The sequence below is a fragment of the Triticum urartu genome, chromosome 6 (genome assembly GCF_003073215.2).
Source record: "Triticum urartu cultivar G1812 chromosome 6, Tu2.1, whole genome shotgun sequence".
Taxonomy (NCBI): Eukaryota; Viridiplantae; Streptophyta; class Magnoliopsida; order Poales; family Poaceae; genus Triticum; species Triticum urartu.
This window is the reverse complement of record NC_053027.1, coordinates 101,139,062-101,211,150: the sequence shown is the minus strand read 5'-3', so window position 1 is coordinate 101,211,150 and position 72,089 is coordinate 101,139,062.

The window sequence follows — 72,089 nt, the reverse complement described above, 5'->3', positions numbered from 1 at the left end:
TCATCAAAAGGTGAGACGGACTCATTGTACCAACTTCAAGATGGCTTGCTCGAGGGATGTTCCGATGGCAGTAGTATTCCGGACCCCCTTGAGCCGCCAAATTGGGTCGGAGTCTTCATGGCAGGGACGCTTCTCGGGCAGAACTCCACCGCAGCAACAGCAGCCGCCACCTGGTCGGCAGCTGCCGGGTCAGGAGACCTCGTGCGCCCCCCGCTCAGGTTCTCATGGACCTCATGGATAAACTGATGACTCTGTTAACCACTGCGGTAGAACCGGCGGATAAAGCCCAGCATGACGCGGAAGTGGCACACGTGCGGGAGGAGATGGTGCAAGCTAAGGAAAATTTGGCCGCGGAGGAAACCCGGATGGCAGCAGAACGAGCAGCTTTGGATGCTCGTGCTCAGCAGCTTCAAGCAGAAACCTTCTGGCTCTCTGTGGATCTTAATGCGTCAAACGAAGTCATGAGGAGGAGGTGTCAAAAAAATTAGTCGCGTCTGCCTCTAACACTGGATACGAGGAATCTGTTCCATACACCCAGAGCTGGAGGGAGCAACCCGCCGGAGGCAAACCGGGCCGAGACGCCTGGTGCACCAGTTCAGCCACGCCCCATGGAGCCGCCGCGCGTGAATACAGCTCCTCCTCGTTATATATCAACACCCCCGGGTCACTTCTCCAACCCCATGGAGAACCTCATTGTGGCGTCGGCTTGATTGGCAGCTCTCCCGATGGAAGGCGACTAAGTTCATGATAAATTTAAGTTCAATTAATCATATTAATTAAGAACTCCCACTTAGATAGACATCCCTCTAATCCTCTAAGTGATCACGTGATCCATATCAACTAAACCATGTCCGATCATCACGTGAGATGGAGTAGTTACAATGGTGAACATCACTATGTTGATCATATCTACTATATGATTCACGCCAGACCTTTCGGTCTCAGTGTTCCGAGGCCATATCTGTTATATGCTAGGCTCGTCAAGTTTAACCTGAGTATTCCACGTGTGCAACTGTTTTGCACCTGTTGTATTTGAATGTAGAGCCTATCACACCCGATCATCACGTGGTGTCTCAGTACGAAGAACTTTCACAACGGTGCATACTCAGGGAGAACACTTGTACCTTGATAATTAGTGAGAGATCATCTTATAAAGCTACCGTCGAACTAAGCAAAATAAGATGTATAAAAGATAAACATCACATGCAATCAAAATATGTGACATGATATGGCCATCATCATCTTGTGCCTTTGATCTCCATCTCCAAAGCATCGTCATGATTTCCATTGTCACCGGCATGACACCATGATCTCCATCATCTTGATCTATATCAATGTGTCGTCACATGGTCGTCTCGCCAACTATTGCTCTTGCAACTATTGCTATTTCATAGTGATAAAGTAAAGCAATTATTTGGCGCTTGCATCTTATGCAATAAAGAGACAACCATAAGGCTTCTGTCAGTTGCCGATAACTTTAACAAAACATGATCATCTTATACAACAACTTATATCTCATCACGTCTTCACCATATCACATCACAACATGCCCTGCAAAAACAAGTTAGACGTCCTCTACTTTGTTGTTGCAAGTTTTACGTGGCTGCTACGGGCTGAGCAAGAACCGTTCTTACCTACGCATCAAAACCACAACGATAGTATGTCAAGCTAGTGCTGTTTTAGCCTTCTCAGGGACCAGGCATAGCCACACTCAGTTCAACTAAAGTTGGAGAAACTGACACCCGCTAGTCACCTGTGTGCATAGCACGGCGATAAAACCAGTCTTGTGTAAGCGTACGCGTAATGTCGGTCCGGGCCGCTTCATCCAACAATACCGCCGAACCAAAGTGTGACATGATGGTAAGCAGTATGACTTATATCACCCACAACTCACTTGTGTTCTACTCGTGCATATTACATCAACGCATAAAACCTGGCTCGGATGCCACTGTTGGGGAACGTAATAATTTCAAAAAATTCCTACGCACACTCAAGATCATGGTGATGCATAGCAATGAGAGGGGAGAGTGTGTCCACGTACCCTCGTAGACCGAAAGCGAAACCGTTAGCACAACGCGATTGATGTAGTCGTACGTCTTCACGATCCGACCGATCAAGTACCGAACGCACGGCACCTCCGAGTTCTGCACACGTTCAACTCGATGATGTCCCTCAAAATCTGATCCAGCCGAGTGTTGAGGGAGAGTTTCGTCAGCACGATGGCGCGGTGACGATGATGATGTTCTACCGACGCAGGGCTTCGCTTAAGCACCACCACGATATGATCGAGGTGGATTATGGTGGAGGTGGGCACCGCACACGGCTAAGAGATCAAGAGATCAATTGTTGTGTCTATGGGGTGCCCCCTGGCCACGTATATAAAGGAGTGGAGGAGGGAAGGGGCCGGCCCTCTCTATGGCGCGCCCTAGGGGAGTCCTACTCCCACCGAGAGTAGGATTCCCCCTTTCCTAGTAGAACTAGGAGCCCTTCCAAGTAGTAGAAGTAGGAGAGAAGGAAGGAGGGGGCGCAACGCTTCCCCCTAGTCCAATTAGGACTAGGCCTTGGGGGGGCTGCTCTCTCTATTTCCCCTAAAGCCCAATAAGGCCCATACGCTCCCCGGCGAATTCCCTAACTCCCCGGTACTCTGATAAATACCCGAATCACTCGGAACCTTTCCGGTGTCCGAATATAGTCGTCCAATATATCGATCTTTACGTCTCAACCATTTCGAGACTCATTGTCATGTGCCCGATCTCATCCAGGACTCCGAACTAACTTCGGTACATCAAAACACATAAACTCATAATATAACCGTCATCGAACTTTAAGCGTGCAGACCCTACGGGTTCGAGAACTATGTAGACATGACCGAGACACGTCTCCGGTCAATAACCAATAGCGGAACCTGGATGCTCATATTGGCTCCTACATATTCTACGAAGATCTTTATCGGTCAAACCGCATAACAACATACGTTGTTCCCTTTGTCATCGGTATGTTACTTTCCCGAGATTCGATCATCGGTATCTCAATACCTAGTTCAATCTCGTTACCGACAAGTCTCTTTACTCGTTCTGTAATACATCATCCCGCAACTAACTCATTAGTTGCAATGCTTGCAAGGCTTATAGTGATGTGCATTACCGAGTGGGCCCAGAGATACCTCTCCGACAATCGGAGTGACAAATCCTAATCTCGAAATACGCCAACCCAACAAGTACCTTCGGAGACACCTGTAGAGAACCTTTATAATCACCCAGTTACGTTGTGATGTTTGGTGGCACACAAAGTGTTCCTCCGGTAAACAGGAGTTGCATAATCTCATAGTCATAGGAACATGTATAAGTCATGAAGAAAGCAATAGCAACAAACTAAACGATCAAGTGCTAAGCTAACGGAATGGGCCAAGTCAATCACATCATTCTCCTAATGATGTGATCCCGTTAATCAAATGACAACTCATGTCTATGGTTAGGAAACATAACCATCTTTGATCAACGAGCTAGTGAAGTAGAGGCATACTAGTGACACTCTGTTTGTCTATGTATTCACACATGTATTATGTTTCCGGTTAATACAATTCTAGCATGAATAATAAACATTTATCATGATATAAGGAAATAAATAATAACTTTATTATTGCCTCTAGGACATATTTCCTTCAATTTGGCACTAAGAACACAGCAGGGGGGCATCCACCTGGCCATGAGGGTGGAGGGCGCGCTCTACCCCCTGGGCGTGCCCCCCTGCCTCGTGGGCCCACGGTGGCCCTCCTCCACTTAATCCTGCACCCACACACTCCTTCTTCCTCCCACAAACACCATTATCCAGCTCAAGCATGAGTTCTAGCTCATTTTGCTGTGATTTTCAATCTCCTTGCTCAAAGCACCTCTCACAAAACTGCTTTGGGGGACTGTTCCTTGGAATGTGACTCCTCCATTGGTCCAATTATTTTTTGTTCTAGTGATTTATTCATTGCAAATTTGTGTTGCCTAGGTGACCATGTTCTTGAGCTTGTATGTCAAATTTATGTGGTTCCAAGTAGTTTTGATGCATGATATAGGCTCTAGGCACTTGTAGGAGTAGTTTCTATCAATTTTGTTGAGTTTGGTTCACTTTTATATGAAGTTACTAAGAATTTCAGAATTTTTCAGAAAATAATGAAGAGATTTCTGAGGGGATCATCGAGCCGAAGCTCGAAGGAAAAGCAAAATGAAGAAGCAAAGAAGCCCAAATATAATCTGCCTCGCATCGCGGAGGTTCGGCCGTGTGAATGGCCTTGTGATGATTTCTTGAGAGCAGTCGGGATTTATGATGATTTCTATGAATTGGCTGAGAATGCAGGCCTCACCGCCTTCCTCCACGACCAGCGCGAAGTAGTATCTCTTACTCACCAATATCTTTGTGCAAAACTTTCATTTCCATGCTAGGAGCTCACCACCTATGGTGGAGTTTTATTTATATGATGAGAATAAGGAGATGTCACTTCGTGATTTTTGTCAGGTTTTGTTGGGGATATTACTATCAGCTAAGACCCGCCCAGGAGGGGCCAGGTCAGCCTTAATGGCGGTTAAATAAGAAGCCCCAATATACAGTCAAGATGATAGTTTATAGTATATATAGAAAGCCCAAAGCCTCGGGCCGGCTCAAGGCCGATTATTGTAAACCGCCATATGGTGCGGAAAGACTTATAAGGAAAGGCATGTAAAGGAAGTCACCGAGACGGACACGATTATGAGCCGGCCGGGACTCTGTAAGCCACCAGGCATCGACCCGTGTATATAAGGGGACGACCCGGTGGCGGCTCAAGAGAAAAAACAACCAAATCGATAACCAAGCCGGCGAATTGAGCCTCTTGGAATTCGAAACCTCAGCAATACCAATCCCAACTAGACGTAGGCTTTTACCTTCATCGTAAGGGGCCAAACTAGTATAAAACTCTCTCGTGTCCTTTGTCCCGATTAACCCCTTTAAGCTTCCTAGCGCGATGGCCCTACGACTAAGTCCTTGCTCTAGGACATCTGCCGTGTCAACTCCACGACAGTTGGCGCCCACCGTGGGGCCAGCGCACGGTGGATTTGAGTTCTTGAAGGGCAGCTTCGAAGGGATCAAGGGATATGCTGTGGGCCGGATGACTAAGAGTCGTCGCGGCAAGATCTACATCGACGACGAAGGCTGGGGCCCCGAGGCCGGCTCAATCGAGTACGGGTACCGGGTCCCCTTCGGCGGAATTCACGTCTTCATTGGCCAGATCGGCGAGTCAGAGCCTGAGCCAGATGTCCACACCGACCTCATCGAAACGGCTCGGCGCGCCGGGTCCACCCGTGTTCAATCTGTCGTGAAGCATGCCTTCGTAGGCTGCATCCATGGCGGTGAATACTCCGAAGATTCAATGGAAAGCGGGGAGACGGCCATCTGCTCTGATACGACATCATCAACAGGTGAGACGGACTCATTGTACCAACTGCAAGATGGCTTGCTCGAGGGCTATTCCGATGGCAGCAGTATTCCGGACCCCCTTGAGCCGCCAAATTGGGTCGGATTCTTCATGGCAGGGACGCAGCCCGGGCAGAACTCCACCGCAGCAACAGCAGCCGCCACCTGGTCGGCAGCTGCCGGGTCAGGAGACCTCGCGCGCCCCCCGGCTCAGGTTCTCATGGAGCTCATGGATAAACTGACGACTCTGTTAACCACTGCGGTAGAATCGGCGGATAAAGCCCAGCATGACGCGGAAGTGGCATGCGTGCGGGAGGAGATGGTGCAAGCTAAGGAAAATTTGGCCGCGGAGGAAACCCGGATGGCAGTAGAACGAGCAGCTTTGGATGCTCGTGCTCAGCAGCTTCAAGCAGAAACCTTCCGGCTCTCTGTGGATCTTAATGCGTCAAACGAAGTCATGAGGAGGAGGTGTCAGAAAAATCAGTCGCGTTTGCCTCTAACACTGGATACGAGGAATCTGTTCCATACACCCAGAGCTGGAGGGAGCAACCCGCCGGAGGAAAACCGGGCCGAGACGCCCGGTGCACCAGTTCAGCCACGCCCCATGGAGCCGCCGCGCGTGAATACAGCTCCTCCTCGTTATATATCAACACCCCCGGGTCACTTCTCCAACCCCATGGAGAACCTCATTGCGGTGTCGCCTCGATTGGCAGATCTCCCGATGGAAGGCGACTCGCCAACAACAATTGAAACCCGGAGGGTAAGAGAACTACTTCAGACAGCTTTGGCCCAGCAGGATGCATACTCCTACAGTCGAGACAGGATTCATTCAACTCCTCGCCCAAGCCGGAGCCCGAGTTACAGTAGGCACATGGAATCTGAAGAAATGTTAAGTAATGCTCAACGTCACAACCGGCCATATAGGTATGAGCCGGTGCGGGCTGGAGCTCTTAACTTGGCGGATCAGGAGAGGATCTGTCAAGAGGCGGAACGGGCGGCTCAGATAGCAGCAGAGCAGGCGGCTCACCATACCTTTCCGGCTTATCCAGCAACCTCGATTGAGGCAGGAGTGGCTACAAGAACTGGAGGCGTACCTTGCCTGGTCCCAGCCATACGCAATGAGTGGTTGCCCAAGGATTTCAAGGGACCTCGTAAGGTGCCTAACTACACGGCTGACTTACAGCTAGGGGCTTGGATTGAGAGTTACGAGATGGCTATGGAGCTGTTGGAGGTTAGTGATGATGCAATGACCAAGTATTTTACCATGATGTTGGATGGAACGGCTCGGACCTGGTTGAAAGGATTACCACCCAATTCCATCGGCTCATGGGCAGAGTTGAAGGCACGGTTCATCCAGAACTTTAAAGACACGTGTAAGCAGCCAATGTCGATTGTGGATCTGACCAATTGCAAGCAAGAGGATGGAGAATCTACAAACCATTGGGTGCGCTGGGTCAAGGAAATAATACATTCATCTGATAAGATGGATGCCGGCTTAGCAGTTTTGTTGTTGGAGAAGAATTGCCGTTTTGAACCTCTGAAGCAGAAGTTGGGGCGGCTTAAACGTGACTATAATGACATGGGAACATTGATGGCGGCTCTTGTCAAGTATGCCGACTCCGATACCACCAAAGACCCGGCATCTGATGAAGAAAAATCAACGAAGGGAAAGAAGAACGGCAATGGCAAGGGTCACCAGCATAACCCAGCAAATCAAGGAGGTAATAAGCGTAAGGCTGATGAGTTTGTTGCTAATACTAATGCGCAGGGTGGTAATCAGTGGCGCAAGGGCAGACAACCCTCTCGATCGGGTGGGTCAGGCCCCACCCTTGAGCAGTTATTGAATGAACCTTGTCCAAAGCACGGCACCCGGGAGAAGCCAGCCACTCACTTGTGGAAGGATTGCACGATCATGAGGGCGTTTAAAAATTCAAACACATTTGATGGGGGTCACGGCCCGGGTGGCGGCTCAGGTGGAGGCGGCTTTCAGGGCCCAGGCGCCGGTTCAAGCGGAGGAGGTTTTCATGGTCAGGGGCATCCCGGTCACCAGGGAGGTTATAATCAGCAACACAACCAAGGGAATCAACAGCAGCAACAATCCGGCTATCAGAGCAACCCGAAGCAGTTGAGTAGTGGGCAATCATGTCTTTACTAGCAGTTTATGTAAGAGAGACCAGAAACTCCACAAGAGGGCCGTCAATGCCGTCGAACCGGCAATCCCACGTTATCTACGTTGGTCGGAGCAACCTATTGTGTGGAGCAGAGAGGATCACCCACCCCGGGTTGATAATCCGGGTCACTTGGCTTTGGTAGTGGCACCTCAGGTTGGTGGGTACAAGTTTACTAAGGTACTCATGGACGGAGGCAGCAGCATTAACATCCTTTACTATGAGACATTCCACCGGATGGGATTGACGGATAAAAATCTTAAACAATCCAACACTATTTTTCATGGTGTAGTACCCGGTAAGTCGACATACCCCGTTGGTAAGATCGAACTGGAGGTAGCCTTTGGGGATGAGTATGACTCCAGGGGAGAATTGCCAGCAGATGAAACTCTGGCTCGACAGATAACCCGGCGGTCTAAGTCCATGACGATTTCGGATGGAGAGTTATTTCATCGCAGTGTTTCCGGAGCATTTCAGCGGTGTGTTTCCCCCGAGGAAGGTCAAGAAATCCTTCGTGAGATCCATGAAGGAGATTGTGGTCATCACGCCAGGTCAAAATCTTTAGTGGCCAAGGCGTTTCGTCATGGTTTTTACTGGTTGATGGCTCACGCTGATGCAGAAGATTTGGTCAGTAGATGTGATGGGTGTCAGAAATTTGCACGACGAGCGCATGTGCCGGCTCAAGAGCTCCGGATGATTCCAATCACTTGGCCATTTGCAGTCTGGTGGCTTGACATGGTGGGACCTTTTAAAAGGTCTAAGGACAAGAACACACATCTCCTGGTGGCTGTTGATAAGTTCACTAAATGGGTTGAGGCGGAGCCTGTGAGTAAGTGTGATGCAGCCACGGCGGTTTAGTTCATGAAGAAAATAATCTTCCGTTTCGGTTTTCCACACAATATTATCACAGACAATGGCACTAATCTGTCCCAAGGGGCTATGGAAGAGTTTTGTCAGCGAGAGCACATCTGGCTTGATGTTTCGTCTGTAGCTCATCCTCAATCCAATGGTCAAGCTGAGAGAGCCAATCAGGAAATTCTGAAAGGGCTAAAACCCCGGCTTATGGTTCCTTTACAGCGAACGCCAGGTTGTTGGGTAGAGGAGCTGCCTTCTGTGTTATAGAGCATCAATACTATGCCCAACAGGTCTACGGGTTACACACCCTTCTTCATGGTTTATGGGGTAGAAGCAGTATTACCCAGTGACATCCGTCATGACTCTCCCCGCGTGGTGGCTTATGTTGAAGCTAACAATGAAAAAGCCAGACAGGATGCGCTTGACTTATTGGATGAAGAAAGAGACTTAGCAGTAGCACGGTCAACAATCTATCAACAGGACCTGCGTCGTTATCACAGCTGCCGGGTTAAGACCAGGACTTTTCAGGAAGGCGACTTGGTGCTCCGGCTCATCCAAGATCTTTCAGATGCACACAAGCTATCCCCACCTTGGGAAGGACCCTTTGTGGTCAGTAAAAATTTAAACAACGGGTCTTACTACCTCATTGACGTTTGAGAGCACGCAGACTCACATAAGTCAGAAGAGGAGACCCGTCGGCCGTGGAACATTGCTCAACTTCGGCCATATTATACCTGAGCCACCGGCTCTCATCATGTACATACCTTCACATTGTATATACGATGATAAGAAATAAAGTAAGACCATCGGTCTCTTTTATTTTCAAAGATTATGCATTTTTATTATTATTTCACAAATGACTATTCAGGAGCGGATCATATTTGAATCAAGTTTAACCTTTTCTAGTCCATCTTATGATCGTATTCGAATCTAGCTGTAAATCTCATGATCACTTGGGGGGCTTCCTGTTCAAACATAGGTCGTATTCGAACCAAAGAGAACATAGCTGTCGTAACCCTCTTGATCGGATCAAGGCCAAACTCACTTGGGGGCTTCTTGATCGTATCCGAATCATAGCTTAACCCCTTTTGAGCCGACTTGGATCGTATTCGAATCAGGGTCATTAAAAACCTCTCAAGGTCATTTGGGGGCTTCCTGTTCAAACATAGGTCGTATTCGAACCAAAGAGAACATAGCTGTCGGTACCCTCTTGATCGGCGCAACGCCAAAGCCACTAGGGGCTATATGGTCGTATTCGAACCTTAGCTTAACCCCTTTGGTCCGGTTTACTGATCATATTCGAATCAGAAACCCCCAATCTTTTAAATACAGAGTTAAAATTATGTTTGTTATCTGTTGCTTGCCTTTGAGTTTTTGTTGTTTCAATATTACAAATGAGATGGCCTGATTTTCTTCACCGGCTCAATTATTTGACAACACAGCCGCCCGGGGTATCCAAGTCGGTGGTCTAAGGATCCGAAGGTACGAGCTACTGAAATATGATGATTATTGAATATTCAAGGAGTCTTAACTTTTATATTGAATTCTCAAATTCATCACCCGGGTTATGTAAACCGGCGATCTAAGGATCAACAAGGACAAGGTATGGTTTTTACTTACACGCACTTATCGACTGCGTTAACAACAGAGTTGGTATTAAACCTTATCCTTCATTTATATTTGTCTCTGTTTTTGAGGTAGAAATATGGGCCGTAAATTAGGTGTTTAAGCCTAGTTGGTTCTAAACCGCCTTGCCAGGTTTTTTCCTTGTGTTCACAGGAACAGAGTACAAACATTGCAGAGACAAGCATTAAGCGATGCATAAGAAAGTATTAAGCATTGGCATCTGGAAGAACAAATTCACGTAGATGTGTTTTATGCGCGATGGCATAAGCAAGCAGGCGGTGTCTTAAACAGCTAAGCTATTACAAGACTTTAATAAACCCGTGAAGATGATCACTGTCCTTCCCTCGCCGGTTCACCATCTTGAGTCTGTTGGAAGTTGGATTTTGACCAGTAAAAGCCGTTTATGGCGACAAATTCAGCTTCGTCGTCAATAAGGCCGACCGGGTCAATTTCCGGGGCAAATGTATCTTCTCTTACGGGTGGGATCAGATCGACAACTTTGTATGAAGGGGTGGCTGTCTTCTTATTTCCACTATCAAAACCCGGCTGGTATTTGTCCACGTTAGTGTCATCTCCAAGGCTAGTCGCCTGAGGCCGGACTTCACGGACGCAGGCTATAAAGCCATCTTGATCAAAAGGAGACCCGTCCTCCTTCACAGTAGGATAACCCCTTGCAACGTCCGCCGGGTCTAGGTCTGGCACCCAAGCTTTGGAGCGACTTAGGGCAGTCAGTGCACCGGCTCGCGCACAGGAGCATTTTACCTCTTGGAATCTAGCAGGAAGGATGGATAGCTTCTTCAGGACATCGCTAAGCCAGTTGGATCCTTGATTTATCGGAGAGATAGTGGCCAGAGCCCGTTGTGTACCAATGTATAATTGTTGAACCAAGGTGTATACTGCCTTCAGTTTAATCAGCGGGTCTTGGTTCAGATTTTTGCTTCGCGGACCTGTATATATTTAACAGAGTCAGTTCGCGGATCATACTCCGGTTTGACAAACAATTATAGTCAAGATCAATTCAGACGGCTTACCAAAAATCGCAGTAACCATCTGAGATACCCGACCCTTCAAATTGTTCAGCTCTGTTGAAATTTCTTTCAGAGCTGTTTCGGCTGTCTCAGCTCGGCGGGTCAGGAGTGTTTTCTCATTCTCCCAAGTTTTCTCTTTGGCAGCAAGGTTGGTCTTCAAAGTCTCCATTTCAGAAAGGCTCATTTGCAATTTGGAGGTGGAAGATTTGATTTCTGACTCCTGGCTTGCTAGCCGGGTCTTTGCGTCAGTCAACTGGGAGTTCACTTTAGATAATGCATTCTGTGAAACATTCAGATAAGTCAAGATTTGGGTTTAAATTCCAATATACATATTCAAAATTCAAAGTCCCAAGTACTTTACAAAGTAACAGCACTTGGCACTTGGGGGCTAATGTATGCCAAATCAAATTTTTGTGACTCTACCAGCATATTAGAAGTCCCAAGTCCTTTACAAAGTAACAACACTTGGCACTTGGGGGCTAATGTACATAGTTCAGCAAGGTTATCAAAGATAAACCGGAATGTTAAGTGTTTTACAGATGGTGTTCAATTCTGAAGTACTGATTCATTAATGATTAAATAAACCGGTCCTTGGGGACTATGGGTGAAGTCTTGTTCTACCAATATCAGGCAAAGATTCAGATGTAAAGGTATCAGTCTATATTGTAAGTCTACAGGTTATTCTGTTTCTCTCATAATCTACAAACTTGGGGGCTGGAGGAATATTGGTAAACCGGAAACTACATACCTCATACTTCAATTGAAGCTGCTTGACCATCTCAATCTCAGAATCACGACTGGAGTGTACATGACTGAGATAGCCGGATAAGATATCACTGGCATTAAGACGGTCATAGTTGGCAACATCAAGACGAACCTTCCGCCTCTCAAAAGCTTCTTGCTAAGCTGTGCACTATGCCAATACCGTCGGGTTCCCCGGCTCAACATAACGGCTCCCAGTAATTTGAACATCTTGAACATGGGGAGACGGTGGGCCGGCTGAGCTTGATGGACCAGCTGCAGAAGGATTAATAGTGTTCTTGGCAAGGGATGCCTCTGGAGGATTTGCTTCATGAACAGTAGGCGGGTCTTCTGGGGCGACAGTCAAGGGAGAAGGTGGCCTAGCCGGCTCAGATGCCAATACTGGCGGATCTTCCACTGGTTTTGTTGCCTTTGCTTTCTTGGACTTAGCTTGACCACTAAAGAAAAATATTGCAGGACAATCAGCATTAAGATAACAATTGATCAAACTTGGAAGAAAAGAGGATTTTTAGTTACCCAGGAGCAGTCTTGAAAGCCGGAAATTGTGTTTGTGATGAGTCGCCCGAGGAACGAGACACCTCCTGAAAAGTTCAATGAAAGGAGTTAAAGGAAATACAAGGAGCAGGATTCATTAAAACAAAGGTAAGGACAGTAATAAGTAAACCTCGTTCGGACGTTTCTGAGGGGTCTGTTCAGGGACGACAGCCGGCTCATCTTCAATCTCAACTTCACGACGTCTTTCATGCTGCTGCTTTTTCAAATGAAAGTTGGGATCCAAGTAAGCTAAGGGGTTAGAAAACCTTACTTTACGGATCACTCGTCGAACTTTGTGTCTTGGTAAGGGCTCTATGTCGGAGGAAATGATAGTTACCTCTGCTTCCCCGGCCTGGCTAGCCCCAGTGTCATCCTAGTAAGGATCAGTATCAATAAGATTGTTAAAAAATTGGACAAGGGAATCAAGGGCTACCTCCGAGTCAGATGAGTCATCAAGCTTCATTAAATCCTCAGCAGTAGTTTTCCTCTTCTTCTTTGATTTCCGGGTTGTCTTCTTGGTGTTCATAGCGGCGGCTTTCGCCTTCTTGGCAGCTTCGTGGTCATATTTCACCTTCCAGAAGTCAGAATTGTCCTATAAAGACAACAAGAAAGATCAGTATTAAGTACTGATAGCTGGGCAAAACACAAAGAAAAAGAGATATACTTACTTCTGGTACCGGATTAATCTTGCAGAAGGGACTCAACCCGACAATACTACAATCCTCGTACTTCCCATTTACCAAAAGGGTTGACATTGAAACAATATCTTCTTCGATGAGATCAACTGAGCTGTAACGAAGAGAGTTGTCCGGGCTTCCTTCATATTCATACATCAGTTTGGATCGATGGCCTAATGGAATAACCCGCCATGAGATCCAGCAGCGGGTCAGATCTACTCTGGTTAAACCACTGCCCAACAAAGCATTGATTCTTCTGATGGAGGGAAGTAGCCGCTTGCGTTCAGCAACGGTGAGCTTATCCGGAAGGGTGAACTTGGAGTCAAGACGACCCGGGCGGTAACCCAGCAGAGGCTTCTCGTTTGCTAGAGAATATCCTGACAATAAAACCAAGTTTGGTTCCAGTCTTTTGGGTTACTTGGTAAGACGATAAGAGGGAAAACAGCACCCTGGCGGCGCTGAATTGAGATGCCTCCAAGTTCTAAGCAAGGAGCATTGGTGCATTCGTTCTGCCGGTTTAGGTAAAAGTACTCCCTAAACAGCTCTACGGTGGGCTCTTGCTGAAGATACACCTCACAGAGTACTTGGAAGTTGCAAATGTTGGAAATGGAATTGGGTCCAAGGTCCTGAGGGTGGAGTTTGAAAAAATGAAGGACCTCTCTGAAGAATTTTGAACCGGGCGTTGAGAAGCCACGATTCATGTGATCAGTAAAGACAATCACTTCTCCGTCTTTTGGATTGGGGCGTTCTTCCTCCGGGTCAGGAGCACGATAAGACATGACATTCTTCGAAGGCAGAAACCCAATGATGAAGAACTCTTTTAACCGTTCCTCAGTTATGGACGAAGGGACCCGGTTACAGAGGTGGGTGTCTTTAACGGCATGATGTGCAGAGAACTGAAAAAATAGATAATAAACATGCCGGCTCAGCCTACGGTCAGTTATAAAACAAGTAATGGCGGTTTAACTAAGGGCTAATGACATATAAGGAAAAGAGAGCCGGTGCGGTAAACCGCCATGACTATAGATTCTTTCAGAAAGTGGATTCAGCTAAGTGTTGGGACAAACAAGTTTCCCAAAATGATTGATATTATTTTAGATCAAAAGGCTGTTTCAAAAAGGAAAATATTCTAGACCTAAAAACCTAGTACAGATGAGTTCTTCGACTATAAAGAAGCATCTATACAGGTAAAGGGGATCTACTGATGTCAAAAATGAATGCCAAACAACTACCGCGCAGGTTATATCTCTTCTTTGGATCAAAAGAAGTTGCGGAGAAGATCTACAAGATGATTCATGGCAAACAGGTGAAGAACAGTGAAGAACTCGCAAACCTAGAACAGATCTAGGTATGTGAGAGAAGAAAACTTAAGAGATGCAGGCCTGCCACGAAGAGTCGCCGCGTCCTCTGGTCGGAATCAGGGTAATGCAGCAGCCAAGCTTGACATCGACGATGAGAGTTGCGGTGGCGGTGGAGCTCAAGCAGCGACAGAGGTTGCAAGGGGAAGAAGATGAGGAAGAAAGGAGAATGGGAAGGACCGGCCGCGTGCTTATTTATAAGGGCAGGTGCGAACAGGCGGGCGCGAAAATCAAGGAGACCCAATAATGATGATCCAACTGAACAGACGCCTCAATTCCTGGAAGACATTAAAAATGAAAGATCCATTGAAAGGTGACGTCATGAAAGTTTTTCGTGTTTCAAAAAGATGACGTCACGGCGGGGTAAGGAAATTTTCAGACAGAGGATGGATTATGCCTAAGTATTGAAGATTGACAATGAACAAAGTTCAAAGTCAACCTGGAGCCTAATGTTGGGGATATTACTATCAGCTAAGACCCGCCCAGGAGGGGCCGGGTCAGCCTTAATGGCGGGTTAAATAAGAAGCCCAATATACAGTCAAGATGATAGTTTATTAGTATATATAGAAAGCCCAAAGGCCTCAGGCCGGCTCAAGGCCGATTATTGTAAACCGCCATATGTGCGGAAAGACTTGTAAGGAAAGGCATGTAAAGTAAGTCACCGAGCCGGACACGATTATGAGCCGCCCGGGACTCTGTAAGCCACCAGGCGTCGAACCGTGTATATAAGGGGACGACCCGGTGGCGTCTCAAGAGAAAAAACAACCAAATCGATAACCAAGCCGGCGAATTGAGCCTCTTGGAAGTCAAAACCTCAGCAATACCAATCCCAACTAGACGTAGGCTTTTACCTTCATCGTAAGGGGCCGAACTAGTATAAAACTCTCTCATGTCCTTTGTCCCGATTAACCCCTTTAAGCTTCCTAGTGCGATGGCCCTACGACTAAGTCCTTGCTCTAGGACATCTGTCGTGTCAACTCCACGACAGGTATGTTTGATCCCTTTCAAGGGCATCATAGAGGAACCACATCGCGGCGATGTGGATGGTTTTATTGATACCATCACTGTAGGGGAAACGAGGAAGGTTTCCGATGCACGAACTACTAGCATACACTTTCCTGTTCTATGTTACTTTGATATATTTGCTAGTAGATGCTTAATTGGGCGCAGAAACTGTGGAAACGTGAGTGCCCCTGATATTATTATTTTGTGCCACGCCTTATTTTGTGATGATACATTCAGCATGGGTGCTATTATTGCAAAGCGGTTAAATCTTAACCGTACTAAGGGCCCCATCTTTGGAGGCATCTTCGCCTCGCGCCTAGCTACACATTTTAACATACCTATTAGGCATTATGAGAAGGAAGAAAAATTGCTGCCTCCTGTTTATTTAGAGTATAAGAGTATGGTAGCACATGATTTTATTGTTAAGAATAGGGGAAATGAGCTCAAATACAAATTGTTCTTTGATAAACATCATCCTGAGACTATTACCCTGCCTGCTCCTTCCTTGTTTGATTTATCTGTAGGCAAGTACCTTGTTCCGTTGGAGGCTATTCACGCCTACCGAAACCCTACATCAGCCATAGAGCCAGAGTCGGAACCACAAGTTGATCCTCCACGACAGTCTAATTATCAGTGGGATCTGGAGATGATTGCCAACCAGTGGCAATCAGAGTCTTCTTCTTTGCAGTACGACCCCAACTTTTACTATGGATATCCGCCAGGCCAACCGTGGCCATAGACCAACTTAGGCCAAAAGTCTAAGCTTGGGGGAGTATGTATTTCTCACCGACATTACATTCATGTTCACACACTCATTGCTAGATGTCGGTGCTCATACTTTTCATTGTATTATCCATGCTAGTTCATCTCCTTTTTATTGCTTTCTTCTTGTGTGTTTAATAAACCTTAAGAAAAACAAAACAAAAAAATTAGTTGTAGCTTTTAATTAGTTTACTTTCCATGCTTGTAGTAGTAATTAAAAAGAAAACCCAAAAAGATTTCTTGTTCTTCTTTTTCTTGTTGGGAGCTTTCCCGTGTATATAGTTTTATTTCTTTTCTTTGGGGGTCGATAGGCGAAGATGATGATTAAATTGTTGAAGTGGCTCTTATATGCATTATTATTGATCTGACAAAAGAGCCCATATTGCCTTGTCTTCTCCTGTTTATTGAATGCTTGCAGATTCCATCTTAGTCCAATGCACATGCACTATTATTATTATCCACATCGTTCGGTCGTGCAAGTGAAAGGCAATAATGACGATATATGATGAATTGATTGAGGTGGAAGAAGCTGGTATGAACTCGAACTCTCTTGTTTTTGTAAATATGATTAGTTCATCATTCCTGATTCAGCCTATTATGAATAAACATGTTTGCAATGACAATTAGAGATCATAGTTTCTTATGCCATGCTTAATTAGCTAGGAGCTTATAATGGTTTACCTTGCGTGCCAACATGCTATTAAAATGGTTGTGATGTGGTATGATAGGGTGGTATCCTCTTTTGAACGATTCGAGTGGCTTGACTTGGCACATGTTCACACATGTAGTTGAAACAAAATCAATATAGCCTCTACGATATTTATGTTCATGGTGCATTATACCCTACTCATGCTTGCATTCGGTGTTGATTGATTTTAATGCATGTCCATGACTGTTGTCGCTCTCTAGCTGGTCGTTTCCCAGTCTTTTGCTAGCCTTCACTTGTACTAAGCGGGAATACTGCTTGCGCATCTAATCCCATAAACCCCAAAGTTGTTCAATATGAGTCCACCATACCTACCTATATACGGTATCTACCTGCTGTTCCAAGTAAATTTGTAGCTGCCAAACTCTAAACCTTCAAGTAAACATTCTGTTTTGTATGCTCGAATAGCTCATGTATCAACTAGGGTTGTCCGTATCTTCCATGTTAGGCGGGTTATTCTCAAGGGGAGCGGACTCCGCTCCTCACTCACAAGAAAATTGTTGGTCACCGAGATGCCCAGTCCCATGCTTTATGCAAATCAAATCAAAATAATTGCAAACAAAACTCCCCCTGGCACTCTTGTTAGTTGGAGGCACTCGTTGTTTCGAGCAAGCCATGGATTGATTGTTGTTGGTGGAGGGGGAGTATAAATTTTACCATTCTATTTGGAAACCGCCTATAATTTGTGTAGCATGGAAGATATCGCCATCTCTTGGTTGTTATGTTGACAATGGAAGTATACCGCTCAAAATATTATTCATCTCTATTTCAAAACTGAGCTCTGGCACCTCTACAAATCCATGCTTCCCTCTGCGAAGGGCCTATCTATTTACTTTCATGTTGAGTCATCATCCTCTTATTAAAAAGCACCAGTTGGAGAGCACCACTCTCATTTGCATTCATTACTGTTAGTTTACATTGAGTATGACTTGACTGGATCTCTTTTACCATGAATTACAATGTCTAGTCAGTCTTGATCTTTAAAGGTGCTCTGCATTTATGTTTTGCGGTCTCAGAAAGGGCTAGCGAGATACCATCTTGTTATATCATATTATGATTGTTTTGAGAAAGTGATGTCATCCGAGATTTATTATTATTGCTCGCTAGTTGATTATGCCATTGATATGAGTAAACATGAGACCTAAGAGTTATTGTGAATATGGTTAGTTTATAATCTTTGCTGAAAACTTGAATGCTGGCCTTACATATTTACAAAGAGCAAACAGAGTTTGTAAAAGTTTTTCTTTATCACTTTCAGTTTGTCAACTGAATTGCTTCAGGACAAGCAAAGGTTTAAGCTTGGGGAGTTGATACGTCTCCATCGTATCTACTTTTACAAACACTTTTGCCCTTGTTTTGGACTCTAACTTGCATGATTTGAATGGAACTAACCTGGACTGACGCTGTTTTCAGCAGAATTGCCATGGTGTTATTTATGTGCAGAAACAGAAGTTCTCAGAATGACCTAAAACTCCACGGAGCGTATTTTTGGAAATAATAAAAAATACTGGCAAAAGATCAAGGCCAGGGGGCCACACCCTAGCCACGAGGGTGGGGGCGCGCCTGCCCCCTGGGCGCGCCCCCTACCTCGTGGGCCCCTGGAGCTCCTCCGACCTCAACTCCAACTCTATATATTCGTGTTTGGAGAGAACAAAAATCAAGGAGAAATATTCATCGCGTTTTACGACATGGAGCCACCACCAAGCCCTAAACTCTCTCGGGAGGGCTGATCTGGAGTCCGTTCGGGGCTCCGGAGAGGGGAATCCATCGCCATCGTCATCATCAACCATCCTCCATCACCAATTTCATGATGCTCACCGCCGTGCGTGAGTAATTCCATTGTAGGCTTGCTGGACGGTGATGGGTTGGATGAGATTTATCATGTAATCGAGTTAGTTTTGTTAGGGTTTGATCCCTAGTATCAACTATGTTCTGAGATTGATGTTGCTATGACTTTTCTATGCTTAATGCTTTTCACTAGGGCCCGAGTGCCATGATTTCAGATCTGAACCTATTATGTTTTCATGAATATATGTGAGTTATTGATCCTATCTTGCAAGTCTATAGTCACCTATTATGTGTTATTATCCGGCAACCTCGAAGTGACAATAATCGGGACCACTTCCGGTGATGACCATAGTTTGAGGAGTTCATGTATTCACTATGTGTTAATGCTTTGGTCCGGTACTCTATTAAAAGGAGGCCCTAATATCCCTTAGTTTCCGCTAGGACCCCGCTGCCACGGGAGGGTAGGAAAAAAAGATGGCATGCAAGTTCTTTTCCATAAGCACATATGACTATATTTGGAATACATGCCTACATTACATTGATGAATTGGAGCTAGTTTTGTGTCACCCTAGGTTATGACTGTTACATGATGAACCACATCCGGCTTAATTCTCTATCACCGATCCATTGCCTACGAGCTTTCCATATATTGTTCTTTGCTTATTTACTTTTCCGTTGCTATTGTTATCATCACTACAAAATACCAAAAATATTACTTTTGCTACCGTTAACACTACTATCATATTACTTTGCTACTAAATACTTTGTTGCAGATATTAAGTTTCCAGGTGTGGTTGAATTGACAACTCAGCTGCTAATACTTGAGAATATTCTTTGGCTCCCCTTGTGTCGAATCAATAAATTTGGGTTGAATACTCTACCCTCGAAAATTGTTGCGATCCCCTATACTTGTGGGTTATCAGCTGTCTTGAATGGTCCCACCATATCCAAGCCCCAAACGGCAAAGGCCATGTGTAGGATCGAAAGTATGTCTAGAAGGGGGGGTGATTAGACTACTTGACCAATTAAAAATCTATCATTTTCCCAATTTTAGTCTTTGGCAGATTTTAGCTATCTTAGCACAAGTCAAGCAATCTTAACACAATTCAAGCAAGCATGCAAAGAGACTATGAGCAGCGGAAAGTAAAGCATGCAACTTGCAAGAATGTAAAGGGAAGGGTTTGGAGAATTCAAATGCAATTGGAGACACGGATGTTTTTGTCATGGTTCCGATAGGTGGTGCTATCGTACATCCACGTTGATGGGGACTTCAACCCACGGAGGGTAACGGTTGCGCGAGTCCACGGAGGGCTCCATCCACGAAGGGTCCATGAAGAAGCAACCTTGTCTATCCCATCATGGCCATCACCCATGAAGGACTTGCCTCACTAGTGGTAGATCTTCCTGAAGTAGGCGATCTCCTTGCCCTTACAAACTCCTTGTTTCAACTCCACAATCTTGTCGGAGGCTCCCAAGTGACATCTAGCCTATCTAGGACACACCACTCTCCAAGAAGTAACAAATGGTGTGTTGATGATGAACTCCTTGCTCTTGTGCTTCAAATGATAGTCTCCCCAACACTCAACTCTCTCCCACAGGATATGGATTTGGTGGAAAAAGGATTTGAGTGGAAAGCAACTTGGGGAAGGCTAGAGATCAAGATTCATATGGTGGGAATGGAATATCTTGGCCTCAACACATGAGTAGGTGGTTCTCTCTCAGAAAATGTGTATTGGAAGTGTAGGTATGTTCTGATGGCTCTCTCCACGAATGAACAGTGGGTGGAGGGGTATATATAGCCTCCACACAAAAACTAACCGTTACACACAATTTACCAATCTTGGTGAGACCGAATTGAGAAACTTGGTCGGACCGATTTAGCGAACCTAGTGACCGTTAGGATTTTCGGTGGGACTGAGATGCAACTCGGTAGGACCGATATGGTTAGGGTTGGGGCATAACGTAATCTCGGTGTGACCAATTACACAAACTCGGTGGGACCGATTTTGGTAATAAGCTAACCAGAGAGTTGGTCAGGTAAAATCAGTGGGACCGATTTGCTCATTTCGGTGGGACCGAAATGTTACAAAAGGGAAACAGAGAGTTTACATTGCAATCTCGGTGGGACCGATCACTCATCTCAGTAGGACCGAAACGTTACGAAGGGAAACAGAGAGATTACAATCCCATCTCGGTGTGACCGAGATCCCTATCGGTGAGACCGATTTGCCTAGGGTTTGTGGTAGTGGCTATGACATCTGAACTCGGTGGCGCCGGATAGAAAGAATTGGTGGGTCCGAGTTTGACTTTTGGTTTAGGTCATATGTGGATGTGGGAAGGTAGTTGAGGGTTTTGGAGCATATCACTAAGCACTATGACGCAAGAACCTCACCTCATCCCTCCTTGATAGTATTGGCTTTTCCTATAGACTCAATGTGATCTTGGATCACTAAAATATAAAATGTAGAGTCTTGAGCTTTGATCTTGAGCCAATCTTTTTGTCCTTAGTATTTTGAGGGGTCCACTTTCCTCATCCATGCCATGCCATTCATTGAGCTTTTCCTGAAATATTAATCTTGGAATAATGTTAGCTCAATGAGCTATATGTTGTTAGGAATTACCAAAACCACCTAGGGATAGTTGCACTTTCAATCTCCCCCTTTTTGGTAATTGATGACAACATATAGATCAAAGCTTCGACAAATGATAATAAGAGTGAAAAACATTGTCGCTTTGAGAAGTATGTGAAAAGCAAGAGCTCCCCCTAAATTTGTGCATATTTTATGATTTGCTTTGGACTGCAAATGCACAGAGAGTTAGGCTCATGGGTTACTCTTCCATGTCACCAAGCAAAGTGAATGATCATATAGGGATAAAATGATAATGTCATCCAACAAGCATTAATGTGGCATATGATCAAACACACATGATCATCCAAGTATCACACACACAGAAAGTATCTCGATCAAGCAAATAAAGTTCAACCACCAAAGCAAGAGAGAATAAAAAAGCAACGCTCTCTCTCGAAGCCTATGATCTATACATTTTTCTCCCCCTTTGGCAACAAGTTACCAAAAAGTTCATCGAAAATGCATAGCATTAAATCGTCTCTCAGGCTTGGTCTTCAGGTGGTGGTGTCCGGATAACTCCAAGAACGAAGGCTTCAGTCGATGTGGATGGAGCTGGTGGAGTAGGTGCTGGAGCTGGTGGCACTGAAGCTGTAGCTGGTGCAGATGAAGTTGCTCTGGTGTCTGGAACAGGCACTGCAGCAGATCTTTGTCCTCTAGGCACTCTAGCAAAAGCATCAGTGGTAGACTTGCCCTTCCTCTCCTGCATATCATCTTGAAGTTGCTCCACAACAGACTGGATCTCAGTTACCTTCACATCCATGTCATAGAACTTCTGCTCCACGATCCTTTCCAAGCTCTCCTGGTTTTGAGTCAGGGTGGCCAGCCCTTTCTCAATCCTTAGAGTGGATGCAATCAAGTAGCCAAGCTGATCTTGCGTGCTCTTCAGAAGATATTGAGATGCCTCTTCCATGGTTGGCATCTTTCCAGCTTTCTCAGCCTTTGCCTTCTCCCTCTTTGCTTGAACGTGCACAGAAGATGGTTCATCCTCATAATCAGAAGTTTTCTTCTTTCTGGCCCTGGTGGCAGCTTTTGGCAAGTTGCCGGGTGTGCTCCTGCTTCCATCATCTGAGCTGCTAGAGGGACTAGTGCCCTCACTCATGTGCACCTGCTCCTCTGACTTGTTCTAACTCTCACTTTGATCAAACATAATGCAATCTCTGACAGCTCATCCTATGAATAGATTATAGATGAGGTAGAGTGGATGGGCATCACAAAATACAGAGGTTTTTTGCAAAAGAATGCATCAAAAACTTAGTTTTAGTTTTCCTCAAAAAAGCATTTTGGATCAATCGATTTGTAAACTCGGTGATACCGAAGCAGCTGTTGGAACCTAAACTAGTGAACTCGGTTAGACCATGTCACAGTTCGGTGGCACCGAGACTGTTAGGGTTTCACAAAGTCCTGAACTCGGTCACACCGATTTTCAATTGTCGGTTAGACCGAGAATCACATGTGCAATGGCCTGAGCCGAATCGGTGGTACCGAGTTCCACAACTTGGTTGGTCCGAGATGGTTTCAGCGGAAAACTAACCCTAAATTTTCAAATCATCTCTAATCTACAGAGTGTTTTGACTGGATAAGATAGTTTCAATCGTGGCAAGATTCATGGCAAACACAATGTGCTAGGAATCAGATAAGGATAGCACAGTAATCAAGTTCATACCCTAGTTCAGCGATGAACTCGCTACGGCGGCAACGGCAGGGATGATTCCCGTTGACGGCGGCGGAGACTAGCGGCAGGAGGCAACTGGTGACGAGGAGGACGATCCGGAGACCCTGGAGGCAGAGCGGGCTAAGCGCGGGCGAAAGAGTTCAGAGAAAATTTCCAAAAAATTTCCCGTGGGTATATATAGCCCGACCCTATCGGTGTGACTGAGTGGAACAACTCAGTGGCACCGAGATGCATAACTGTAAGCAGTTGCTGCAACTCGGTGTGACCGAAAAGTTCAAATCAGTTGCACCGAGATTGAAAACCTAGATCGACTTAGTGATCTCAGTATGACCGAAATGGATGAATCGGTCAGACCGAAACACACAAAGAAGTTTTGGAAGTTTAAGTCTATGATGAGTCGGGGACTCCGAGTGCTCCTCACACAGAGTGGTCCGAATCTGACTTGATCAAATTTTGTGATGTAGCATGAATAGAGTTTGAGACGAGAAAAGCATAGATAGCTAGAGAAGGTTCTTAGGCATTCTTGTCCATCCACTTGGCAAGAGAAAAAAGAAACCAATCAATCAAAACAATGAGTGGATGTCCTTGAATGAGTAAATTATGCAACCAACATGCTCACACAATAAAATGGCAATTGAAATATGTGGCAAAGCATGCACAACCAATTCTAGCATCTATCAAGAAATTGGCGATGACTAGGTCATCTATATATGAGTATATTGACTTAGGAGTCAAATGAGAACATTTGATCATAGGTCATACTCATCGTTTAAGCACAAGTGGGGTTACCACTTTTACATAAAGCGTTGTTGTTTTCACACCATTAGAGTTGCTTTAGCTCAATTCTTAGAGTAAAGCTCCCCCTAGATGTGAGATCCCCCCTTAAGAGGGATGAACTAACCTTGGGTTTTGTCGATGATGACTTCATGTAGATGTTGAAGATGTGGACGCTCAATGTTGATGTAGATCATTTGGAGCTATCCTTTGGAGTGAGTTGCACTTTCAATACCTACACGGGTTAGTCCCAGAAGGAACAAACAAGGATATCCATAGGCATAGAGTGATGCACACACAAGATGATGTCTATGAAAGCTTTAGGTTACCTTGTCCCTTGTCTTACCAACAAGAGGGTTTGTGACTCCTTGAGCTAGTGCAAGATGTGGAAGTTGATTGCACTCTTCTTGCCAAAATTATAAGAGTGAAGTATGTTGGCGGAGTCACCCTCAAGAACTCTCTAGTTCTTCTTCTTCGGGATCCACACCATCTTGATGGGAATCCTCGGAGTTGTAGTTGTACTTGATGAAGTGGAACTTTGTGTAGTCTTGGGATCCCACTTGACCAAGGCCTTAGGAGCTTCTTCAAATGCATCAATTTCCTATTGAATCTTGTCCTTGCCTTTTTGCTTCTGGTCTTGTGGTGGAAGATCATCTTGAGCTTGTGTCCCTTTGAAAGAAGTAGGATCATACTTCTCTTGTTGAGGAACAAACTTCGTCTTGGGGTATTGATCTTCTTCCCACTCAACTCCATTGGCATTGAACTTTCGTCCAAAACCAACACCTTGATTCTTCCGATGCCTTCCTTGCTTGCGTACAATTTCCTCGAATTGCTTACTCCCAACAAGGCTCTTGTAAACACCTTTATCTATAATTCCCTTCAATAAGCTATTTTCTTGCTCAAGTGTAACTTGGCTAAGAGAATCATTAGTGGAATCAAGAGAACTACTAGAAGCAACAACATTGGATTTAGCATGATTATTGTTACTACTAGAGGAAGAATCTTTCTTGTTCTTGTTACTAGACTTGACTTGAGGCATGTAAGTGGATAAGAGTAAACGCTTGGCAATGTAAGAAGAACTTTTCTTGCGAAGATCATTATTGATTGCCTTCAAGAACTCATGCTCTTGCTCAAGGTTGAGCTTTTCAAAACGCAATTTCTCACGAGTCCTTAAAAGTTCTCGATGATCTCCTAAGATAGTTTCATGAGCTAACTTAAGAGTGTTTAGTTCTTTAGTTAGAGACTCAATCTTCTCCTTATCATTGTCATTTGTTTCATCTTTATTAGCATGATTAATTGACGTCTCATCATAGTATTCATCACTAGAGTTGTCAACAAGTAAATCATCATCACCTAACAAGTCATCTTCATCACTATTGAAATCAACATACTCGGGGTGTGATACCTTTAGACCTTTGGCCATGAAGCATCTTCCAATTCCTTCATTTGGTGAATCAAATATGTCGTAGGAGTTGGTTGACACAAGTGCTAGACCAGCAACACCTTCATCTTGAGTATATTCGGAGTCGGAGTGATAGCTTCTCTCGGAGAGATTGTCAGAGTTGGAGCCAGATACCCATTCACCAACATGAGCTTGATGTCTTCGTTTTGTGTAGCTCCTTGATGACTTGTCCTTTCTTTCCGAATCCTTGCTTCTCCATGAGGGTCTTCGTTCATAACGATCATCTCTACTCCTTCTTTCTCTAGGTGGTGATTCTTCTCTTCTACTACTTCTTTTTGGAGAATCTTCTCTTCTTTTGTGGGGTGTCGTACACTCATTGGAATAGTGTCTGGGCCTTCCACAATTGTAGCAGTTTCGCTCTCGACTAGAAGATCTTTTGTCATTGTAGGACCTTGACCTGGAGCTTCTCTCTTTGCTTCTACTCTTGTAGAATTTGTTGAAGTTCTTCACCATTAAGCTCAATTCTTCATTGAAGGTTTGTTTCTCACTTGATGATGTGGGGCCTCGCATGAGGCTTTGTAAGAACCACTTGATTTGTTGTGAAGTTCATCCTTATCCTTGAGTGACATCTCATGAGCAACAATTCTTCCAATGACTTCCGTTGGCTTGAGATCTTTGTAATTGGGCATCATTTGAATCAATGTGCACATGGTATCATAATTTCCATCGAAGGCTCTTAGGATCTTCTTGATGATGAATCTATCGGTCATCTCTTCACTTCCTAAGGCAGCAATCTCATTTGTGATAAGAGCAAGCCTAGAGTACATTTCAGCGACACCTTCACCATCCTTCATTTTGAACTTGTCAAGTTGACTTTGAAGCACATCCAACTTGGATTCCTTGACAGAGTCAGTACCTTCATGCATGTCAATCAAAGTATCCCAAATTTCCTTTGCATTCTCAAGACGGCTGATTTTGTTGAATTCTTCAGGGCACAATCCGTTGAAGAGGATATCACAAGCTTGAGCGTTGTATTGCAGCATTTTCAACTCTTCCGCGGTGGCTTCACGATTCGGTTCTCTCCCATCAAAGAATTCACCTTGCAAGCCAACACACACAATAGCCCAAACGGCGGGGTTATGTCCAAGAATATGCATTTTCATCTTATGCTTCCAACTAGCAAAATTAGTACCATCAAAGTAAGGACCTCTATGGTGATAATTTCCCTCGCTAGATGCCATACTCTCCTAGGTTGTGAAACCAAGGCTATGACCACCAAAAGCTATGGAAATCAAAGCAAATGGAGATCAAAGCTCTGATACCACTTGTAGGATCGAAAGTATGTCTAGAGGGGGTGATTAGACTACTTGACCAATTAAAAATCTATCCTTTCCCCAATTTCAGTCTTTGGCAGATTTTAGCTATCTTAGCACAAGTCAAGCAATCTTAACACAATTCAAGCAAGCATGCAAAGAGTCTATGACCAGCAGAAAGTAAAGCATGCAACTTGCAAGAATGTAAAGGGAAGGGTTTGGAGAATTCAGATGCAATTGGAGACACGGATGTTTTTGTCGTGGTTCCGATAGGTGGTGCTACCATACATCCACGTTGATGGAGACTTCAACCAACGGAGGGTAACGGTTGCGCGAGTCCACGGAGGGCTCCACCCACGAAGGTTCCACGAATAAGCAACCTTGTCTATCCCATCATGGCCATCGCCCACGAAGGACTTGCCTCACTAGCGGTAGATCTTCACCAAGTAGGCGATCTCCTTGCCCTTACAAACTCCTTGTTTCAACTCCACAATCTTGTCGGAGGCTCCCAAGTGACACCTAGCCTATCTAGGAGACACCACTCTCCAAGAAGTAACAAATGGTGTGTTGATGATGAACTCCTTGCTCTTGTGCTTCAAATGATAGTCTCCCCAACACTCAACTCTCTCTCACAGGATATGGATTTGGTGGAAAGAGGATTTGTGTGGAAATCAACTTGGGGAAGGCTAGAGATCAAGATTCATATGATGGGAATGGAATATCTTGGCCTCAACACATGAGTAGGTGGTTCTCTCTCAGAAAATGTGTATTGGAAGTGTAGGTATGTTCTGATGGCTCTCTCCATGGATGAAGAGTGGGTGGAGGGGTATATATAGCCTCCACACAAAAACTAACCGTTACACACAATTTACCAATCTCGGTGAGACCGAATTGAGAAACTCGGTCAGACTGATTTAGCAAACCAAGTGACCGTTAGGATTTTCGTGGGACTGAGATGCAACTCGGTAGGACCGATATGGTTAGGGTTGGGGCATAACCTAATCTCGGTGTGACCAATTACACAAACTCGGTGGGACCGATTTTGGTAATAAGCTCACCGGAGAGTTGGTCAGGTAAACTCGGTGGGACCAATTTGCTCATTTCGGTGGGACCAAAATTTTACAAAAGGGAAACAGAGAGTTTACATTGCAATCTTGGTGGGACCGATCGCTCATCTCAGTAGGAACGAAACGTTACAAAGGGAAACAGATAGATTACAATCCCATCTCGGTGTGACCGAGATCCCTATCGGTGAGACCGATTTGCCTAGGGTTTGTGGCAATGACTATGACATCTGAACTCGGTGGCGCCGGATAGAAAGAATCGGTGGGGCTGAGTTTGACTTTTGGTTTAGGTCATATGTGGATGTGGGAAGGTAGTTGAGGGTTTTGGAGCATATCACTAAGCACTATGAAGCAAGAACCTCATCAAGCAACACCTCATCCCTCCTTGATAGTATTGGCTTTTCCTATAGACTCAATGTGATCTTGGATCACTAAAATATAAAATGTAGAGTCTTGAGCTTTGATCTTGAGCCAATCTTTTTGTCCTTAGTATTTTGAGGGGTCCACTTTCCTCATCCGTGCCATGCCATTCATTGAGCTTTTCCTGAAATATTAATCCTGGAATAATGTTAGCTCAATGAGCTATATGTTGTTAGGAATTACCAAAACCACCTAGGGATAGTTGCACTTTCACCATGCCAAGGGAATGGTCTTGAATGCAAAAGCCGGCAGATGTTGCTGCGAGCTGAACTTCTGACACCCCTTGCAATGCTTGACTAGATCCTTGGCATCCTCCAAGGAAGTCGGCCAGAAGAAACCGTGGCGGAAAGCTTTGGCCACGAGTGATCTGGAAGCCGCATGGTGGCCGCACTCGCCTTGGTGGATGTCTTTGAGGATTGGTTGGCCTTTCTCCAGTTCCACGCAGTGCTGGTACACACCAGTGACACTGTGCCTCACAAGTTCTTTGTTGACAATGGTGTATGCTGCTGCCCTACGTTGCACCTGTCAGGCTGTGATCTCATCAGTCGGAAGCTCTTTGTTCACTAGAAAGTTGAGGATGGGATGCGCCCATGAAGGTGCTACTATTTCTTCGACTGCCAGAACTGCAACTTGCACGAGGGCAGTTGGGCTGGGAGGCGGCGGGTTGGAGTCGGCTGTCGCTTGCTATGTCGATGAAGTCCCCGGGCCGACTGCCGCAGCCCCCGGGCCGGGTCCTGAAGTCCCGGTCCGGGTGTGACTACCGCAGTCCCCGAGCCGCTTGCTGAGGTCGCCGGGCCGACTGTTGTAGTCCCCGGGCTAGGTTGTGAAGTTTCCAGGCCGGGTGCGACTGTCAAAGTACCCGCGCCAACTGCCGAGGTCCGCGAGCCGGCTGCCGCGGCCCTAGAGTCGGATTCGTCGTCCTCGGGAGGAGCCGCCACAAAGATGGACTCGGACTCCGGAGAGGGCTTGATCGATGGCTTGAGGAGGTGCTGAAGGGAGACACCAGCTGGTATTGCTTGCTGGGTGGAGCCGATTCGTGCCAAGGCATCTGCTTGCTCATTATCGGCTCTTGGCACATGAAGGAACTCGCACCCCTCGAAGTATCCACTGAGTTGTTGGACGAAAAAAACGGTAGCTTGCCATATTTTCATCCTTGGACTACCAAGTCGGAGTCGCCGTAGCATAGGATCTGGCGGATGCCGATTTCCTTGGCCAACCGGAGGCCATGTATTAGTGCTTCATACTCGGCCACATTGTTGGAGGCGGAAAAATGGATTTGCAATATATACTTGAGCTTGTCACCTTTGGGAGAGGTGAGGATGATGCCGGCTCCCAAACCAGTGCGCATCTTTGAACCATCAAAATGCATTCGCCAATGGGTGGAGTCTGACGCTGGCGGCAGGTACTGGGTCTCGCCTAGTCGACGAGGAAATCGGCCAGTGCTTAGGACTTGATGGCGGTGCGAGGCTGGTAGTAGATGGTGTAGGGGGCCAACTCGATGGCCCATTTGGCCACTCAGCCAGAAGCATCTCTTTTGCCAATGATCTCAACGAGTGGGGCGGTGCAGACAATAGTGATTGGGTGCTCCTAAAAGTATGGCTTCAGCTTCTTGGCGGCGAAATGCACATCGTAGCACATCTTCTGATAGTGGGGGTAGTTTTGCTTGGAGGAGGACAACACTTCACTTAGGTAATACACCGGCCTCTGGACTGGTAATGCCTTGCCGTCTTCCTTGCGCTCCATTACTATGACTATGCTGACCACCCAGCTGGTGGCGGCGATGTAAAGGTACATGGGTTCTTTAGCAGTCGGAGCCACTAGGACAGGCGGCGTGGTCAACATCTTCTTCAGCTGGAGAAAAGCATCATCCACCTGGTCGTTCCACTCGAAATGAGTGGTATTCTTCATGAGCTAGTACAGGGGGAGAGCTTTCTCGCCCAGCCGACTGATGAACCGGCTGATGGACGCCAAGCAGCCGGTGAATTTCTGGACGTCTCGCAGTCGGGTGGGCTTCTCTATCCTCTCGATGGCCTTGATCTTCACAGGGTTGCACTCAATTCCGCGTTCTGAGACTAGGAAGCCAAGGAGCTGGCCGGCTGGTACTCCAAACACGCAATTTTCCAGGTTGAGCTTGATTTGAAATCGGCGCAGATTTTCAAAGGTTTCCTTGAGATCTTTAAGGAGTGTGTTGCGCTTCTCCGTCTTCACCATGATATCATCTATGTAGACGTCGGCATTTCTGCCGAGTTGCTTGAGGAGGCAGTTCTGCATGCAACGCTGAAAAGTGGCACCGGCATTCCTTAGGCCGAATGTCATAGTCAGGTAGCAGAAGGCTCCAAATGATGTGATGAATGCGGTCTTCAGACGGTCTGTCGGGTTCAACTTGATCTAGTGACATCTTGAGTAGGCATCCAAAAAACTCAACAGCTCGCATCTGGCTATGGAGTCTATCACTTGGTCTATCTGCGGAAGAGCAAACAGATCCTTTGGGCAGGCCTTGTTGAGGCTTTTGTAGTCAATGCACATGCGCCATTTGTTATTCTTCTTCAGTACAAGGACTGGGTTGGCAAGCCATTCTGGGAAGAAAACTTCCATGATGAAGCCGTCTGCCAACAGACGGGCGATCTCTTCCCCAACGATTCTTCTCTTGTCCTCTGACAGCCGGCGAAGGGGTTGCTTGAATGGCTTGGCCTCTTCTCTGACGTGTAGCGTGTGCTCGGCGAAATCCATGGGAACACCCGACATGTCTTTGGGAGACCATGCGAAGATGTCCTGATTCTCACGAAGGAAATCGACGAGCTCGCTTCCCTATTTGCTGTCAAGGTTTGCGCCTATGACAGTGTACCTCTCCGAGTGCTCTGGGTCCAACGGTATCTTCTTTGTCTCCTTGGCCGGCTTGAAGGATACTTCAGCTTCCGCCTCCTTGGGATCATGAGACATGTCCGGCCGCTTGTCGGCCATGGCCACAACCCGGTCAAGGAGCTGCTTCTCAGCAGCGATCACAAGGGACTCGGCCAGCTGGCTGCTGGCGGCCGCACAATCAGACGACTTATGATAATCTTTGGAGATGGTAATGACTCCCTTGGCACTCAGCATCTTCATCTTGAGGTAGGCATAATGTGGCACCGCCATGAACTTGGCTAAAGCAGGTCGGCCAAGCAGTGCGTGGTACAGGCTTTCCAGGTCGACCACCTCAAACCAGATGGGCTCTCGGCGAAAATGGTCTTTATCCCCAAAGAGCACATCTATCTGGATCTTGCTGATTGGTGAGTGGGAAAGGCCAGGAACTATGCCGTGGAAGACAGTCCGGCTGGGCAGTAGATGCTTGGGTTTGATCTTCAACTTCTCCATAGTATCACGGTACAGGATGTTGATGCTGCTGCCGCCATCTATCAAGATTCGGGAGAAACAAGTAACTCGCCTCTCCATGGCAAAGGTGGCCTCCAACACCAAAGCGTAAGAGCCTGGGGATTGTATTAGTTCCGGGTGATCAGCCCGGCTCCAACTGATTGGCCTCTCTGACCAGTGCATGAACTCTGGAGCTTCAATGGCCACGACATTCACCTCACAAGACTGTCGGCACCGGCTACACCTGTCATCGGCCGCACTGGTGAAAACAACATATGCTTCATGTTCTTCAGGGAATTGATCTTGAACGGCATCGACTGTTGGATGGGCCGTCGGCTGCTGAGGAGGCGGAGGCGGCTGGCCAGAAGGCGGCAGTGGTTGCAGCCCTTCGCCTGTGGAGATTCATGTGAGCCAATGACACTTCCGGGTGGTGTGGTTGGATGGCTTCGCGCCATTTTGGAACTTGCAGGGAGAATCAAGAGTCTGCTCATAGGAGAAGGCGGGTAACCAGTTGGGCTTGCCGCCCTTCTAGCGCTTGGGAAGAGGCTGCCCTTCCGGCTGCCGGTCTTCGACTGCAGCCACCTGCCGGCTGGTGGAAGCCGACATTGGGGCTTTTCGCTTGTTGTCGCTTTGCTGCTGGCGCCGACTGGTATCGCCAGACGGGGCCCGAGGAGCCTGAGGAGACACCTTGCCAGATGCATCAACCTGAATCTCCGTCTTCATGGAGGAATCGGCCGTGGCATACTTGTCCGCTATCATTAGCAGCTCGTCGAGGGTCGTCGGCTCGCCACAGAGGAGCCGGTGTTTGAGAAAAGTGCCTTCTCTGCACCCGCCGTGAAGTACTCGATGGCCTGCACCTTGTGCACGCCCTCGCAAGAGTTGCGCAGCTCGGCCTAATGCGTGAGGTAGTCGCGAGTCGATTCGTTGGGGCCTTGGATGCACAAGGAGAACTGACGAGGCTTGGGCGGCCGCTTGTACGTGCTGGTGAAGTTGCGGACGAAGGCCTCAGTGAAATCAACCCAGCTATTGATGCTGCGGGGCTTCAGGCTGTTCAACCATGTCCGGGCGGTGCCCTGGAGCATGAGTGGAACGTACTTCACGGCAACACTCTTGTTGCCGTTTGCAATGCTGACGCCTGTGGAGTAGTCGACCAGCCAGTCTTCCGGCTTCATGGATCAGGTGTACTTGGGCGTATCTCTTGGGAGCGTGAACCCTTTGGCGAAGGGCTCAACTCTAATGCGGGGGCCGAAGCAAGGCGAGCCCAACGCATCTTCTTCTTCTAGCACCAGGGATCGGTTGAGACGATCGATCTGGTGGCGAGCATCATTCTCTCCTATTCCTTCTTGGGGGCCAAGCCGGCCTCCAAGACTCGGATGATCGACAGGCGGCGGAGACACGCGCTTTTCTCTGCGTTGGGGAGGCTGGTGGCCGCCTGGTCATTCCACCGCACGAGGGCGGCCGTCTTGGTCGCGCTCGATGGTGATGTGCGTCCGGCTGCGGCTGGCAGCTGACTCCTTGTCTCGTCGTCCGTGGTTGCCATCAGTCGGCGTCCGGGACGTCGCGCCATGCTCCTGGCGGGGAGGCGGGTCATCGTTCCACCGGTTGAGGTCTCCGACGCGGCAGCCGGCTTCTTGCTGCTCGGCAGCCGCATCGATGAGTCGCTGGACGCGCTCCGTCATGTGGCGACGCTCGTTTCCCTCAAGGTTGTCTGGCTCATCCGCTGTCGCTTGGGCAGCTCTTATATTCTCCATAGGCGTGGCGTAGATGGGGCGATCAGCCCCGAACATGCTGGCAATGGCCACGCCGTGCTGCCGGACTGAATCGATGCGGCTGGGCCCGCTAGGGGCCGGCGTGCCGCCAACGGCACGGTCCATCTCGTGCTGATAAGCCTCCGAAAGGCGTCTCATGCTGGCTAGCTTCTTGGCGCTCTCGACAAGCTGGACGCGGCGGGCTTCCAGCATCTAGTCGGCGGCGTCTTCTGCGATGGGTGCAGACAGGTCTTACAGCATTGCCTGCAGCGGGTCTCGGGCACCATCACCGATAACTCCATCGTGGCTGATCATGAGCACCTCTGTGATGGTGCTGCTGCCGCTGTCGGCGCGGGGGAGGGGATCATCAATGATCACCACGTTGGTAGGGAACGCGTCGAGTGACACCGTGTCAGAGTCGACGAGCATCAGGTCGGTGGAGCCAACCGACTCCAAGTCGACGGCCGGCTCGTCAGCAACGTGGAGCTGGTCAAGGAAGCTTATGAGGTGGCTCTCGGGGCCGTTGCTGCCTGCGTCGGATGCAGGCTCGTCAGAGAGGCGGATCTCGCCAACAAGGTCGGTGAGGCAGCTCGCCGCGCAGGCAACCTCCGCGCCATGCAACGCGTCGGCGCAACCGCCATCCGGCGTGCCTGGCTGGCTGCGCTCAGCAGGGAGGAAGAGGGTTCCCGTCCAGAACAAATCTCCGAACGACGGTGCACCTAGCCCCACGGTGGGCGCCAAATGTCGGGGGCTTGGTGCGACATGTCCCAAAGGATGGCTAATCATGATGGGGGCTAGTAGGACATCGCCGGTGCCAGGAAAAGGGATGAGGCGAAGACATGCACGCCGACGAATCTTACCCAGGTTCGGGGCTCTCCTAGGAGATAACACCCCTAGTCCTTCTCTGTGGGGTCTCCGCATGATCACTAAGGCGCTAGCAAGTACAATGGTGCTCCTCGAGCTGTATGCTAGAGGTAGAAGAAAGCAGGGCTGGCTCTCCACCCCCTCTATGGGTGTCTAGGTCTAACAGGTTGGGAACCCTTTGCATGGGTGCCCTGGGGGGTTTATATAGGCCTACCCCCCAGGGGTACAATGGTAATCTTGCCGGGTGTAGGACCTGGCTGTTGCAACCTCTTGAGCTTGCGTTGGATTTCCCCAAAGAGGAAAGGATGATGCAGTAGAGTAGCGTAAGTATTTCCCTCAGTTTTTGAGAACCAAGGTATCAATCCACTAGGAGGCCACACTTAAGTCCCTTGTACCTGCACAAAACGATAGCTACTCACAACCAACGCGATTAGGGGTTGTCAATCCCTTCACGGTCACTTATGAGAGTGATATCTAATAGATATAATATTTTTGGTATTTTTGGTATAGAGATGCAAAGTGAAAAGTAAAAGGCAAAGTAAAAAAGCAAAGCAAAATTAAAGTGATGGAGATTGATATGATGAGAATAGACCCGGGGGCCATAGGTTTCACTAGTGGCTTCTCTCAAGAGCATAAATATTCTACGGTGGGTGAGCAAATTACTGTTGAGCAATTGACAGAATTGAGCATAGTTATGAGAATATCTAGGCATGATCATGTATATAGGCATCACGTCCGTGACAAGTAGACCGAAACGATTCTGCATCTACTACTATTACTCCACTCATCGACCGCTATCCAGCATGCATCTAGAGTATTAAGTTAAAAACAGAGTAATGCCTTGAGCAAGATGACATGATGTAGAGAGATAAATTCATGCAATATGAAATAAACCCCATCTTGTTATCCTCGATGGCAACGATGCAATACGTGCCTTGCTGCCCCTTCTATCACTGGGAAAGGACGCCGCAAGATCGAACCCAAAGCTAAGCACTTCTCCCATGGCAAGAAAAACCTATCTAGTAGGCCAAACCAAACTGATAATTCGAAGAGACTTGCAAAGATAACCAATCATACATAAAAGAATTCAGAGAAGATTCATATATTATTCATAGATAGACTTGATCATAAACCCACAATTCATCGGTCTCAACAAACACACCGCAAAAAGAAGAAGATTACATCGAATAGATCTCCACAAGAGAGGGGGAGAACTTTGTATTGAGATCCAAAAAGAGATAATAAGCCATCTAGCTAATAACTATGGACCCGAAGGTCTGAGGTAAACTACTCACACTTCATTGGAGAGGCTATGATGATGTAGAAGCCCTCCGTGATGACGGCCCTCTCCGGCGGAGCTCCGGAACAGGCCCCAAGATGGGATCTCGTGGATACAGAAAGTTGCGGCGGTGGAATTAGGTTTTTGGCTCTGTCCCCGTTCGTTTGGGGGTACGTAGGTATATATAGGAGGAAGAAGTACGTCGGTGGAGCTTCGGTGGGCCCACGAGGGTGGGGGCGTGCCTGGGGGTATAGGGCGTGCCCCCTACCTCGTGCCTACCTCGAAGATTCCTTGGCATAGGGTCCAAGTCTCCTGGGTCATATTCGGGAAGAAAATCACGTTCCAGAAAGGTTTATTCCGTTTGGACTCCGTTTGATATTCCGTTTCTTCGAAACACTGAAATAGGCAAAAAAACAGCAATTCTGGGCTAGGCCTCTGGTTAATAGGTTAGTCCCAAAAATAATATAAAAGTGGAAAATAAAGCCCAATACAGTCCAAAATAGTAGATAATATAGCATGGAGCAATCAAAAATTATAGATACGTTGGAGACGTATCAGGCATCCCCAAGCTTAATTCCTGCTCGTCCTCGAGTAGGTAAATGATAAAAAGAGAATTTTGATGCGGAGTGCTACTTGGCATAATTTCAATGCAAATCTTCTTAATTGTGATATGAATATTCAGATTCGAAAGCTTCAAGACAAAAGTTCATATTGACATAAAAATAATAATACTTCAAGCATACTAACAAAGCAATTATGTCTTCTGAAAATAACATGGCCAAAGAAAGTTATCCCTACAAAATCATATAGTCTGGCTATGCTCTATCTTCACCACACAAAGTATTTAAATCATGCACAACCCCTATGACAAGCCAAGCAATTGTTTCATACTCTAACTTTTTCAATCTTCACGCAATACATGAGCGTGAGCCATGGATATAGCACTATATATGGGATAGAATGGTGGTTGTGGAGAAGACAAAAAGAGGGGAGGATAGTCTCACATCAACTAGGCGTATCAACGGGCTATGGAGATGCCCATCAATAGATATCAATGTGAGTGAGTAGGGATTGCCATGCAACAGATGCACTAGAGCTATAAGTATATGAAAGCTCATCAAAAGAAACTAAGTGGGTGTGCATCCAACTCGCTTGCTCACGAAGACCTAGGGCATTTTGAGGAAGCCCATCATTGGAATATACAAGCCAAGTTTTATAATGAAAAATTCCCACTAGTATATGAAAGTGACATAACTAGACACTCTCTATCATGAAGATCATGGTGCTACTTTGAAGCACAAGTGTGGTAAAATGATAGTAACATTGTCCCTTCTCTCTTTTTCTCTCATTTTTTTATTTGGGCCTTTTCTTTATGGCCTCTTTTCTTTTCTTTTTCGTCCGGAGTCTCATCCCGACTTGTGGGGGAATCATAGTCTCCATCATTATTTCCTCACTTGGGACAATGCTCTAAAAATGATGATCATCACACTTTTATTTTTCTTACAACTCAACAATTACAACTCGATACTTAGAACAAAATATGACTCTATATGAATGCCTCCGGCGGTGTACCGGGATATGCAATGAATCAAGAGTGACATGTATGAAAGAATTATGAATGGTGGCTTTCCCACAAATACGATGTCAACTACATGATCATGCTAGTAATTCGACAATGATGGAGCGTGCCATAAACAGAACAGTGGAAAGTTGCATGGCAATATATCTTGGAATGGCTATGGAAATGCCATGATAGGTAGGTATGGTGGCTGTTTTGAGGAGGTATATGGTGGGTGTATGATACCGGCAAAAAGTGTGCGGTATTAGAGAAGCTAGCAATGGTGGAAGGATAGGAAAAAGTGCATATAATCCATGGACTCAACATTAGTCATAAAGAACTCATATACTTATTGCAAAAATCTAGAAGTTATCAAAGCAAAGTATTACGCGCATGCTCCTAGGGGGATAGATTGGTAGGAAAAGACCATCAATCGTCCCTGACCGCCACTCATAAGGAAGACAATCAATAAATAAATCATGCTCCGACTTCATCACATAACGGTTCACTATACGTGCATGCAACGGGATTCACAAACTTTAACACAAGTATTCTTTAAATTCACAACTACTCAACTAGCATGACTCTAATATTATCACCTCCATACCTCAAAACAATTATCATGCTTCAATCTTTTCTTAGTATTCAACACACTCAAAAGAAAGTTTCACAAATCTTGAATACCAAGCATGTTATTATTAAGCAAATTACCATGCTACTAAGAGACTCTCAAAATAATTTAAGTGAAGCATGAGAGATCAATAGCTTCTTTAAAACAAATCCACAACCGTGCTCTAAAATATCTAAGTGAAGCACATAGAGCAAAATTATAGCGTTCAAAAGATATAAGTGAAGCACATAGAGCAAAACTACTTAGCTCAAAAAGATATAAGTGAAGCACATAGAGTATTCTATCAAATTCTAATTCATGAATGGCTCCCTCAAAAGGTGTGTACAGCAAGGATGATTGTGGCACACTAACAATCTAAGACACAAATAATACAAGACGCTCCAAGCAAAACACATATCATGTTGGTGAATAAAAATATAGCTCCAAGTAAATTACCGATGGAAGTGGACGAAAGAGGGGATGCCTTCCGGGGCATCCCCAAGCTTTGAATTTTGGGTGTCCTTGGATTATCTTTGGGGTGCCATGGGAATCCCCAAGCTTAGGCTCTTGACACTCCTTGTTCCATAATCCATCAAAAGAATTCACCCAAAACTTGAAAACTTCACAACACAAAACTCAATAGAAATCTCGTGAGCTCCGTTAGAGAAAGAAAACAAACGACCACTTCAAGGTACTGTAATGAACTCATTCTTTATTTATATTTGTGTTAAACCTACTGTATTCCAACTTCTCTATGGATTATAAACTATTTTACTAACCATAGATGCATCAAAATAAGCAAACAACACACGAAAAACAGAATCTGTCAAAAACAGAACAGTCTGCAGTAATCTGTAACTAACGCAAACTTCTGGAACCCCAAAAATTCTAAAATAAATTTCTGGACGTGAGGAATTTATCTATTAATCATCTTCAAAAATAATTAACTAAATATCACTCCTCAAATAAAAATGACAGCAGTTCTCGTGAGCGCTAAAGTTTCTGTTTTTTGCAGCAAGTTCAACAATACTTTCCCCAAGTCTTCCCAACGGTTCTACTTGGCACAAACACTAATTAAACACAAAAAACATAACCAAAAAATAGGCTAAATAATTTATTTATTACTAAACAGGAGCAAAAAAGCAAGTAATAAAAATAAAATTGGGTTGCCTCCCAACAAGCGCTATCGTTTAACGTCCCTAGCTAGGCATAAAAGCGAGGATAGATCTAGGTATTGCCATCTTTGGTAGGCAATCCATAAGTGGATCTCATGATAGTTTCATATGGCAATTTTATTTTCTTTCTTGGAAAGTGTTCCATGCATTTTTTTACTGGAAATTGAAATCTAATATTCCCTTCCTATATATCAATAATCGCACCAACCGTTCTAAGGAAAGGTCTACCAAGAATAATAGGGAAAGAAGGATTGCAATCTATATCAAGAACAATGAAATCTACGGGCACATTATTCCTATTTGAAACAATAAGAACATCATTAATTCTTCCCATAGGTTTCTTAATAGTAGAATCCGCAAGATGCAAGTTTAGAGAGCAATCATCAAAATCGCAGAAATCTAGCAAATCACACAAAGTTTTGGGGATAGTGGAGACACTACCACCCAAATCACACAAAGCATAAAACTCATGATCATTAATTTTAATTTTAATAGTTGGTTTCAACTCATCATAGAGTTTTCTAGGGATAGAAACTTTCAACTCAAGTTTTTCTTCATAAGATTGCATCAAGGCATCAACAATATGTTCGGTGAAGGCTTTCTTTTGACTATAAGAATGTGGAGAATTTAGCACGGATTGCAACAAGGAAATACAATCAATTAAAGAGCAACTTTCATAATTAAATTCCTTGAAATCCAATATAGTGGGTTTAGCAACATCTAGATTTTTATTTCTTTCAATCCCACTTTCATCAATTTCATCATAAAGATCTAAATACTCCGAATTTTTAGAACGCCTTCTAGGTAAAGGGAGATCATATTCAGTTTCATCAAGATTCATATTGCAAAACAAAGATTTGATAGGAGACACATCAATAACTTTTAGATCTTCATCTTGATTTTCATAGGAATTGGAAGAACACGCTTTAATAAAGGCATCTTTGGAAGCACGCATCCTAGCGGTTCTTTCCTTGCACTCATCAATGGAAATTCTCATGGCTTTGAGAGACTCATTGATATCATGCTGAGGAGGAATAGATCTAAGCTTTAAAGAATCAACCTCAAGAGAAATTCTATCAACGTTCCCAGCCAAATCATCAACTTTAAGTAATTTCTCTTCAAGCAAAGCATTAAAATTCTTTTGTGAATTCATAAACTCTTTAACACTATTCTCAAATTCAGAGGGCATCTTATTATAATTTCCATAAGAGTTGTTGTAGGAGTTTCCATAATTATTAGAAGGATTACTAGGATATGGCCTAGGATTAAAATTCCCTCTGTGCGCGTTCTTACCAAAATTATTCCTACCAACAAAATTCACATCCATAGATTCATTGTTATTCTCAATCAAAGTAGACAAAGGCATATCATTAGGATCAGAAGAAACACTCTTAGTAGCAAATAATTTCATAAGTTCATCCATCTTTCCACTCAAAACATTGATTTCTTCTATCGCATGCACTTTTTTATTAGAAGATCTTTCAGTATGCCATTGAGAATAATTAACCATAATATTATCTAGGAGTTTAGTAGCATCTCCTAAAGTGATTTCCATAAAAGTGCCTCCCGCGGCCGAATCTAAAAGATATCTAGAAGCAAAATTCAATCCGGCATAAAAATTTTGTATAATCATCCACAAATTCAAACCATGAGTAGGGCAATTACATATCATTAATTTCATTCTCTCCCAAGCTTGTGCAACATGTTCATGATCAAGTTGCTTAAAGTTCATAATATCATTTCTAAGAGAGATGATCTTAGCGGGAGGAAAATACTTAGAGATAAAAGCATCTTTGCACTTGTTCCAAGAATCAATACTATTTTTAGGCAAAGACGAAAACCAAGCTTTAGCATGATCTCTAAGCGAAAAAGGAAATAGCTTCAGTTTAACGACATCATTATCGACATATTTTTCTTTTGCATATCACATAAATCAACAAAGCTATTCAGATGAGTAGCGGCATCTTCACTAGGAAGGGTGGAGAATTGATCTTTCATAACAAGGTTCAAGAAAGCAGTATTGATTTCACAAGATTCAGTATTGGAAAGAAGAGCAATCAGAGTGCTAAGGAAATCATTATTATTGGTATTGGTGAAGTCACACAATTTGGAAGTATCTTGAGCCATCGCGATAAACAAGCAATCCAACACATGGGCAAACAAAAAGGCAAGCGAGAAAAAGGCAAACGGAGAAAGGAGAAGGAGAAGGAGATTGGGAAAGAGAGGGCGAATAAAATGGCAAGGGTGAATTGGGGGGAGAGGAAAACAAGAGGCAAATGGCAAATAATATAATGCGAGAGATAGGGATTTTGATGGGTACTTGGTATATTGACTTTTTGCGTAGACTCCCCGGCAACGGTGCCAGAAATTCTTCTTTCTACCTCTTGAGCTTGCGTTGGATTTCCAGGAAGAGGAAAGGATGATGCAGCAGAGTAGCGTAAGTATTTCCCTCAGTTTTTGAGAAGCAAGGTATCAATCCAGTAGGATGCCACGCTCAAGTCCCTTGTACCTGCACAAAACGATAGCTACTCGCAACCAACGCGATTAGGGGTTGTCAATCCGTTCACGGTCACTTACGAGAGTGAGATCTAACGGATATAATATTTTTGGTATTTTTGGTATAGAGATGCAAAGTGAAAAGTAAAAGGCAAAGTAAAAAAAAGCAAAGCAAGATTAAAGTGATGGAGATTGATATGATGAGAATAGACCCGGGGGGCCATAGGTTTCAATAGTGGCTTCTCTCAAGAGCATAAGTATTCTACGGTGGGTGAACAAATTACTGTTGAGCAATTGACGGAATTGAGCATAGTTATGAGAATATCTAGGCATGATCATGTATATAGGCATCATGTCCGTGACAAGTAGACCGAAACGATTCTGCATCTACTACTATTACTCCACTCATCGACCGCTATCCAGCATGCATCTAGAGTATTAAGTTAAAAACAGAGTAATGCCTTAAGCAAGATGACATGATGTAGAGAGATAAATTCATGCAATATGAAATAAACCCCATCTTGTTATCCTCGATGGCAATGATGCAATACGTGCCTTGCTGCCCCTTCTGTCACTGGGAAAGGACATCGCAAGATCGAACCCAAAGCTAAGCACTTCTCCCATGGCAAGAAAAACCAATCTAGTAGGCCAAACCAAACTGATAATTCAAAGAGACTTGCAAAGATAACCAATCATACATAAAAGAATTCAGAGACAATTCAAATATTATTCATAGATAGACTTGATCATAAACCCACAATTCATCGGTCTCAACAAACACGCCGCAAAAAGAAGAAGATTACATCAAATAGATCTCCACAAGAGAGGGGGAGAACTTTGTATTGAGATCCAAAAAGAGAGAATAAGCCATCTAGCTAATAACTATGGACCCGAAGGTCTGAGGTAAACTACTCACACTTCATCGGAGAGGCTATGACGATGTAGAAGCCCTCCCTGATGACGGCCCTCTCCGGCGGAGCTCCGGAACAGGCCCCAAGATGGGATCTCGTGGATACAGTAAGTTGCGGCGGTGGAATTAGGTTTTTGGCTCCGTCCCCATTCGTTTGGGGGTACGTAGGCATATATAGGAGGAAGAAGTACGTCGGTGGAGCTTCGGTGGGCCCACGAGGGTGGGGGTGCGCCTGGGGGTATAGGGCGTGCCCCCCTACCTCGTGCCCACCTCGAAGCTTCCTTGGCGTAGGGTCCAAGTCTCCTGGGTCATATTCAGGAAGAAAATCACGTTCTAGAAAGGTTTGTTCCGTTTGGACTCCGTTTGATATTCCATTTCTTCGAAACACTGAAATAGGCAAAAAAACTAGCGCAATTCGTCGTTCCTCAACGAATCATTTCCGGTTTAGGCTGTTGCCGCCGTCCATCCAAGAACTCTGTGTGAAGTGATATCCACCAATTACTGGGTCTAATACCAAGGCTGAAGGCCCATCCTGCGTGTCGGATACTTGTCTGAGTAATTCTACGATATGGTCGAATAAATTTTGGTTGATACTCGTACGTCATTTGCAGGGACTTCGCAGTTTAGGGTGACAGGCATTGGGTATATTTTTCCTTGGGGGGTGTCCGCATTGTTTTTCTTCCTTGATATATTCATGCTGTAGTTACGTAATGTTTTTGACTTCTTGGTGGGAAATTTCTTTTTTGTTTCCTCGTCCTATTTGTTACTTCTTGGGAGGCTCGTCTCGTCTCCACTTGGTGATTCTTGTGTACTTGTGTTGTGTTGTGCTTAACTGCGAAACTACTGTCGGTGTCAAAACCGGCGGATCTCGGGTAGGGGGTCCCGAACTGTGCGTCTAGGCCGGATGGTAACAGGAGGCAGGAACACGATGTTTTACCCAGGTTCGGGCCCTCTTGATGGAGGTAAAACCCTACGTCCTGCTTGATTAATATTGATGATATGGGTAGTACAAGAGTAGATCTACCACGAGATCGAAGGAGGCTAAACCCTAGAAGCTAGCCTATGGTATGATTGTTGTAATGATGGAGTTTGTCCTACGGACTAAAACCCTCCGGTTTATATAGACACCGGGATAGGGTTAGGGTTACACAGAGTCGGTTACAATGGTAGGAGATCTTGATATCCATCGCCAAGCTTGCCTTCCACGCCAAGGAAAGTCCCATCCGGACACGGGACGAAGTCTTCAATCTTGTATCTTCATAGTCCAGGAGTTCGGCTGAAGGTATAGTCCGGCTACCGAACACCCCCTAATCCAGGACTCCCTCAGTAGCCCCTGAACCAGGCTTCAATGACGACGAGTCCGGCGCGCAGATTGTCTTCGGCATTGCAAGGCGGGTTCCTCCTCCAAATTCTTCATAAAAGTTTGTAAACACCAAGAGTAGTGTCCGGCTCTGCAAAATAAGTTTCCACGTATTGCCACAGAGAGAATAATATTAACACAAATCTAATCTGCTGACGTATTCCGCAGCGTGACATCACACTACGGCCAAGCCTTTATTCGAATCGTTTTCACTTTTCCACCTCAGCGTGTTTTGCGAGGCGGTTTCCTTGGCACGTCTTGTCAAAGCAGAGATCGTGTCCCCTTTATTTACGGGATTCTCATCAATACGGACGTGGGTAACCCAATCGTGCCCGTTAGCATGTCTTCTCGATTAAAGGCGAGTCCCAAACGGTTACGGGGAGGGCTCCTGGTATTCAACCTCTTATAAAGAGACCAAGGCCTTACTCCTTTTCTCCAATCTCAAAACAAGTTCGCCCGTCGCCTCGAGTTCCAACACCCTAGGCTCCAGATTCCAGGCGCTTCGGACCTTCGACAATGTCCGGTTCCGACCTTCAAGGCCGATGGATGCCCTCCTCCGTCACGGAGGAGGACGTGCTAAAGTTGAGAGAGGCTAAGTTCTTGACCGCCGAAATTTTGCATAGGTTGCCTGCTCAAAGGCAGGCTATTCCCAGTCCCCAGCCCGGTGAGAGCGTAGTGTTCATGTCTCACTTCCTTCGGGGGTTAGGCTTCCCGATGGATCCCTTCGTGAGGGGGCTGATGTTCTATTATGGGCTGGAATTTCATGACTTAGCTCCGGAGTCCATCCTCCACATTTCCTCATTCATCGTTGTGTGCGAAGCGTTCCTCCGTGTTACTCCTCACTTCGGATTATGGCTCAAGACTTTTGGAGTGGAGCCGAAGATGATCGAGGGACGGCACGCAGAGTGCGGAGGCGCTGTCATAAGTAAGAATGCTGATGCTCCATGGCCCGAGGGCTCCTTTCAAGAGGAGCTCGGCTTGTGGCAACGAGAGTGGTTCTATATCACCGCTCCCAGGAGCGCCAAGTGGGTGGCGCCTCCTGCCTTTCGCTCGGGTCCCCCACCACGGCTAGCGTCATGGGTCAACAAAGGATTAGATTGGGGGTTATCCAAAGACGTGCCCTTGTTGCAGGGCCGCATTAGGGATCTCTTAGAAAGAGACCTCAACCTGGTCAAGGTGACGCAGGTCATGCTGATTCGCCGAACACTGCCCGGCAAACGTCCGCTCCCTTCGTCTGTGGGAGTTTAATCCGGAGGGACCACGAGCTCTCCAGCATTTTATGGGCGCAACGCCCGTGGAGATGTATAAAATGTTCTTCGGATCACAAGCAATGTGTCCGGATTTGACCGAGGACTGCAGGTTTAAGTTGCAATCGCCCGGATACTCAAGTAAGTAACCTTGTGCTTCCGGACTCTCTTATCCGTAAATTGTTTCATTAAATTTTTTTTTCCGTCCCTAAAAGAGCTGTTCCCTCTTTTATATAACATGGGTGATTTGTGTTGTGAAGATAGCGGTGTGTGAAGGCAAGTAATCAGGTTGCGCCGGGCCCTTCTTTAGAGTACCAGGCCGGACTCCCAATTGCTATTCATGGCGATGTTTTTTTAAGATTCGTTTGCGCTTTTTTGTGAGGGGAATGTGAGGGGTGTAGGACAAGGAACTATGGCCTCCTTGAAGGAGGCTGCTTTCGAACGTGGAGGAACCCGACAATTCCTCTCCTAAGGGGGAAGATAGAGGGCCGCCTCTGACGACCCGTGAGACATGGCCTCATAAACGGGGAATAATCCTCGTCAAGGGTCCTGACGCCGGGGTATCCTTCGGCCCGGAATCTATGCCCTCAAGGGGATCAGCCCTCCAGCGAGCCGTAAGTGGAGAAGATTTTCCTTTTGAGGGATGAGAGAATCCTTGATTTATATCTGAGAAGATTAACCGAAATTTTACCTTGTAGCTCGGACCTCAGCCCTTCTCAGCAGAGCTCGTCTTCGGGGGATCTTCTTCCGAGAGATGATGGAGAGGTGGAACGCCTCCCCCTGCCGTACCGCCTGCGAGGCGGGCGACCCTGAGGTGTCGTCGCGGAGGGTTTCTCCGAATCCGGCAGGGGTGGAAGGTAGCCATATGTCCCCCCAAGGTTCTCCGCGTCCGGCCTTCGATGGAGGTCATAGGACGAGTCCGGCACCGTCCGATGCGCGGTCGGAGGAGCTGATGATTCTGCTGGGGCGAGCTTCTATCTCAGAGGAGCACCGTGCATTGATGGGTACGGTGATTGGAAGGATTTCGTCCGCGGAAAGCGGATTGCATGAGGCCGTCAGAAGTTTGCTGACGGGTTTTGAGGTACGTTTGATAATGTACTTCTTTGTCAGTTGCGCATAAACAAGATGCGCCCTGTGTAGATAGTAGCCCCTGAGACTCTGCTGCGTTGTCAAAATTGACGGCGTCGCAGAGGATCATAATCCCAGGTCTAAATGTCGCCTTTGATACAGGTGGCGAAGTGTCGGAATCGAGCCGAACTGATGATTTTGCCGAACTAAAGCGGCAACTTGACGTGGCAGATGCCGACATCGCGCTCGTCAACGAGCGGCTTGATGAGGCTCAAGGTATGCAATTCCTCGGGCGGCATCTGGTAAGAGGAGCTTTATGCCAGTATCTTACAATGTGTGTGCTTGACGCAGATGGTGCGGCCGCCGTGGAGAGTCTTCGGGCGGAACTTGCCCGAGCTAAGGAACAAGCCAGGAAAAGTGATGCGGCTGCCGAGAAGGCCCTTGAAGAGCTGAGAGCCGAACAGGCTGCTCACTGCCGAAGCAAGAAGGAGATGGCCGTGATGGCCGTGAAGTTAAAAAGTGCTGCTGACCGTTGCAAGTTTCTTGAGAAAGAAGACCGGCGAGACAGACGGACTTAGAGAAGGCCGTTGCTGATGCCAAGGATGCTCGCTCTGCGATGAGAGCTGCGAAGGAGGAGCTGCGTCAGGCCGGACAGATTGCGGCTGGAAAGCCCTTTATGCTGCGGAGGAAGTTTTGCGATCCGAAGTTTGCTCCGTTGGACCGGATGTGGAGTGCGGAGGACACCTATCTGGATTTGGCAGCGAGTGCTGCTGATGCGACCGAATACTTTCGAGATCAAGAAGATCGCGAAGTGGAAAGGCTTTTCTGGTCGCAGTTCCAGAATCCAGAGCGTCCACTGGCAGTGGACGATCGTCTGGCTCAATGGGCCGAACTGAATAGATTGTCCGGACTCGCCATGAAGTACGTCATGGGTCATCTGTGGCCGGGGAGATCGGAGCCGAAGAGTTATTTCAGCTTGGTGCAGCAATTCCTTGACGCGGTGCCGATGTATCAATGCGATGAAGAGGTCAGCATGCATAGAGGGCGCACGGATGGCTCTTGCCCGTGTCAAGACATACTGGGCAGAGATGGAGACCACCGTTGTTGCATCCCGAGATTCGGACAAAAGCCGAGTACCCTCCGAGCACTATTTTCAGGAAGTCCTTGAAGGCGCTCGTGTAATAGAGACGCAGTGCTCGAAGGATGCTATGTTCTGATAGCATATGTAATTATAAAGCAATATTTTGATGAATTGTAGTAGCCTTTTATACTTGTGCCTTCAAGTATTTGGAACACCTCCTGTGCGGCCGTTTTAAGATATATATACAAAATCTGAAAGATTGCAGTCGTTGGCTTCAGCCCCCACGCACATAGTGCGGGGGTGCTCGCAGAAGGCGCATTTTCACACTTAATCCAACGTCTTGGTCCTACAAAGGAGGTGATAGCGCAGCGAGCTAGGCAACCGGACTATAATGCTTTAACACTTTCACTTAGCCATAGGAGCTTGACAATGGGACTATTTAGGTAGCCCCTGGTGGCGACTGCGCTCGCCCGAATTCGGGGCGCGTATGTGCCTGGCCGGGAAACGGCCCTTCGTTAATGCGGAGGAATCCTATACAGATTCCGGAGAGTCATCGAGTGGTTGACCAGTCTCACGCCATATCATGACAGTCGGTTTTTCGGCTTTCTCTACTGAGGTGCTCGCCTGGCCGAACCAGGGCACAATCGCAGTAGTTCTCCTGGTGCCGCCTTAGCCGATAGAGCGGAACGTAAGGCGGCCGAACACAGGAGCCGGGCAACCCAACATTTGACCAAAATCATGACTCGGAGCTGATGCATATAAGGCCAAACTCGCGACGCCGAACACTCCCTAAGGTATTCGGTCTTTATGAGAGCGGGCGAGGTAACGCTCTGAGGTATAAGCCCCTAGTGTCCAGGTACGCGCAAGAATTCTGACGTGGCCACATGCCAAGACGCCAGCCTCCTCCTTGGTCATAGAACCAGGGGATGTGTATCAACAAGAGACAGTAAAAAAGGTTTACGCAGGGTCTTAATCTGAAAAGAATCCTTGGAACGGGTCCCTACTGCACGTCTGCGCCTGTGTCTCCGTTGTGCCGTATCCTGGACGGGCGCAGCACGACGTTCATCTGTAAAAAGAGAGCAACTAAGTTGAAAAAGGGGCGTGCCGAACAAAAGTTATATGAAATAAACAAAGTGTAAAGTAAAATATGAAAAATTGAGCTTTATTGTCTCTTATTTTATACGTGTGAAGCCCCTAGTGCAGGGGTATATGGCCACTAAGCCTTTATCAATGATACTTTTGTGCCGGACTCGTCTATCCGTGTCCGTGGTCTTAATGACCTGTTCCGATGTTCTGGCTGGTGAAGCCATTTGTATTGTGGGGCTGTTAAAGCGGCCGCACAATCCTCCGCTTGGGGGAGGTGTTCTCACTGCTTCCCCTTTAAGGAGATGATGCCGCGTGGACCGGGCATCTTAAGCGTAAGAGATGCATAATGCGGTATTGCGTTAAAGCGGGCGAAAGCTTCGCGTCCCAGTAGTGCTTGATAGCGACTTGAGAATGGGACGATGTGGAAAGTCAGCTTTTCGCGACGGAAGTTATCGGCAGAGCCGAAAATAACCTCGAGCCGGAGAAAACCCATGCAATGGGTGTCCGGACCTGGCGTTACTCCTTGAAAGGAGGTTTTGCTGTGGCGAATTCTTTTTGGGTCGATCCCCATGTGGCGGATTGAGTCCTGATATATCAGGTTGAGTCCGCTGCCACCGTCCATAAGGACATTTGAAAACTGGAGTCCGCCAATTATTGGATCGAGTACCAGGGCAGTCCAGCCTGGGTTCCTGACACTTCTAGAATAATCCAGATGATCGAAGATGATTGGTTTTGACAACCAGTGGCGGGATTCCTTTGGGATAGGCCGTGGGGCGCATACCTTTATGGGCGCCGCACGTTTTGTTATGTGGAGTAAGTTTACTGTTTTTACTTCTTGTGGGAAATTCTTTTGTTTCCTGGTACTCTGCTTTTGGGGTTCGTCTCGTCTTCGCTTGGTGTGTCGAGCCCCTTGTGTTCGGCGTTGAGTCTGCCGGATTGTTTGAAAACCCAACAATCTCTGTGGGTATGGTTAGCAGGCTTTCCGGGAGTGCTGTGTATTTGACATATCCTATCCAAGATTTTGTTTAGGTTGGATAGGTCGTCCCTGTTATCTTGGAGGGGCGGCTTTTTCTGATTCTGTCATGAGCTTTTGAATCCGGCGTTGACTGCCGTGCTCTTCGACTTTTTTCCTTAGTCCGGCGACGGTCCTTATTGCGTCGCGGTTTTCCGTTTCCATCCCTAGTTTCGGATGTACTTGGGTCACTGGTGCTGCATCTTGCCAACCAGCTGTCCTCTCCTGCGCAAAAGCGGGTCATGAGGCTTGTTAGTGCGGCCATTGTTCCTTGGCTTTTCTTGGCCGAGGTGTCTGGCGAGCCATTCGTCTCGGACATTATGCCTGAAAGCCGCTAAGGCTTCAGCGTCCGGACAGTCGACTATCTGATTCTTTTTAGGTAAGAATCTATTCCAGAATTGCCGAGCTGACTTCTCCGGGCTGTTGAGTTATGTGACTAAGATCGTCTGCATCCGGAGGCGGACATAGTCCCTTGAAAATTTGGCTCGGGAAAGCGTCCTCGAGGCTCTTCCCAACTTTCCGATTGTGTTTTCAGGAAGGGCTTTTTTGACCAATTGCCGGGCTTGCCCTTTAAGCTTTGAGGGTAAGTATTTTATGCGTGGGAGGTCATCTCCTAGCCATATGTATGTGGAGGATTAATTCCTCGATCCAGACTTCCAGGGTCTGTTGTTCCATCATATGCCTCTATGTTTACGGGTTTGAATCCCGCTGGAAATTCATAATCCAGGACCTCATCGGTGAAACATAGGGGGTGTGCGGCACCCCTGTATTTGGGTGTGCCGGATTCTGATAATGGCTTTATTGCATTGCTTACGAGAGCTTGCTTTCTTGGCCCGTAAATGGACCTGGCTGGGCCATGATGCGAATCCTTAAGTGGGTCGCATGCCGGCTTAAGTGCGGCGCTGCTTGCCGCTTTATGCTGGCCATGGGGTCGTCTATCCGACCGTGTGGCTTTCTCACTTTTGGAATGCGAGGGCTCTAAGGCCTCCTCGTCGAATTCAGGCAGTAGCTTTCTCTTCGGATAGCTTTTAGTGCGGCGACTGTCGCCGTATTTGTCTGCGGTATTGATTACTTTACTCCATCTGATCCTGAGTGCATCTTCCGCAGTTTTTAGCTTCCGCTTCTGCTTTTTCAGGCTGCGTGCGGTTGCAACGAGCCGTTTGTGGAGGTTCTTCTGCTTCGTGGGCTTGTCCGGCGTAGGGTCGTCCGGAATGCCATTTTCGCCGGGGGAGGGATGTTCGGTTTCTCTATCCGGGTTGTCCTGTTGGGACGGTTGCTCTAAGGCATGCTCGTCGTCTACCGGCTCATCCTGCTCTATGGCTGGGTCTTTATCGAGGCGGGGCTTGGGTCGGCGTTTACGCCGACGCTTTGATTGTTTTTCGAGAGATCGATCCCTCTTTCCATCCCCGTTTTCCTCGTTGTTGCTTCCTTTAGGGGTATCCACCATGTACACATCGTGAGATGAGGTGGCTGTCCAATGCCCTATAGGCGTTGGTTCTTGGTTGTCTCCTGCATCGTCGTCCATACCGTCGATGTCTTCGGAGTCGAAGTCGAGCATGTCGGTTAAGTCGTCGACAGTGGCTACAAGTGGGTGGTGGGTGGGGTTTTGAATTTCTTTCATCCGATATCCCATCCTTGCTGACCGTAGTCGGCCAGGGCTCTCCTGATAAGAGAGAGAGACTTTAGCGAATTCAGGATGTCGCCGAAGGGCGAGTGCTGAAAGATGTCGCGGCGGTGAACTCCATTATCGGCGCCCAATCGGATTCGATCGGCAGGGGGCGGGGGGCTCGGAGTTCGAGAGGAATCCGGCTCCTCGGAGTCAGCGGAGTGCGGGGCTGGAGTTCGGCTCGATCGCCTCTGAGATCGCAGCCCCTGAGGCAGCGTCCAACCGCTGATCCTCGATCGGCGCAGTAGGCTCCGAATCAATGGTCGGAACCGATGCGTGTGCGGCCTCCAGGCGGCAGAGCTATATCATGCCCATCGAGACAGTGCGGCGCACTTGGCTGTGGCTCGAATCCATCGAAGATCAAGTACCCGCGGATGTCATCCGTGTAGTCTAGGCTTGCAAACCTGACCTGATGGCCAGGGGCGTAACTTTCGATCTGCTCAAGGTGGCCAAGTGAATTGGCCCACAGTGCGAAGCCGCTGAAGACGAAGATCTGTCCGGGGAGGAAAGTCTCACCCTGGACTGCATCGTTGTTGATGATTGAAGGAGCCATCGGGCCTAAAAGTGACGACATAGAGGAACTCTCAATGAAAGCACCAATGTCGGTGTCAAAACCGGCGGATCTTGTGTAGGGGGTCCCGAACTGTGCGTCTAGGCCGGATGGTAACATGAGGCAAGGAACACGATGTTTTACCCAGGTTCGGGCCCTCTTGATGGAGGTAAAACCCCACGTCCTGCTTGATTAATATTGATGATATGGGTAGTACAAGAGTAGATCTACCACGAGATCGAGGAGGCTAAACCCTAAAAGCTAGCCTATGGTATGATTGTTGTAAGATGAAGTTGTCCTACAGACTAAAACCCTCTGGTTTATATAGACACCGGAGAGGGTTAGGGTTACACAAAGTCGGTTACAATGGTAGGAGATCTTGAATATCCGCATCGCCAAGCTTGCATTCCACGCCAAGGAAAGTCCCATCCGGACATGGGACGAAGTCTTCAATCTTATATCTTCATAGTCCTGGAGTCCGGCTGAAGGTATAGTCCGGCTACCCGAACACCCCATAATCCAGGACTCCCTCAAAGACCCAACATTATCTGTGGGTATAATTAGCGGGCTTGCTAGGGGTACTATGTATCTGACATACCTGGTCCAGAATTTTGTTGAGGCTGGACGGTTCATCCCTGGTGCCTTTAGTGGGCGGCTTTTGACCTAGCCGGGAGCTTTTGAATCCGGAATTTACTGCCGTGCCCTTCGTGATGTCTTCTTTATTCCGGTGTTTGCTATTGTTGTTGCGTCGTGATTTCCCGTTTCCATCTCTAACTTCATATGTACTGGGGTCGCTGGTGCTGCATCTGGCTAGCCAGCTATCCTCACCCGCGCAAAAGCGGGTCATGAGGTTTGTTAATGCGGCCATCGTTCTCGGCTTATTTTGGCCGAGGTGTCTGGCGAGCCATTCGTCACGGATGCTATGCTTGAAATCTGCCAAGGCTTCGGCGTCCGGACAGTCGACAATCTGGTTCTTTTTAGTGAGAAACCTGTTCCAAAGCTTCCGGGCCGACTCTCCGGGCTGTTGAGTTATATGACTCAAATCGTCCGCATCCGGAGGTCGGACATAAGTTCCTTGAAAATTTGCCCGAAAGGCGTCTTCGAGCTCTTCCCAACTTCCAATGGAGCTTTCGGGGAGGCCTTTAAGCCAGTGACGAGGTGGCCCTTTGAGCTTGAGGGGTAAGTATTTGATGGCGTGGAGATCATCTCCTCGAGCCATATGGATATGAAGGATATAGTCCTCAATCCAAACCCCAGGGTCTGTTGTCCCATCGTATGCCTCTATGTTTTCAGGCTTGAATCCCTCTGGAAATTCATGGTCCAGCACCTCATCGGTGAAACATAGGGGGTGTGCGGCACCCCTGTAACTGGGTGTGCCGCGTTGTTCTGATGCTTGTTGTGTTGCATTGTATGCTGGGGCGCGCTTGCGTGGTCCATAGATGGATCTTGTTGCGCCATCCTTTGGGTGCGAGCCCTCGCGTGGGTCGCGTGTTGTATTGTGAGCGGCATTGTATGTCGTTCTGTGTTGATAGAGGGGTCGTCCATCCGACCAGGTGGTTGCTTTGATATTTGGTTGTGGGGGGTTGGAGGCCTCCTCATCGAATTCGGGTAGCAGCTTCCGCTTTGGGTAGCTCTTTGAGGGGCGATCGTCGCCGTACATTGCTGCTGTATTAAGTATTTTACTCCATCTGAATTGGAGTTTGTTATGCGCGGCCTTGAGCCTTCGCTTCTGCTTTTTAAGGCTCCTTGCGGTGGCAACGAGCCTTTCGCGAGCATTTTAATGCTCCGGGTGCCTGTCCGGCGTTATGTCGTCCGGACCATTATCCCTGATAGGATTGGTTTGTTCGGTTTGGATATCCGGATTGCCGTTGTCCGGCAGCGGTTCGCCCTTCTCCAGCGCTGGGTCTGTGTGAGCGCTATTTCTGTCGAGGCGGGATTTGGGGCGGCGCTTGCGTCGCCATTTTGACTGCTTTTCGAGGGAACAGGCCTTAGGTGCGTCCTTCTGCTCCTCGTCGTCATCTTTTGGTGCGTCCACCGTGTATACGTCATATGACGAGGTGGCGTTCCAGGGCCCAACAGGCGCTGATTCTTCATTGTCTCCTTCATCGGCATCCATACCGTCGATGTCTTCGGAGTCAAAGTCGAGCATGTCGGTTAAATCGTCGACAGTGGCTACAAAGTGGGTGGTGGGTGGGCTTTGAATTTCTTCATCGTCCGTACTCCAACCTTGCTGACCGTAGTCCGGCCAGGGCTCTCCTGATAAAGAGAGAGACTTCAGTGACTTCAGGATATCGCCGAAAGGCGGGTGCTGAAAGACGTCTGCGGCCGTGAACTCCATGATCGGCGCCCAATCGGATTCGATCGGTAGGGGCGTGGAGGGTTCGGAGTCCGGAGAAGAATCCGGCTTCGTGGAGTCACGAGTCTCGCAGAGTACGGGGCTGGTGTTCGGCTCAACCGCCGTTGGGATCACAGCCCCTGAGGTGGCGTCCAACCGCCCATCCTCGATTGGCGCGGTTGGCTCCGAACTAAGGGTCGGAGCCGACGCGGGTGCGGCCTCTAGGGCACTGTTTGGCGGTAGAGCTACATCATGCTCGTCGTGACAGTGCGGCGCGCTCGGCGGTGGTTCGAGTCCGTCGAAGATCAAGTCCCTGCGGATGTCAGTCGTGTAGTTTAAATTTCCGAATCTGACCTGACGGCCAGGGGCGTAGCTTTCGATCTGCTCTAGATGGCCAAGTGAATTGGCCCGCAGTGCGAAGCTGCCAACGACGAAGATCTGTCCGGGGAGGAAGGTCTCACCCTGGACTGCATCGCCATTGATGATTGTAGGAGCCATCGGGCCTGACGGCAACGGCACAGAGGAACTCTCAATGAAAGCACCAATGTCGGTGTCAAAACCGGCGGATCTCGGGTAGGGGGTCGCGAACTGTGCGTCTAGGCCAGATGGTAATAGGAGGCAAGGGGCACGAAGTTTTACCTAGGTTCGGGCCCTCTCGATGGAGGTAAAACCCTACGTCCTGCTTGATTAATATTGATGATATGGGTAGTACAAGAGTAGATCTACCGCGAGATCAGAGAGGCTAAACCCTAGAAGCTAGCCTATGGTATGATTGTTGATGTGTATGTTGTCCTGCGGACTAAAACCCTCTGGTTTATATAGACACCGGATAGGGTTAGGGTTACATAGAGTCGGTTACAATGGTAGGAGATCTTCATATCCATATCGCCAAGCTTGCCTTCCACGCCAAGGAAAGTCCCTTCCGGACACGGGACGAAGTCTTCAATCTTGTATCTTCATAGTCCAGGAGTCCGGCTGAAGGTATAGTTCGGCTATCCGAACACCCCCTAATCCAGGACTCCCTCAGTTAGGATTAGTGGAACTGCCGTAATGTGAATGGACGGGACGACTAGGAGCGAACCGCCGTAGTATTGAAGGATGTGCGGGGACGAGTAGGAGCGAACTGCTAGCGTGCGAACGGCAGGGTAGTGGCTTTCCATTCTCCCATGATACGGGCTTCCGAGAGCCCTTGGATCTGAGATCGAACGGTTGCATGGCGTGATCCTATCCTGGAGGGTTATTCTGCAAATTTTCAGCAACTTAGCATGCGACCGTTGGATCTCAGATCCAAGGGCTGCAAGCAGCCCGTATCATGGTCGTGCCTACCACGACCGTCGCATCGCTCGCGCGGTCGTGCCCTTGGAGATTTAACACGGTGCGTTAGGCTATCTGATGTTGGCATGTCATACATAGTCATCACTTAGTCACTCATACTACAACAAGGTTGGCTATAAGTGTATTTTTTTACTCCTCTCTATCACTTTCTTCGTACTCAAGGAAGAAACGGTGCTAAGCGCGTGTATTTATTGCATTTGCCAAGGAGTGACCTCTTCCAATGAAATGGTGTTGCTAAGTTTGCTTCATTTAATTAGCTATAGACTCAAAATTGTCTTTTCACCTAGGTACACGCGCTTAGCACCGTTTCTGCCTTGGGTCACCAAACTAGTCTCTCTCTTCTTGATTAACTTGCCACATCAGACTTTATGCATATGTGGCAAGCTTAAGCACCTGTAGGAGCAAGTAAAAGTAAGTACAATAGTGCTCTTTACATGGCATTTTTGCATATGTGGAGGAAAGAGAGGCAAGGAAAAAGTGGAGAAGTGGGCTCTCATGCAAGAGCCAGCCTCTACTACATGGTGGAGCATTGGGAGAGGCACCTATATGGAGGTGGTCAGGAATCTAGGAGACTCACGCCGGTCGTAGCGCCGCAGTTAAAATGATAATGGCAAGTCAAATCACGGGGCCCCACCTGTCCAGCAGTAACTCGCTGTCAAATCACACAGCCCTACATTTGCAGCAGCCTACTCCCTCGTCTTCTCACGCCTCTGTCGAACCGACTAGGCGGAACTGCCCCGCCGCCTACCGCACAGGAAAAGCCCCGCCCTCGACTTTTAAATAGTATACAGTATACTAATTTTGTATCCATGGATTGCGCCCACGCCATGGAGCAAAGCGTCTAGAAAACGGAGGAGAGACGGTGGTCTTGCAATAGAGAAGAGGGAGAGGCGAGACGGTGGTTTTGGAATGACGATGATGGTGAGGAGAGGTGGTGGTTTTGCAATGGAGAAGAGGGAGAGGAGCGTGCGACATCGATTTAGGATTGGACGAGAGGGCCGGCGCGCTCTGACTGGATCAAAATCAAAATCAATTTACCCTCAATTAAGAAAGCGACCCCACATTAACTAGTCTCCCTTTTATTCTGGGTCATAATTGACCATGATTTTCGCACATAAAATATATGTTGTATACAAGGCCACTATCAAAATTACAATTTGCAACTATACAAGGCCACTAACATTAATCGAGGCAAAATTGATGGCGTTTGCCTCGTACTAGCACCCGAGGACATTAATATCCCTTGTGTGCATGCGGGAGTGAGAAGGTTAGCTTGCATTCCCAACATTAATCAACCAATGAGGAGTAAGAGGGTTGGCTTGTTGTGCTTGGGAGAGAAAAACCACATTAATTAACACGACAATCAAGGTGACAAGCTAGCTTGCAACATTGACTTAAACATAGCATTGATTTTTACCTTGGTACCTATAATATGAGTTTGTGGCCTTGTATACAAAAATGGAGGGAGTGTAATTTGAAAGTACATTCAGATACGAACCAAACGATACAATTTTTGGTGACATGCATTCACATTTTGCTTGTCAAATACAGTACGTGGTCAAACTTTGGCCCAAAATACGCGAAACAACAAAAAAATACTTCCAAGACCAGCGCCGCTCTTCCGCTCTTCTCCTCTTAAACCACCGCCGCTCCTCTCCTGTTCCAATCTAAATGCAGCGCCACTCCTCTCCTCTTCCATTTCAAAACCACTGCCCCTCCTCTCCTATTCCAGTCCAAAACCAGCGTCGCTCCTCTCCCGTTCTAATCCAAAACCAGTGTTGCTCCTCTCCTCTTCCATTCAAAAACCACCGCCGGCGAGTGAAGGTGCTATGGAGAAGTAGATCGATGGAGGAGTACAACCGATACGTGAGGATCGCAAACGGCGACCCTGTGAAGCTAGCTAGGATGTTGGAGATACAATCTTGGTTTGACAACAAGGACCAACTAGCGGCGACGGCGACATCCATGGCCAAATATCTGCAACAGAGCGAAAAGGCGGCGATACTCCCAGAGGGAGTCACGCCGGAGTACATAGAGCTACTCCTCTGGGCCATGGAGCAAACAGATTCATCAAATCCGATCGTGATGGAGCGGTGGTGGGAGTATCGATCCCAGATGGAGCATCCACCAGAGATTGAATGATTGAGCATCTACAGGGTGCCGTTTGTGAGGGTGTCCTGCCAGAGTGAGCCGGTGGAGTCTTCGTCGACCGAACCCAACTGCAAGAGGAGAAAAGCAGTTGGCCCGACGACGCTTCCCCGCCATCGTCTCCCTCGCCGTTCACATCGTCTCATGGGGCGGTTGTCTACCGCCGAGGAATAGGAGGGGGCTGCCCCCCAGCCCAATAGTCGGGCAGGTTGTGAATTGTCAGGAGGAGCTTAGGGTTGTCAATATTTGCAGGTTGTGAATTGTGTTTTGTGTTGTGTATTTTGAGAGTACTTTCAGATATGAATGTCTTCTGAATTTCAGATTTGCAGTATTGAGCATATGAAGTATTTTATGAATTCTAGATATCTACTTTTAGCACTTAAAAATGTAGTTTCATAGGAGTATAAAAGTGCAGACAATGTGATTCTTAGATAAGAAACTGCAAGTTTCAGTTTTAGATAAGAAACTGCAAGTTCAGTTTCAGATAAGAAACTGCAACTTTCAGAGGCAGAGCATTTATATTAACATGGCCTTTTCAAAGAGGGTTAAATCATGTTGGAAGTTTTATTCATGATCGAAAATGGAACTACCAGCCAGTTAACATCATGTTGATCAACATTCATGCATAACACATCTTCATATGATGCACAGTCAAAATGCCCACACAATGTTGAGTGTGCGAAACACAGAGAAAACGAGGGACAAAGTTTTGGCAAGTGTTGGACGTGGTTTTGGGCTGCCCCGTCTAGCCTTTCATTTTAACATGCACAGCCCACATCCTCGGATGGGAGGTCCATAGGCCTGTTTGTATTTTCTTAGGGCCGTCATGTATCGAACGGCCTATGGACCTCCCATCTGAGGTTTTATTTTTGGCAGCCCAATTTATGTATTTTTTTGAAGAAAACGCAGAGGTCTGTTCTATTTTTCTATATAAGAATAGGAACGCTAGGTCTAACTTATGTTTCCCTTCTAACTATATTATATATATTTAAATTATTTTATATGCTGACTGTTTAGTTCACATAATTGGCAAATAGATGACCGCTCTCGTGATCCCCTTCGCCCCTGCCACCACCTCCACCCTCGCCGCCGTCGCCGCCACTACCTCCACCCTCGCCGCCGCCATAGATCTCGCCGCCACCCCCTGCCTCCTGACTCCGGGCGCGCCTACCCCCCTCAACAAGTCCGCTCGCGCGCCCCATGGAGTCGCCGGCCATATCCACGGGGGAATGGCTGGAAGACAGGCAGATGTACAAGATGCATCTCCCACATGTCTACAATGCCTTCCAGCGGATGCTCAAGCCGCTCGACTCCGTTGCGCCGGCGGTGCTGCGGGAGACTCGAGGGAGGAGATGGAGGGAGCGGGCGATGCGGATCCGCGACAATGCTCTCTCCTGGACCCAGTGCACGCGTGAATGGAGGGAAGCAGAGGAGGAAGCTGCGAGGGAGGAAGCCGAGGAGGGAGCGAATCCGTTCCCTCACTAGCGCAGGTATGCTCGGATGTGCAAGGATCATGTGGATTGGGAGCTGCTGAATCTAGCCCTGCGGATCTACTTCGAAGGAGATTTCTCGGAGAAGCACAGGATGCCCCACCCCAGTGAGCCGCCGATTGCGTTCGTTCGTTGGGCGAAAGGAGAAGTGAATTCAGGAGATCCACGCCGTGCTGCGAGATGGGAATGCTTGACTGGACTCCTGCCCACCAGCACGCCACTGGAGCCGGAGCAGGTGGATCCCCTACCTTTCCTCTCCCCCAAACCTGCAGAAGATTTCAATTAGGCTTGCAATCTGCTTCAATTGAGCTGTCTGGTGATTATTTCTGCTTCCTGAGAGACAACATCTGGCTGGAGGATGAGAAGGAACCAAGAACTCCGATGAATTTCCCCTATCACAATGGGGGGGAGCGCCGGTTGGGCAGTGGTACGGCCCACCTCCGCCCCAAATGGGGGCACAATCTGGGCAGGCTCCTGTAATTGTCCAAGATCAATCTACTGGTGGTTCTGACTCTCAGATCAGTGGGAAATCTCGAGGCAAGAATCTGCAAAAGAAGAGGTAGGACATCCAGAAAACTGCTCCTGCCCCTGCTTCGGGCCTTATGGCATACTCTAAGGTGATCTGCTACAACTGTGGGGAACCAGGGCATCATTTGGATAAATGTGTCAAGCCCAAAAGTTGTTTTATCTATAAAATGGTTACCCATAAAGTTGAGAATTGCCCTGTCAGAAGGAAAACTCACAGTTCTGCTAGATATGTTGGAAGTGCTACTCCAGGATTATGTCCACCATTGACAAAATTTTCTGTGACACAGAATTAGATAGTTTCTTTCCCCTTTCTAGTTGTAGAGCTCTGCCCAGATGTGGTAGTGACCACACTCCTTTGCTCTGGGACTCTGGTCTTAACCAAACTCCAAAGAGCAATAGTTTTAAATTTGAAAAGTGGTGGTTGCTTAGAGAAGATTTTACTGAGCTAGTCAGGAAAATATGGAGTGAGCCTACTGGGAGCAGATGCCCCCTAGAAAATTGGCAGATCAAAATCAGGAGATTTAGAAGAACTACCAAAGGGTGGAACTCCAATGAGGAAGCTAATCTTAGAAGATATAAAAGGCTTCTCCTCCTTGAGTTTGATTCTCTAGATATTAAGGCAGAAACCATTGACCTCTCTGAGGCTGAGACTAATAGATTAAACTTTGTCCATGGAGAGCTCAAGAAAATTTTGCTTCAAGAAGAAATCAAAGCCAAACAAAGGTCTAGAGATAGGAACATTCAGGAAGGTGATAGAAATACTGCTTACTTCCATGTAGTAGCTAACCAGAGGAGGAGGAAAACCCTCATTCATTCCCTTGATGGCCCTAATGACCCTATTACTGAGGTAGATGAGATGCTGAAAGTGGCTAGTGACTTCTACAAAGACCTGTTTAAGAAAGAAAACCCTTCTGGGTTCTCTATACAAAACAATTTTTCTCTGCTTCTGAAAAAGTCTCTCCTGCTGAAAATGAGCTGCTAGAAGCCCCTTTTTAAGAGACAGAGGTGAAGGAAGCCATTTTTAGCTCTTATCCTGATGGGGATCCTGGTCCTGATGGGATTCCCTTCTTGTTTTAGCAGCATTTTTGGGACTTGGTGAAAAATGATCTCTTAGATCTTTTCCAAGCCTTTCATAGAGGAGAGTTGGATCCAGCAACTTACTCATGGGGGGTCTGTTGGGGTCAAGTTAAATAACTGTGAAAGTGATTTTTTCCTTGCTGGTAAAGGCCTTCAGCAAGGTGACCCCATCTCCCCGCTTTTGTTTAATTTAGTAGTGGACGTTCTTACTAAAATGCTGAGCAAAGCTGCTGATCATAGTCTGATTACAGGGCTCTGTCCTGACGTCTGCCCTGGTGGTATCATCTGCCTTCAATATGCAGATGATACCATCCTTTTCTTAGACAATGACTCCACACATGCTAGCAATCTGAAAACTGTTCTAACCTAGTTTGAACAAGTCTCGGGCATGAGAATCAACTACTCTAAAAGTGAACTCATCCCTATCAACATGGATGATCAAGAGTTAGCTGACTTCCTCTCTATTCTAGTCTGTAATAAAGGTAACTTCCCCATTAAGAACCTAGGTATCCCTCTCCACTATGATAAACTGAGAAGAGAGGATATCCGACCCCTTCTGGATAAAATCATTAAAAGGATTGCTGGGTGGAGGGGCAAACTTCTCTCTTATAGAGGTAGATTGATCCTCATACAACCTTGTTTGGCTAGCATTCCAGTGTATCTCCTCTCCTTCTTCAAGTTCCCTAAATGGGCAGTGAACCTCATCAATTCTCAGATGTCTCATTGCTTGTGGAATGATTTTGAGGGAAATAGGAAGCTACACCTTGCTAATTGAGCCCTAGTCTCTATGAAAAAAAGATTTTGGAGGCCTAGGCATACCTAACCTCCAAGAAATTAACATCTGTCTTCTAGGGTCTTGGATTAAAAGATTCTATGAGGAAGACCTGAAACCCTGGAAGCTTCTTATTGCCCATAAATACCTAGGAAATAAACCTAATATTTTTGTCCCTTCCTCCAACCCTAAGATCTCTAGATTCTAGAAAGGATTAAAATCTATTATGCATGCTGTGAAATTTGGCTACAGATGGAACATAGGGGATGGGAGAAGAACCAGGTTCTGCGAAGATACTTGGTTTGGCACATCCCCCCTAGTAGTCCAATTTTGGCCTATTTACTCTGTCTACAATGAGCTTAACAAAAGTGTCAATGAAGTTTGGAACGGTCAATGCCTAAAACTCTCTTTTAGAAGGAACTTTAGTGATAGTCTCATGGAACAATGGTTCCAGTTGGAGGAAATTGCCAAAAGCATTACCTTTACTGCCGAGCCGGATGCCCTGATTTGGCAGCTGGACAATAAGGGGAAGTATTCCTCCAGCTCCCTCTATCATGTTATCAACTTTAGAGGGGTTCAACCCGTGTTTATCCCTGCTGTCTGGAAATTGAGAGTTCCCCCTAAAATTCATGTATTTCTCTGGCTTCTCTCCAAAAACAAATTCATGACTAGGGATAACCTTAGGAAGAGACACATCATAAAACCCCTTGATTGTGTTTACTGCTTGGAACAAGAGTCTTGTTCTCACCTATTTTTTGAATGTATATTTGCGAAACATCTCTGGGCCCACATTGAGCAATATTTCTCTAGTCAGATTGGCTCATCCTTCGAATCTGTCGCCAAATTCTGGATTGCTTCCAAGAAGTTCTCAGTTTTAAACACTATTAGCTCAGCTGTCCTTTGGTGCCTCTAGAAATATAGAAATGCTATGATTTTTAGTAATACCTCCTGGATTTCCATTCCGCAGGTCTTGAGGTTGATCAGGAACATGGTGAGGAACTGGGCGATTCTCTCCTCCGGATCGGACAAGGACAAGTTGATGAGCTTCGTGGAAACCCTAACAAGATCCCTCCAGAAACCGTTGGCGATTACTTGTGGCTGAACAAGGCTCGACCTGCTCTGGGGCTGGACCCGTGGGCTCGTCTCAATATCTCTGATGAAGATGATGGGCACCTGGCGCCGAAAAAGAGGGACATCCACCATGCGACGCCGTCCAGCCCAGTGTCTCCGCTTGCTTACTGGTCGCCGCAGGCTGACACGGCCCCTTGGCTGAAGACCATGAAGGCTTCGTTGGACCCTCCTTGTTTCATTTCAGTGCTCTATCCGCTCTGCCTTTGGCACCGCTCGGGTGATTTGTGTTATTCAGAGAACTTGTTCATCCACCCCCCTAGTTTGTAGCTTTTCTACCTTTGCTTTCGAACTGCTCTTTGAGTTGCTGTATCAGAATATGTTGTGGTTTCGTTCTCAGCAATGGAACTAGGGAGATGCTCCCTGTTTTTCTAAAAAATATATTTTATATGTTATTATATATTATTTTTATTGTCATCATATATTTAACAGATACTTACATATGTAAGAAAACAATATCCCACATCTTATTAACTTATAATAATAATTTCTTAACAAATAAAATCCTGGATTGTTTTGGCACGAAAATCCTAGTGATTGTGTACAAAAGCTTGGTAATATTTAAGGACAAATGTAATAATATCACTTATTATTTAAATATATTTATAACAAAATGCTCAGCCCCTTTTTATTTTTTGATAACATTGCTGGCCCAACCCAACATTATAATTAGAATCAGCCCAGCAAAATCGTGTATTTCGAGAAAGTGTAAATGGGATGTAATTTTTTAGGAAATAAAATAAACGGGCCGCATGGATGCTACATTATTTGTTCACCCAGCCCAGCTAATGGCTGTAATTCAAAAAAAAAGATCAAATTGACTGTAAATTCTAACATGCAAAAAAAAGACTGTAAATTCTGAAAAAATGGGTTGAATACGTGCCACATATTTGGAGGCTGAAATGTGGGCCAATAGGTCGAAGCCAATGAAAGTCGTTGTCAATTTAGTCAACAAATGATTCTGACATGTTAGCCGTTGGATGTACATCCAACGACCGACATCCATCTTCAATCTCTCGTCTTCTTCCTCCAGCGCTGCCAGGACCACCTCCTGCCTCCTGCTGCTAGCAGCTCTGCTTAGTACGCTTCGCTATGAAGCGTTACTCCACCGTTGGCCAGGCCATCCCTCCACCCCTCCACAACTCCTATTCTTCTCCACCGACTGCCGAACCACACCGCACTAGAACCAGTTAACCCTCGTACACCTTTGTGCCTGCGACTCTACTCCCGCTCCACCACCTTGGATGCGCTCGGCGCGGCGTGGTCAACGTGGTCAACGAACGACACCATCGGAAGTAGACTGTGCGTGGAGAGGCTGACAGCTGGGTCCACGGCCGCACACAAGGAAATGCCTCCTTATTACGCGCAAAATAATGATTCCTCCACCTGACATCTGGACCCACCGGAAGGGCCTCTGTATTTCGTGAAATAAAGTGCCCCCCGCTGACATGTCGGACCCACCAGCTATCTTCGCACGCAAGGAAGTGCCTCCTTATTACGCACAAAAAAATGAATATTCCCCCTGCCAGCTGGAACCCAGCATAGTGGGAGGCTGACTTGTGGGCCTACCAAGTTGACGGGGACGGAGGGCTTTGTCAACTTAGTCAATATGAACGATTCCAGCTCCTGTTACCGAACGATGTTCATCCAACAGCCGTAGTGCTTCTTCAATATCTGGTATTTTTGCTCCAGCCATCCAAACCAGCGCCGGTCGTGCCGCGTGCTCCTGCCTCCTGTGGCCGGCTGTGATGCCGCGGAGGCCTCACTGCCCCTATTACTCCCACTGCTGGCAAGGCCATCCCTCTACTCACCCATACCCCCTGTTATTCTGCGGCGACAACAGCCTCACACCGCAGCCGAACCAGTATACCCTCGTACTCCTCTTCGCGTGGGCATCCACTGCTGCGTCTTCCCCAGCTCTGAGTCATCCCCTTCCTAGTCCTCGCCGTCGTCCATCGCCCTGGTGCTCTCGGCGCGACGTGGTCAATGACTGCTTCCATCGGAAGAGTACTGTACGTGGAGTGGCTGACAGCTGGGTCCATGGCAGCCGCAAGGAAGGTGCCTCCTTATTATGTGGAAAATAATTATTCCTCCACCTGACAGCAGGGACCCACTGGACAGGCCACCAGTATTTTGCAAAAAAAAAATCATTTCCCCTGACTGCTGGGACCCACCGGACGGGCCACCGTATTTCGCAAAAAAATGGTCCTCCCGCTGTCAGCTCGGACCCACCGGAAGTGCCTCCTTATTACGCACAAAAAAATGAATACTCCTCTGGCTAGCTGGGACCCACCTTGTTAGGAGGCTGCCTTGTGGGCCAACTAAGTTGACGGGGACGAAGGGCTTTGTCAACTTAGTCAATATGAACGATTCTAGCACCAGTGACCGTACGATGTCCATCCAACGGCCGTAGTGCTTCTTCAACCTCTGGTCTTCTTGCTCTAGCCGCCCAAAGCAGCGCCGGTCGTGCTGCATGCTCCTGCCTCCCATGGCCGGCTGTGCTGCCGCAGAGGCCTCACCGCCCCTCCTACTATTCCCACCGCTAGCCAGGCCCTGCGGCAATGGCAGCCTCACACCGCAGCCGAACCAGTGAACCCTCGTAGTCCTCTCCGTGCGGGCTTCCACTGCCGCATCGTCCCCTTCCTAGGCCTCGCCGTCGTCCACCGCCGTGGTGCTCTCCGTGCGGCGTGGTCAACATGGTCAAGGAACGACTTCCATCGGAAGAGTACTGTACGTGGAGAGGCTGACAGCTAGGTCCACGACCACAGCCCAGTTTTTTTGTGATTTGCCAGGTAAGTCGCTTTGTCAGGCCGGTTGGGCTGCAAATCTTTCAAGACGAGGAGAGCTTTCATTCGGCTGGCCAAGAAAATGGCCCATCAATAATGAGAAATGGGTTGTACATTTTTAAAACACATCAAACCGGCAATTAGTTTCAAATATCTTTTTTTTCATTTCAAGATTTTAAATTACATTAATGTTTATGCGTGAAGAATCTGTTGGATTTTATATTGATATACATTTATTTTTAAAATCAGTTTGAATGTGAGTCGAAATTTCGGGATTAAAAACAGTTCGGACCGCACCGAAATATGCAAAATTTCGTATAATTTTTTAACTGTTGCCACAATATGGGCTGTAATGCTAACAAAAAGAATATGGGCTCCAAAAAAACCTTAAGAATTAGCAAATGGGCTGTAAATTATTAGAAATAATGGCAGATGGGTTGTATGCTGTTTTCCACAGATTTGAGGCTTTCCAAAAAAAAGGTTGACGCACAAGCACTGATTGTTGGATGTCCATCCAACGGCCGGCGTGCTTCTTCAATCTCTGCTCTTCCTGCTCCAGCCGCTCAAACAAGCGCCGACGGGACTGCCTGGTCCCTCCTCCTCGTGGCCGGCTGTGCTGCCGCGCAGGCCTCACTGCCCGACCGTACTCCCATCACTGGCCTAGCCATCCCTCTACTTACCCACACCTGCTGTTATTCTCCGGCGAAGGCAGACGAACCAGTAAACCCTCATACAATCGTACTCCCCTCCGCGTGGGAAACAACTGCCGAATCTTCCCTGCCTCCATGGCGTCCCCTTCCTAGGTCTCGCCGTCGTCCACCGCCCTGGTGCTCTCGGCGTGGCGTGGTCAACGTGGTCAAGGAACGACTTCCATCGGACGTGGACTGTACGTGGAGAGGCTGACAGCTGGGTCCACGGCCACAACAAGGAAGTGCCTCCTTATTACGCGGAAAATAATGATTTCTCCACCTGACAGCTGGGACTCACCGGACGAGCCATTGTATTTCGCGAAAAAAATGTTTCCCCCTGACTGCTGGGACCCACCAGCTACATCTTCGCACGCAAGGAAGTGCGTCCGGGCAAAAAAAAATGATTCGCCCCCTGACTGCTCGGACCGACCAACTACATCTTCGCAGACAAGGAAGTGCCTGACAGTCGGGACCCACCTGGTCGAAGCGTACGTAGCGTTGTCATTCTGGTCGCGAACGTGTATGTACATACTGGTCGATGTAGAGGCACGCACGTGTGGTAGTAGAGGCGCGCACATGTCATAGTAGAGGCGCGCACGTAGCATTTACATGTACGTATAGCGGCCAGGGTGCAAGAAAGAAAATACGGCCACGTATGTGTACATACGGACGGGGTCTCGAACGCCTACCCGCACATACATACGGCCAGGGCTCGTGTACATGGCTGGGTCGGAACGGAGAAACAGCGTCGTCGTCATGTTCATGGGGAGGCAACGGAATGCGTCGTGTTCATGGGGAGGCAACGGAATGCGTCGTGTTAATGGGGAGGCAACGGAATGCGTCGTGTTCATGGGGAGGCAATGGAATGCGTCGTGTTCATCGGGAGGGCTTGGACGGAACAGGCGATGGAAACGAGGCCTGGCGTACCGCAGAACAGAGGAAACGGCCTTGTGTTCGACCGGCCATGTTCGAAACGGGATCCTGTTCATCGGGAGGGGTGTGGCGTACCGCAAAAGGAGGAAACGGACCTCCTACGGTTGAAACGGGGGTCCTGTTGATCGGGAGGGGTGTGGCATACCGCAAAACGGAGGAAACGGACCTCCTACGGTCGAAACGGGGGTCTTGTTGATCGGGAGGGGTGTGGCGTACCGCAAAACGGAGGAAACGGACTTGTGTTGGAGCGCTACAGTTGAAATGGGGGTCCTGTTCATCGGGAGGGGTGTGGCGTACCGCAAAACGGGACTCCACGGGATACTGTTCATCTCCATCGTCGACCTCCTCCAGCCTCCACGGGCTCCTATTCATCCAGCCTCCACGGGCTCCTGTTCATCCAGCCTCCACCGCGCGCTACTCCACCGGCTACTGTTCAACCACCCCTCCACCATCTACTGTTCATCCAGCCCTCCACACCACGGGGTCCTGTTCAACGACCCCTCCACCGTCTACTGTTCATCCAGCCCTCCACACCACGGGGTCCTATTCAACGACCCCTCCACCGTCTACTGTTCATCCAGCCCTCCACACCACGGGGTCCTGTTCAACCACCCCTCCACGGGCACCGCTCCACCGTCTACTGTTCATCCAGCCCTCCACCACACCACGGTGTCCTATTCATCCAGAGGCAATGCCACCGCTCACTATTCATCCACCCCCCCTCCCACAACGCTCATTGTTCATCCCATCGATCGGCTTCAGTTAGCAGCAGTAGCGAAGGAATCACTCGATCAGGTTCAGTTAACAGCCATCGATCGATCGCTCGGGTTCAGTAACGTGTAGCCTACAGTGCAATCGCTCGGGTTCAGTTAGAGCCCAACGCCTCGCTCGGGTTCAGTTAGAGCCAACGCCTCGCACACACGCGCGTACATGTACAAGAGAAACGCGCATCGCTCGGCCCCCGACCTCCCACCGTAACCGGGAACTCCCCGAAATTTTCCTCCCCCTCACTTCTACCACGGTTTTTTCTGTCATGGACGGCCCAAAGAATGTCATGCAGCTGCGTCTCCAGCCCACCCAGGACGAAAAGCCCATTTTCTGTCATGATTTTTTGTCATAGAAGTAGGAGCCCACCACATCTATGATGATACCGGGTTTTGTCACAATTATCGTCATAGAAGTGTCATATGTATGACATAAAAAAAATTTGTTCGTCCCAAAATGTCACGGATGTGTCTTTTTTTGTAGTGACCTCCGGAGAGGCTTTGTTTTATCTGAGTATGTATCCGGAGATTACAATATGTGTTTGAGAGAGAGTGGGGAGAGCGGGTCTCCATGCCTGAGCTATGTCCTGAGACCAATGGTTAGGAAATAGAGAGAGGTGGAAGAAAAAGAAAAGAGCCTCTGGTCTAGTGGTGGGGGTGTCTTATATAGAGTGCGCCACCCCCTCATCTCCTATGTTACAAAGTGGGGCATGAATGCCATAAAGCCAGCCCACTATCCAGCCTTCACTATGAGAATGATGTCGACTGCTTTGCTGCCTGCTGGTCTCGTATATCTGAGTGAGTCATACGGTCGAGTGGTGAACTGTCATCCGAGTGGATGGTATGCTGCTTGGTTGAGTGGATAGTATGCTGCTTGTCCGAGTGGATAGTATGTCTCTATGAAATTTACCTGGACCCACATGTTGTGTGGACCCCATGCTTCATGATATTTCGACCCTTCGTGGGCCTACCTGTTATGTGTATCCCCAACAGGGTGTGCATCCAACTCGCTTTCTCACGAAGACCTAGGGCATTTTGAGGAAGCCCATCATTGGAATATACAAGCCAAGTTCTATAATGAAAAAATCCCACTAGTATATGAAAGTGATATCATAGACTCTCTATCATGAAGATCATGGTGCTACTTTGAAGCACAAGTGTGGTAAAAGGATAGTAGCATTGTCCCTTCTCTATTTTTCTCTCATTTTTTGGGCCTTTTCTCTTTTTTTATGGCCTCCTTTTTTTAGTCCGGAGTCTCATCCCGACTTGTGGGGGAATCATAGTCTCCATCATCCTTTCCGCACTTGGGACAATGCTCTAAAAATGATGATCATCACACTTTTATTTACTTACAACTCAACAATTACAACTCAATACTTAGAACAAAATATGACTCTATGTGAATGCCTCCGGCGGTGTACCGGGATGTGCAATGATGCATGAGTTACATGTATGAAAGAATTATGAATGGTGGCTTTGCCACAAATACAATGTCAACTAGATGATCATGCAAAGCAATATGACAATGATGGAGCGTGTCATAGTAAACGGAACGGTGGAAAGTTGCATGGCAATATATTTCGGAATGGCTATGGAAATGCTATGATAGGTAGGTACAGTGGCTGTTTTGAGGAAGGTATATGGTGGGTGTATGATACCGGCGAAAGGTGCGCGGTATTAGAGAGGCTAGCAATGGTGGAAGGGTGAGAGTGCGTATAATCCATGGACTCAACATTAGTCATAAAGAACTCACATACTTATTGCAAAAATCTATTAGTTATCGAAACAAAATATTACGCGCATGCTCCTAGGGGGATAGATTGGTAGGAAAAGACCACCGCTCGTCCCCGACCGCCACTCATAAGGAAGACAATCAATAAATAAATCATGCTCCGACTTCATCACATAACGGTTCACCATACGTGCGTGCTACGGGAATGACAAACTTCAACACAAGTATTTCTCAAATTCACAACTACTCAACTAGCATGACTCTAATATCACCATATCCATATCTCAAAACAATTATCAAGTACCAAACTTCTCTTAGTATTCAGCACACTCATAAGACTTTTTCTTACTAATCTTGAATGCCTAGCATATTAGGATTAATTTCCCAGTTTAAGTAAATTACCATGCTTTTTAAGACTCCCAAAATAATATAAGTGAAGCATGAGATAATAATAGTTTCTATAAAACAAATCCACCACCGTGCTCTAAAAGATATAAGTGAAGCACTAGAGCAAAAACTATATAACTCAAAAGATATAAGTGAAGCACATAGAATATTCTAATAATTTTCAAATCATGTGTGTTTCTCTCAAAAGGTGTGTACACCAAAGATGATTGTGGCAAACTAACAAATAAAGACTCAAATAATACAAGACGCTCCAAGCAAAACACATATCATGTGGTGAATAAAAATATAGCTCCAAGTAAAGTTATCGATGGAAGTAGATGAAAGAGGGGATGCCTTCCGGGGCATCCCCAAACTTTGGCTTTTAGGTGTACTTAGATTATCTTGGGGTGCCATGGGCATCCCCAAGCTTAGGATCTTGCCACTCCTTGTTCCATAATCCATCAAATCTTTTACCCAAAACTTGAAAACTTCACAACACAAAACTCAAAGTAGAAAATCTCGTGAGCCCCGTTAGCGAAAGAAAACAAAACACCACTTCAAGGTACTGTAATTAATTCATTATTTATTTATTTTGGTGTTAAACCTACTGTATTCCAACTTATCCATGGTTTATAAACTATTTTACAAGCCATAGATTCATCAAAATAAGCAAACAACACACGAAAAACAGAATCTGTCAAAAACAGAACAGTCTGTAGTAATCTGTAGCTAACACAAATTTATGGAACCCCAAAAATTATAAAATAAATTTCTGGACGTGAGGCATTTATATATTAATAATATTCAAAAATAATTAACTAAATATCACTTTCCAAATAAAAATGGCAGCAATTCTCGTGAGCGCTAAAGTTTCAGTTTTTTACAGCAAGATCAAAAAGACTTTCCCCAAGTCTTCCCAACGGTTCTACTTGGCACAAGCACTAATTAAACATAAAAAACACAACCAAAACAGAGTCTAGATAAATTATTTATTACTAAACAGGAAAAAAATCAAGGAATAAAAATAAAATTGGGTTGTCTCCCAACAAGCGCTATCGTTTAACGCCCCTAGCTAGGCATAAAAGCGAAGATAGATCTAGGTATTGCCATCTTTAGTAGGCAATCCATAAGTGGCTCTCATAATAGATTCATATGGTAATTTAATTTACTTTCTAGGGAAGTGTTCCGTACCTTTCCTTAGCAGAAATTGGAATCTAATATTCCCTTCCTTCATATTAATAATTCACCAATCGTTCTAAGGAAAGGTCTACCAAGAATAATAGGACATGAAGGATTGCAATCTATGTCAAGAACAATACAATCTACGGGAACATAATTCCTATTTGCAACAATAAGAACATCATTAATTCTTCCCATAGGTTTCTTAATAGTGGAATCCGCAAGGTGCAAGTTTAAAGAGCAATCATCAAAATCACGGAAACCTCACAAATCACACAAAGTCTTTGGAATCGTGGAAACAATAGCACCCAAATCACACAAAGCATAGCATTCATGATCTTTAATTTTAATTTTAATAGTAGGTTCCCACTCATCATAAAGTTTTCTAGGGATAGAAACTTCCAACTCAAGTTTTTCTTCATAAGATTGCATCAAAGCATCAACGATATGTTTTGTAAAAGCTTTATTTTGACTATAAGCATGTGGAAAATTTAGCACGGATTGTAACAAGGAAATACAATCTATCAAAGAGCAATTATCATAATTAAATTCCTTGAAATCCAAAATAGTGGGTTCATTGATATTTAAAGTTTTGACCTCTTCAATCCCACTTTTAACAATTTTACCATCAAGATCTAAAGTGTCTGAATTTTCGGAACGCCTTCTAGGTAAAGGTGGATCATATTCAGTCCCATCATTATCAAGATTCATATTGCAAAACAAAGATTTAATAGGGGACACATCAATAACATCTAGATCTTCATCTTTATTTTCATGGAAACTAAAAGAACACGCTTTCACAAAACAATCTTTCTTAGCACGCATCCTAGCGGTTCTTTCTTTGCACTCATCAATGGAAATTCTCATGGCTTTGAGAGACTCATTTATATCATGATTAGGTGGAATAGATCTAAGTTTCAAAGAATCAACACCAAGAGAAATTCTATCAACGTTCCTAGCCAATTCATCAACTTTAAGCAATTTTTTTCAAGCAAAGCATTGAAATTCTTTTGCGAATTCATAAACTCCTTAACACACGTCTCAAATTCAGAGGGAATCTTATTAAAATTTCCATAAGAATTGTTGTAGGAATTACCATAATTATTATAGGAATTACTAGGATACGGCCTAGGATTAAAATTACCTCTATACGTGTTGTTACCAAAATTATTCCTACCAACAAAATTCACATCCATAGATTCATTATTATTCTCAATCAATGTAGACAAAGGCATATCATTAGGATCAGAAGAAACACTTTTATTAGCAAATAATTTCATAAGTTCATCCATCTTTCCACTCAAAACATTAATTTCTTCTATCGCATGCACTTTCTTATTAGTAGATCTTTCAGTGTGCCATTGAGAATAATTAACCATAATATTATCTAGGAGTTTAGTAGCTTCTCCTAAAGTGAATTCCATAAAAGTGCCTCCCGCGGCCGAATCTAAAAGATTTCTAGAAGAAAAATTCCATCCGGCATAACAAATTTGTATAATCATCCACAAATTCAAACCATGTGTAGGGCAATTACGTATCATTAATTTCATCCTCTCCCAAGCTTGTGCAAAATGTTCATGATCAAGTTGCTTAAAATTCATAATATCGTTTCTAAGAGAGATGAACTTAGCGGGAGGAAAATACTTAGAGATAAAAGCATCTTTGCACTTATTCCATGAATCAATACTATTTTTAGGCAAAGACGAAAACCAAGCTTTAGCACGATCTCTAAGTGAAAAAGGAAATAGCTTCAATTTAACAATATGAT